Source organism: Nuphar pumila, chromosome 4 (genome assembly GCF_984573655.1).
Source record: "Nuphar pumila chromosome 4, dmNupPumi1.hap1.1, whole genome shotgun sequence".
Classification (NCBI taxonomy): Eukaryota; Viridiplantae; Streptophyta; class Magnoliopsida; order Nymphaeales; family Nymphaeaceae; genus Nuphar; species Nuphar pumila.
The window spans coordinates 11,423,262-11,495,350 of record NC_143252.1 but is presented as its reverse complement, the minus strand read 5'-3'; the positions used below and the strand labels follow the sequence as shown (position 1 = coordinate 11,495,350).

Sequence of the window (72,089 nt, the reverse complement as noted above, 5' to 3'; positions counted from 1 at the left end):
AAGGGTCGAATTTATGCCTTTTGCTTTGCCTAAATATAATTTAAGAATTTATTCTAACTCAAAAAATGCACAAAGAATCATGCTTGTGCAAATGCAAGAATGTATGCTTCTTTTGAAAGAGGTTTTTGAAAATTTCCAAGTTTTCTGAGATGAATCTGATAAAAGAGTGAAGAAATGACTTAAATCTAACTTAGAACTTGAGATAGATCAGAGGAGTTCTAAGCTTTTAAAGTAAGTCAGGATGAAAAAGAATGACTTGAAGCTTTGAAATGAAGGGAAATGAAGTTTCAAAGTAAAAAATCGACCTTGAATTTGAATTTGAATTTTAGGAAATAAATACTTGAGATGGAATTGAATTTAGATTTTTGAAGTTGGAGATTTAAAAGGGATCTGAGAAATCCAGAAGGTATTTAAGAATAGAAATGGATTTAGGAGATTCAGATTAGATCTGAAAATGGATTTGAATTTGAAATTTAGATTTGGAAATGGTATTGAATCTTAAAATGGATTTGAGATCAGAGATCTAATATAGAATTGGGTTCTGGATCCTAAAATTGGATCGGAAACCTGAGATCCGATGTGGGATTGAGTTCTGGATCCTAAGATGGGATTGGATCTGAAGTCTGAAATCCAAAGTGAAGTTGGACTCTGGACCCTAAGATGGATTGCGGATCTGAAGTCTGAGATCCAAAAGTGGAATTGGGTTCTGGACCCTAAGATAGATTTTGGATCCTAAATGAATTGTGGATCTGAAATTTGAGATGTGGAATTGGACTCTGGATCCTAAAGAGGAATTGGATCTGAAGTCTGAGATCCAATATGGGTGTCGAATCCTGGACCCTAAAATGGATTTGGAGTTAAATTCAGAAGATGAATCAAGAATTTCCAAATTTAATTTGAACTTGGAAGATGAATTTTAGAAATTGAATCTTTGAATATACAAATGAATTTCAAAGTCAAATTAGACCTTGAATTTGAAGTTTTTAGAAGATGAATCAAGAATCTCAAAGTTAAATTGAACTTGGAGATTGGATTGGAGTTTTGAATGAATTTGGAATTTCAGAGTCAAATTTGATTTTTTTGAAATCTGATTTGAATATGAATATAAAATGAATTTGAAATCTCAAAGTTAAATTGGACTTTGAGATTGAACATAGAATTTTCAAAAATGAAAGGATGAATCGGATTTGATAAGGATTGAAGATAGATTGGGGAAGATATTTACATTTACTTGGAGTTTTTAAAAAAGGAATTTTGAAGACATGATGCAGTTCTATCCTAAATGATGAATGAATTTGGAGAATTTTGAATTTGGATTTGAAAAGCTATTTCATTCTTTAGATGAATTAAAATAAGATTGAAGATATAATACATCCTTGACTATGGTCATTGGATGTATTATATAATAATCTATATTTAGATTCAAGTGAAGAATGGAACACATTTGATGCTTTTATAGAATTTAAGATGAAATTAATTCTCAATATACCCTGACTATGGCCATTGGTATATTTTTTGAATTAATTTTAAGTTAAATTCTGATAAAAGAAGAAAATATTTAAAAATATGATGATTTTTGGAAAACGGATCCAGTGTGGATCCAGTGTTATTTCGTAAAAGTTAAAAATCCTAAGTTTTGTCCACACCCTGACTATGGCCATTGGTGTGGATCATCAACTTAGTATTAATTACCTCTTACGAAACGGTGCACGTGCCATTTGTGTCTCACCATTGTGAAAATTTTGAGGAATAAAGGAAGAAATGCATAAATACAAATAATTCAATGCCTTTTACAATGCTCACTCATTCTATCTAAGACTGGAAATGTAGAGTCTTCATCATCTTATTTATTTACAACAATTGGATTTGAGAACATCAAAAATATTTTAATCCTATCCTTCTTTATATTCCTGCTAGATAGAATTTGCACAAAAGGAGATGAAAAATATGAGTGTAAATGATTATCCAAAGTCTTACACAGATGCTTGATTTATATATGGCCTACCCTGTATTTATGAGAAAACGCACATATATGTAGGAATATATATACATACGAAGAGAGAAGGAATTTACAGTGGTTCCTGTGAACCACTTGTAAAAGAAAGATAAAAATATGGTGATTATAATAGTTCAAGAGTGAACTATCATAAAAAAGAAGAGGAGAATTTGCAGCGGTTCCTGAGAATCACCTATAAAAGAATGATAAAACGTGATGATTATGATAGTTCAAGAATGAACTATCATAAAGATAAGAGAAGAATTTACAGCGGTTCCTGAGAACCACTTGTAAAAAAAAAATGATAAGAATATGATGATTATGACAGTTCAAAAGTGAACTATCATAAGAAGAAAAAGGGATTACAGTGGAAATGAGAGCAAAATGTATTGTGAAGGACTTAGTATATAACGATGGACTACGGGTATGTTGTTGCACAGTGATGTCACTATAGTGGCAGCTGTGTTAAAGGGATTGGACCGATGGAATATTGTTGCACATGCTGTAATTACAGGATTATGAAGGCTGGGTGGATGCACGGTAAGAAACATAAAAGGGAAAAGGTAAAATACTTGTTGAGAAAATCAGCAATTAATGAGAGTGACAGGTTATTGGGGATCATTATTCAACGATAAGAAGAGGCAGGGTAAAACTCATATAATTAAATTTAGTTGTAAAACTTGGATATAACATTCAAATGTAAAATATACGACCATAACATGCTACCTAACACACTTGGTTACTACTAATTATACCCTAACTAACACAAACCAAGCTAATCTGTTGCTATTTCTAATATATATTAACTACTGATGCATGTACAGTGCTGATACAATACTAACACGCTCTGTTTTCTTCCGATACCCAACGTTAACATTGTTTTATTTACTGCTTGAAGGCTAACTTACACTAGCAATTGATGCATACACTAATTGTCAATACACTAACACAGTCTATACTAACTCACATACAGGTGTTACTCGACACTAACACTAGTGTAAAGGATTTTACAAAGAGCCAATGCTAAGCACCTAATATACTAGCTATCATAAATCAGTTAAGTCAAACAACCAACCATTATTAACAGCTAAGCTAAACAGTTAGGAATTAAAAGAATGGCCAAGAATTGTAAACTGAAATAATGAAATAATAAGAGGATAAGAATATGAACTCACGGTCAGGAAAATTAATGAGATCAGAAAATGAACATGCTATTATGATATAAATGTAATGAGATGGTGAAACGGTGTGCTGATGTGCAAAGTATACATGAAATGTGTATATTGAGATAGCCGTGAAGGTATGTGAGTGCTGGGGGAGGCGACAATGCTGAAGGGTGCACAGGACTTCAGTAGATGGGGTTCACAGACTCAACAAAGTGTTGGATTTGCACATCGTTGGACCTACACATGTTGAGCAAAATGTAACAGGCACAGGTATTGTACATTTCTATACAGAGGTAACAAATTATGACGTGCTATATGGATCATATTCACTGCAAAGCCTACAAAGCCAGGTGGGTGCATGCCATTCAGAAGTGATACAGTGTAAATAGAGATTATCAGAATGTATTGAACTAACAATATGCAGGAAATGGTGAATATATTATAATTGACCTGTCTGCGGCATCTTCTACTTACTGCTCTATAGACGACCTGCTGTAATTTTTTTGAGTTAGTGACCAGAAATAATGTTACAAGGAAAGACTGTATGATTGTTAATGGTAAAGTCCAACATCTACGTTACTTCCCACCTTAGGATAACAAAGGAAAAGGCATTCAACGAACTGGAATAAAACAAACAGAGATAATCATGCAATCATTTTCATTCAAGTTTTAGATTCCTTCAAAAATGAAAACTGGTCAGGTGCCCAGCATCCAAAAGAGGCACACAATTTATTGACTTATAAAGATTCATGCCCAAGAATGGATAAATATCAATAGAAAGTACTCTTATTCAATCTGGAAATATACAAAGCTCTTTGTTATTACTGAGTTGGCACAGATGCAACAAAAAATGTTCGACAAGCCAGCCTTGAAATGAAAGAACAAGAAATGTATGGCCACTTCAAGCATTCATGTATATTTATAAAAAAAAATCAGGCATGATGATAGCACACTCAGTTGACATACCTCAAGCCAATACTGCGTACGTGGAGAGATGTGGAGTAAATGGAGGGTTGCTGCAGTGGTGAGGTGGACTGGGCGGTAAAATACAGGGAATTGCTAATGTATGTAAATGAATACCTCTGTAATGAGAACAGAGCTTGAATCAACTTATTTCTTCAAATGAATGGATAGTGAAAGCTCCATAGTATGGCTCCATCTGATAGAACTATATGAACCGCAATTATACAATGACGTTGTTTCTGGAGGTCATTAACAACGTGACCCTGAGCTGGTCCCATTATCAGAAATACTTATCCAGGTAATATCCAACGAAGGATTTCATCATATCATCGTTATTAAGTATCCAGAATTTTGACAACAACAAATGTGTATGAAGTAAAGGGGATGGTATTTCGTGAGACATAGCCAGTGTGTGTGAAGCATGAGCAAAACTTACACAGATTCTGAATGTTCTTGTAAAAAAAATGAATGAAAGAATTGCATCCACAGTAAAAAAAAAAACATAATAGACAAGACTAACATAATTAATAAAACAGATTAAAGTAGTGGAAACATGACTGCAGGCAGTGGAATTCAGTGATGAAAATAACGTACGATGGATGGATAACAGATCAAAACAGCAAAACAAAATGAAGGAAAAACCAAGTACGAAGATAAAAATGCAGAGAGAACAACAAAAAAAAAAAATCTGTATGACCGATAATGGAGATGAGTTTGATGCCATGATCTCAAAACAGATGAATCATATCTAAAAAAATGCAATCACAACATTACCTATGACAAAAATATCATTCTGAACAAATGGATTGTCAAATTGATTAATAAACCCTAGATCGTTATTTACAGAAATATGATCTCAGGAAATGCCTATTGCTAAGGTGCTTTCAATCATTCCGAATTGTGGATTGCTGAGATGAAAATATCACACAGCAGAAAAATGATAACAGAGTGTAAAATTTCACAAATAGGAAATGACAGAAGGAAAGAAAAAAAAAAAGAAAAAGGGCAAACTAAAAGAGAAAAGTTAACTATGAGGCAACGTAAACAGGAATTTACATCCATATAGTTTAAGGAAATCTGATGAGATAAACTGGGAAATTAAAAATGAATATTGGGATTAGAAGATCCCGTTGCTATCGCACAAGATGGGTTGAATTTGCTATAAGCAATCCAACATTCTCTATGGTGCATTAATGGAGCAGAAAACAGGAAAGACTGAAGGGGAAATCAGAAAAGGAGAGAGGGGAAAAACTAAAATCAATGTAAAATTTATAATGCGGATGAATCGACGATGCCATTGCTAGGCATCGTCGATCATCGGAATGTAGGAAAAGGCATTGGAATACAAGACGGATCAAATCCAGTCGATATAGATCAAACTATAAATATGCGTTAAAAGCTATAAAGATCATAGGGTTTTATGAACAACTGATGAAAAGAAAGGGGGAAGACGAGTTGGCAACTTGCCTTAGTCTCACGGGGGTTCTGAAGGTAGGAGGAACGCTCTTTGCTCAGAAATTCCAGGGGAGGTCTTTCCACTGCCGGGAGAGGGGAAGCTTGCTTTGCGAAAATTCTGAAGGAGGGAAGGGCGCTCTCTTTGATAGCTCCAAGGGGAAGAGATCAGGGGCAGACCGGAAGAAGGCAACCAGAAGAAGTGAGACGCGAGGTGGATCAGATGAAGAATTTTTTTGATCAAAGGTGGAGGGGTGAAACGCGGTGAAGGAATGGAGCTTCTTGCGGGCTCCTTTTAAAGAGAAAAGAAAGGGAAGGTTCGGGAAGGGTAGTTGAGGATGAAGGGTGATGAAGAGGGGGGTCCGGGCGATCGACCATGGAGGTGAGAGAAAGAGGAGGGTGATGAAGAGGGCCGAAAATGGGGAAGCTTCCTGAAGGTTGAGAGCGTGCGAGGGTTTTGGTGAAAGAGGATTTTTCCAGTGAAATCGAGAGAGAGAGAAAGCCACCCTTTTTAGGGTTTTCCTCCGTTTTTTCAAAATAACCCTTTTAACTTTTTAAAATTTTTCGAGACGAGGGTCTTTCATCGGATTTTTTTCAATAAGGTATATTTTATCAAAAGGGCGATTTTCCAAAAGACGATTTTTTAAGATATACATATTTTTTTTTTGTATTTTCTTTTTGGTTTTCTTATTTTTTGGCGTTTTTAAGATAAAACTCTGAAATTTATGAGAAAACAAAAGGATTTTCAAAATATTTTGTAAAATTTTGAAAATATTTACAGAAGAAGGGTTTTTCAAGAGTTTTAACGTTGTTCTTTGGAAGAATCCTTCAAAAAAATGGTTTAGAAATGAAAATCGAGTCTGGATTCCAACGAATCTGAGAAATTTATGGGAATTTTATCAAAAATTGATCTGATTATTTCAAAAGACAGAGGTCAGGGGCAAAGAAGGAATTTTTGGAATTTTTTGGAAAATTTGGGGTGTTCACAACTATGAAGTTACCATGATTTGTACTTACGTTTGCTAAATCGTATAGCGATTATTGATTTAGGGTTTATTACTTATAACATTTCTGTGATAGCGATTACTTAATATGGTGATTACTCAGTATAGCGATTATGAAGTTACCATGATTTATACTTATGTTTGCTAAATCATATAGCGATTACTGGTTTAGGGTTTATTATTTATAGCGTTTCCTATGATAACGATTACTTAGTATAGTGATTATGAAGCTACCATGATTTATACTTATGTTTGCTAAATCCTATAGCGATTACTAGTTTTGAGTTTATTTTGTATAGTGATTCCTGTAATAGTGATTACTAGGTATAGCGATTATGAAGTTACCATGATTTGTACTTAGGTTTGTTCAATCGTTAAGCGATTACTGGTTTATGGTTTATTATTTATAACGTTTCACATAACACTAGTTTATGGTTTAGGGTCTAGAGTTTAGGGAAACGACATCTGACATGCTACTGATGTTATGCAATGTGTCATTTATTTACATCTACTAACATCGTTTTGATGATACTAGCAAATGAAATGACGTCTTTTAATTAATATACAATGTAATTTATTTATTTATTAATATTCTTTGGGAATGATTTTTGAAAACTAGCAGGACGTGAAACGATGTGAAGAATAAATGAATGAAGCATCGTATAACTTCAGTAGTGTATTCCGTAAGGAACACAAGATGTTTCCTTTAAGAGCATGGAACAAACGGCGTTTCATTTAAAGAAGAATCATAGCCTTTCCTATAACTTGCTTCGTGAACAACGAACAAAAAAACCAACATTTCCTTTAACCTTCTTCATCGCAAAAGTTGTATCAATGTCGAAAAAGGACGCTGTGATTCAGTCGAACATCCACAAAAAAGGGTACCTTCAATTCCTTTAACATGCTTCATCTTTTTTATGTCGTTTATAGTTCGTTTACTGAATATAATGCTATAATTCGTTTACTGAATATTCAGTTAATTTCAGTGCAACATCCATAAAACAAGGTACCAGAAAACTCAACAAAGTGCTCAAAGAGAACATTGACCGGATGCGAGATAAATTTGTAGAAGGAAACACTATTAGTAATTTTGTACGTATGAAACCACTATCAGTTATACATTTACATATGTCATGAGTATGTATATTAACAAGTGCATATTTGTTGTAAACAGACTATAAATGATTTTGTCATGTATATTCAAAGCAAGGAAACAATAATGCCGATCCGCATCACCCCATATTTATGGTATATCGGTTATCTTATATGTTTATTTTCTTTTTTGATTTACTAATATACCTTCATGTTTTAAACTTACTATTATTACTATTTTGTTCAACAGAGTATTGTCCGTCGAATGCCATACGTGGCTAGATTTCTAAACGAACTACAATACTGGGGTAACGATGGCCAAATGGCAGACTTTTTGGTCAAGTGAAAAGGTTTGTGATTATATTGATTTGTAAGATGTTAAATCTATTTAAGATCTTATTTTGATTCTTAATATTGATTTTTAAGCTAACAATAGAAATTTGCATATCAATTTGAGATATTGTTTTGACTCTTAATATTGATTTCTATGCTGATTCTAAATATCGATTTTTAAGATATCAATAAAAAATTTCAAATCGATTTAAGATATTGTTTTGATTCTTAATATCGATTTCTATGTTGATTCTTAATATCTATTTTTAAGCTATCAATAGGAATTTTCATATCGATTTAAGATATTGTTCTGATTCTTAATATTGATTTCTTTGCTGATTCTGAATATCGATTTAAGATATTGTTTTGATTCTTAATATCAACTTAAGATATTGTTTTGATTCTAAATATCGATTTTTAAGATATCAATAGGAATTTTCATATCGATTTAAGATGTTTTGATTCTTAATATCGATTTAAGATATTATTTTGATTCTTAATATCGATTTTAAGATATCAATATGAATTTCTAAATCGATTTAAAATATTGTTCTGAATCTTAATATTGATTTCTATGTTGATTCTTAATATCGATTTAAGATATTATTTTTATTCTTAATATTGATTTCTATGTTGATTCTTAATATCTATTTTTAAGCTATCAATAGAAATTTCCATATCGATTTAAGATATTGTTCTGATTCTTAATATCAATTTCTATGTTGATTCCTAATATCAATTTAAGATATTGTTTTGATTCTTAGTATCGATTTATATGTTGATTCTTAACATCGATTTTTATGCTATCAATACGCGTTTTCATATCGATTTTGTAAGATATTTTACAATCGATTTGCAGATATTGATTCCTACATTATGACAATCGGAAAAACATTGAGTGTTATACATGTTGGATATACAAAAACAAAAAAAATGATTATACAACTCCTTGGACTATAACATTGGTGTAGACCATGACATTGTGCATTTGGTAAGTTTCTATCTATAAGATTACCGTATCTTGTATCGTGGTCTGGAGTTTACTTACTTTTGCATAAACCACAAGTTGGATTTTTCAGAGACATGTTGGGTGTTGACATTAGCTTGTGGAGACTTCACGTTGCAGAAGATGCTCTTTTACAAAATAATGGCGTTGATTGTGGCATCTTTGTAATATGCATTGAAGCAATATACTATGGACGAGCACCAGAATTTACCGCTGTATGCTGTACACTTAAACATGTTTTATTATCCTATATTATTGGTGACTACATTTCTATATTGGTCTCACTTTCGAGTTTTTTTTTCCAAGATGATATACCTGGATTCCGCACAGAACTATGCAAAAAATTGATGAATTTTCTAATTGTGGAAGATACAAAAACCTAGACCATAAGCTTACCTAAAAAGCAATGAAGGACGCGAGGCCCTTAGGAGTAAGTGGAAGTCATTTTAAATGTCTACATGTTCTCAAAGATAATGTGAAGAGAGTTACATTCTACTGCTGAGAGAGTGAGATAACAATTTTTGGTTTAACATTTAATTTCCCGAACAATACAATTTTTTTATGTACAAACATTTGTAACAGATTTTGTAGACTGTATATACAAATTTTGTAAGACTATATACAAAATTCACATTGATCTATAAACCAAAATTATAAACCTGACACACGTGTGTTGAATACGCAAATCGCCACTTCAAGTGTTCAAATCGCAACAATGTAAATTCTGTAGGCACACGTTTCAAAATCATAATACAAATATCTTGCAAATCGACATCTTATAAATCGATATAATATTATATAATATATTATAAATCGATATAATATTACATAATATATTACAAATCGATGCTTATTTTTAATATCTATTTCTAAGCTATTAATTGGAATTTCCCTCTCAATTTTTATGATATTTTATCATTGATTTGCAGTTATTGCTTCCTAACATGATGTCTACTATAAATTTATAGGATATTATATCAATTTTTGTGAGATATTATTTTGTTTGTTATTATCGATTTGTAATATATTATGCTGAATTGCCGTATATCAAATTGTAAGATATTATGTGTTTTCTAGTATCGATTTGTGAGATATTATTTTGTTTTCTAGTATCGATTTATGAGATATTGTTTTGATTATTAATATCGATTTATAGTATATTATGCTGAATTATCGTATATCGATTTGTAAGATATTATGTGTTTTTTAGTATTGATTTGTGCGATATTGATTTGGTTGTTAATATCGATTTGTAATATATTATGCTAAATTGCCGTATATCGATTTATAAGATATTATGCTGAATTGCGGTATACCGATTTATAATATATTATGCTGAATTATCGTATATTGATTTATAAGATATTATGTGTTTTCTAGTATCGATTTGTGAGATATTGTTTTGGTTGTTAATATTGATTTGTATTATATTATGCTGAATTATTGTATATCGATTTTGTAAGATATTATGCTGAATTGTCGTATACCAATTTATAATATATTACGCTGAATTATCGTATATCGATTTGTAAGATAATATGTGTTTTCTAGTGTCGATTTGTGAGATATGGTTTTGTTTGTTAATATCAATTTGTAAGCTATTATGTTGAATTGCCGTATCAATTTGTAATATATTATACTCAATTGCTGTATATCAATTTGTAAGATATTGTGTGTTTTCTAATATCAGATTTTATGATATTTGTAGTATGATTTCTATTATAGAATTACAACAAAGAATTATAACATTACAATAAAGAATTATTGAATTATAACATAAAATTATTGATTTACAACAAAGAATTATAGAATGCTAAACATTACAATGATTTACACTAATAAAAGTTAAATGCTATAACTATTTTGTAGCTGAAGAATTCATACGTGATTCCTGTGTTGCATTGCTAACTTTTGAATTGAACTGAGTCTGTCATGAAACAGAACAATATCAGACACTATATTAAGTTCAACATGAAATGCAAACATCCTCCCAAATTGTTACATACCAAAAGTCTTGTCAAACTCATGCCATCGTTCCACTCAAACAGGTCAGGAGGATTGCAGGTTCCAGCGTTATAGTGCACGTCTGTAGGGTATTGTTGCATGTTGAAAATTACATAAGTTAGATATTGATAAGTTATACATAATACAATTTACATGGGAAGCAATATACTGTATTACATACCTATTCAGGGTTGGTTGTTTCTTAGACATTTTCTTGCCAACCAATTCTAGTGCACCCTTTGTCCTTCGATGACTGTGATCAGAGGCATGTTTTCTTTTGATACCCTTCGCTAGGTGAATATTTCTATCATAATCTACAATGTTTACTCTTGACTTGTCAAAGATGATGTTTACGCTTCAGCGCAACTTTTGATAAGGGTTAAAGGAAGCGTGATTTTCACCTATGTTGTTCGATCCTGTTTTCTTAGATTGGTCTTCATGAGCTGCAACAAACTCATAGTGAATTAACTACACATTTTCAAGTAATTCTCTTGACACTTTTCTTATACATACATAGGCTTTTTCACTTTTCGATGCCAAATCTGCAACATACATAAGTAACCTACATAGTTGTTGGTAACATGAGGCTATGTGGCACTTCTCATCAATACTAGATGGACTGACATTATTTTTATCCAGTAGTTCAATCTTTGCTTGTCTCGTCCATCTTCACATTATATATGACTCAGGTATTTCTTGTATCTTCTCTTGATTAAGTGCCTTTAATGCATGGCAACATAAAATACCTTTGAATTAAAACATTTTGCATGTACATTCAACTGTTCCGTTGTCAACATTATACGTAACATGTGCTTATTTCCTTTTTGGATGTTCTTCGCCCTCCCATACAACATGGTATTTGTGCATATACCCATATTGCATACGTCCTTCTATATTATAATTTATGACCTATATAACCTTCTTCTTAGTTCATTCAAATATAGTTAGTGCATACATATCTGCAGGTCACGTCAATATTTTCATGCCTAAAGTTAGAGGGCGGGTGTTGAAGCATTTCACATCTTTTTCAAGCTCATTATGTCTAAGACCGTCTATAAATAATTTATATTGTTCCATGAAGCGAAACATTGTTAAACATGAATACAATGTTTTTTTTCCAGTGTGACATGCATAGATTCAGCTCTTTGTGTGCTTATCATACCTGCACAAAAGTATTGTCTTCCATATGCCAATGCCCACTTCTCTTTGTCTGCATATAAATGTTATAACCACACATAGTCTTCAAGATCGTATATCTGAATCATTTGCTCCCAGTCAGACATAAAGGTGACCTCATCTATGCTCTCAAGTACACACTTTCTAAACTTTTTATCAAACCCTGTCTTCTGATTAAAAATGTGTCCTATGTTATTTGTTGCATTTTGAAAGATATGCCACAAAAATAAGCGATCATGTGCATATGGCCATACATGAGACACTACAACCGCAATTGCATGATCAACATCTGTAAGTACAACTGCAAAGTGCTTCCCATTCATTGCCTATGTAAATACTCTGAACAACCACTCAAAGGTTTCCTTGGTCTGGTCATACAAAAAAGCGCCACCTAATATTCAACTCCGTGAGTGATGGTTCACTTCGACAAACTGCACAAATGGTCATTGTTCTATATTAATCTTCACTGTCGTATAAAAACAAGCACATCATTGAAGCATTCATAATCTACTATTGACTTTGAATCTTCCAAAAACATATTTGCAGCATACCCATCTTCATCCAGTTACATTGCACTAAAGAAACCAAAGTCATTGCTTGAATTCTTCTGTAGGTAATCAACCAAAGAACATATTCCTCCATTCTTCATGTTGTCTGACATCTTCTTTCTCAAGTGGTTTCTTAGATCTATAGGTGTGAATGATATATTCTCGTGACCACCATCTATGTGCGTGCACAAATTGTATGTCTTCCTTGGTGCAATACCAACGCTATCAGCTATTTTAGCAATTGCATCATGCACTTCAGTTACTTTACGATGTGACCTTAACATATGAGTCATAAATAAAGCGGTTAATTCATGGTTATGATAATTGATTAAAGTACGAACTACATATTTTTCATTCAAAAGTCTTCTTAGCACCATTCTCGTTGGATAGCCACATCTTAGAATCTGACTTGCTTCTTGTTGGATTTTCACTTGACTTCTTCCAACCTTACTTAGAATAAATATATGTCTTTCTCACCACGACACCTTGTGCAATTTTTGCCCAAGAATACCTTCTAACATTGAAGCCAAGTTTTAAGGCATAATCATTGTAAAATTTGTATGCAACTTCCTCATTATTAAACTGCATTCCCTCTACGAGAACAAAGTCAAGTGTACTATCATGTAGACTTGAGGTGCCTGCATCTTTGTCAAGTGCACTGTCATGATCGTCTACATCATTATCGAATTGCATTTCGTCTGCTGGAATATTCAAGTCAAGAGTGAATCCAATGCCTACACCCTTCTTATCACATGCATTATTAGTGCACATATTCACTTCTTCAGGTGCGCTGATAGTACGGATGTTCGTTTCTCCATGAATTTCCAATGACTTAGATACATCATCTTCACTGCAACTAGTTGATATGCTCAACAATGTCATGAGAAAAATATTAATTTGCGTTAGCCAGCGCATACGTTTACTATGATTTATTCAGGATGTATATAACAATGGCTACCGATTAGTTAAGCAAGTCAAAAAAATGATTGAATGAATCACAGTATCAAAGCAACAACATAATAGCTTACAAATGGATAATAACAAACAAAACTATATCTCACAAATCAACACTAGAAAACACATAATATCTTGCAAATCGATATACGATAATTCAACATAATATAATACAAATCGGTATATGGAAATTCAGCATAATATCCTACAAATCGATATATGGTAATTCAACATAATATATTACAAATCGATATATGGTAATTCAGCATAATATATTACAAATCATTATTAACAACAAAAAAAAATTCTCACAAATTGATACTAGAAAACATATAATATTTTATAAATCGATATACGATAATTCAACACAATATATTATAAATCAATATTAACAACCAAAACAATATCTCACAAATCGACACTAGAAAATACAATATCTTACAAATTGATATACGACAATTCAATATAATATATTACAAATTGATAATAACAAACAAAACAATATCTCACAAATCGACACTAGAAAACAATAATATCTTACAAATCGATAGACAACAATTCAACATAATATATTACAAATCGATAATAACAAACAAAACAATATCTTATAAATCGACACTAGAAAACACATAATATCTTACAAATTGATATACGACAATTCAGTATAATATCTTACAAATTGATATACAACAATTCAAAATAATATATTATAAATCGATATTAACAACCAAAATAATATCTCATAAATCGATACTAGAAAACACATAATATCTTACAAATCGATATATGACAATTCAACATAATATATTACAAATCAGTATACGACAATTCAGTATAATATCTTACAAATCGATATACAACAATTCAGCATAATATATTACAAATCGCTATTAACGACCAAATCAATATCTCACAAATCGATACTAGAAAACACATAATATCTTACAAATCGATATACGATAATTCAACATAATATATTATAAATCGATATTAACAACCAAAACAATATCTCATAAATCGACACTAGAAAACACATAATATCTTACAAATCGATATACAATAATTCAGTATAATATATTGCAAATCGATATTAACAAACAAAACAATATCTCATAAATCGACACTAGAAAACACATAATATCTTACAAATTGTTATACAATAATTTAACATAATATATTACAAATCGATATTAACAAACAAAACAATATCTCACAAATCAAAATACATGTTACTACAACTGCGATTTGTGTTACATTGCATATACTGAGTGAATGGACAATACCTGATGGGGTAGAGGCCCTTGCTCGCATCTATAACCAAGCATTCTTGTCAAAAGATCCCACAACCTTATAAATATCTTCAAGTTTTCAACCTTTGAAACGCTAAAATCTACCAGCAATAACAAAACAACGCTTTAATGACACTCACGATGACATACGTTCTTCAACAATAGCATGATTACATGGAAAGGTATGCACCACGCTTAAATGACACTTGTTGGAATGTTTGTGCATCATTACTTTTTTCCATACTACCTAACGAAAATGAAGAAGAAGAAAATACTGTAAAAAGAGATGGCCGACAAATCCCCCTATGACACCCACCAATGATTGAACCAGTCATTCGATTTATAGTATCTCCACGAGGTAGGAACGAACCAGGAAAAGTTTTCTATCTAACACAAGGCAGGAACGAGAAGGCGACCATGTGTTGTAACACAAGTTAAAAATAAAGGGATAACATGCAAATCTATTTATGGGGAGTGGGAGGACATTTTTATCCAATGCATATCTATCTTACGGGAGGACATTTCAGTCAAAAGCATATCTACCTTTTTATTTGTTATTTTATTATAAAGTTATCATGGGCAACATTGGCATATGAATTATCGCGGGTCCCAAGATATCCCTCCGTACACACCGAAACACATGAATTTGTGTTCCAGGGAGAACACACAACACCCTCTTCATCTTCTCTGACAAATGACTTGCCAATCGGATGAGCCCCCGATGTTGCATTTGATAACAAAGCATTTTTGTAGGACTTTCGCACGTCGCTTGTAATATTTTCCCCGGGTTCCACAACCTCAGCCTCAGTGGTTTGTCTTGCACTTCTTTCTTGAAGGTTTCAATAGGCTTGTGGAAAATGAGGTTGGGATTGTTTCTTTCCCATGACCTGCCATATTTGCTACACCACTTCTGAAATTCAGGAACCTACATTGCCCATATACCTAGTCTCCGTTTAGAAGATTTGTGTTGCCTGGATTCGTCATTGTGTTGTGTGCTCTGAGAAAGCTGGGGGATCATACCACTTTCCAACCATTGTCTTTTTGATACATCATTGTCAAACCATTGTTGGATTTTGGTACGGATCCAATGGCCATTGGGTCTCACACTTGAAACCTATATGATAGATCCAGAGTTAGATCTAGGTAGTGAATCTAAAATATGGATTTAAGTATTACATCCAATAATCCAAAGTAGTGGGCCAAGAATCCAATAACTCACTTACGTAGTAGGTCATTGAGTTAGAACCACTAAGATAGTGATAGGCATCACAACACATTGGATTTTCAACATGTTTAAGAATCCAATTGAACAATTATGACTGGGTAACAACTACTAAAAGGAGGATAAGTAACCCATCCCCTACCTTTGCAGTGTGTGAGCTTGATAATTGCATTGAGGAATCTCCCTGAAGCATGTCGTTAATCTCAACCCTATGTTTTTTCTCCTTTATTACCTAGAGCTTGCCTTCACTACACATATCACGGCCCTTAAATCCTTCAGTGGTATCAGAGCCAAGTTATGGGTGTGCGCCATAGACTTGACACTTATTTCCACTCGAGGACCCCGATCACATGGAGGTAGCTAGAGGCAGGAAGCCATCGTCAGGAGAAAAAAAAACCCACAGTGACAATCGCCAATGGTTTGTATGGTAAGGAGGCTGCAGGAGGATCCCAACACAGCCCCTGCTGTTGAAAAAAACAACTATAAAAAAATGTTTGTGGAAGGAGTTACGAGGCTCTTTGTTTTCGATTAGAGCACCGGTGAGCAACAAAGGAAACAATGGTTGCAAGGATCGAAGGGAAACCCCCACTGATAGGGTATCCTGAGGATGCCCTTCTGGTTGTAGCCATACTCCTGAGTGGTTGAGGGACTCCATGCTCACCACAAACCTCTCTATCTCCTCCCTTATGCACATCGGCAAGTGACCCTTCAACATGCTTCCAACAACCATAAGGAGCCATGGCCATTGAGGAAGAGCAGATCAGTAGCACTACTGCTCAACGATCTACGATGACTATTTTAGTCTTTTTGCAGCTTTAAATATTCGATGGTAATATTTCTCTAATGAGAAATGGTTGAAAAAGGAAAGACTTTGATGAACATCTCATTGGTGATGGGGCGAATAACCAGACCGCCATGAACTCCACCAACTCAATCTTTGATGCCAAGCATCTAACTAGAAAGCACTTCAACAATGACTCTATGTAGCCAGAGTGACATTAAGCTTTGTCCATTCAGGGTGATGGCCGACTCAGGTGATAGGCCTATGATCGTCGAGAAGCAATTTGCCGTTAAGGAGATCTCTATGATGGTTCTTAGGAAGATGCACGAGATTGCTGATGCCAAATTGGGTTGCACCATCAAGAATGCTGGTTTCTTTGTCCACCGCAATATTGTGCACTTGACCGACTGATTCATCATCAATAAGATCAAGGCATCAATCCCGATTGAAAAGAGGCGACAATGTCGCTTAGGTGAAGGGAGGCAGAGTTATCAGCGTTTGGGAGCAACGAAGGCACCAAAAATGAAGGGGCAACAATGGGAATCCCCCTACGATAGAGTTGGGTGGGTGTTCACATCGTTGGATGGTGGTGGTGCTCTGTGCCACGGGAGATGGTAAAGATCCTCAGTCGACTGACTGCTCCTAGAGGGCGACGATGTTGCCAGAGGGTGGAGAAGATCCCCCAATGCCAGAGTCAGAAAACTGACAGAGGTAGAGGGAGTTGAGGCTCAAATTCAAGAGATGGTGGAGCCTCTCCTGCTAGCCGACGGTTGCCGAATCTCACGGCAAAGACAACAACGAGGGCGACGGCCGTCACGCCCCCACTTTCGTTCCTTTCCCTAGCTTACAAAAGAGGGTTAAAAAAAAAGAGGGTAGTTAGGGTTTGGAAGAATCAAGACCCCCTCTTGATTGTTCGATTTAAACATTTTTAAGTGTTTTTACTTTTTTGCCCTCTCTTTTTTATGATATTTTCAGTTGCATTCATTTTTTGTTTGATTACTATTATGCTCCTACTCTTTCTAGATTATTCCTCTTGTACCCTCTATTTTACAAAATAGAGGCCTCTATTTCTGGGTAATTAAAAAAATAGGTCTATTCTCTAGATATTATCCGAGATAGGGTTGTTGTGTCCAATTTTTCTAGAACAACCTCAATTTTTTGTAAAATTACAGAAAACCACCTAGATTTTTATGTTTAACTCAAAAATTTATGGACATTATGTTCTGAATTGTTAATTTTACCCAGAACTGTTTTTGACTTTTTTAATTTTGTAGAAAAGTGCTTCTGGTTAGCAGAATACCTCCCAGAATTTTATCCAGATAGGTATGGATCTAGATTGAATCAATTCGGTATAAGTATCTTCTTATACACCTGGTTGGATCGGGTAAATTTCTTTTGGACCCAATTATGATATGCTTTTTTATCTCTACCTTGATATGGGAGAAGAATTTTTTAGCATGCATTTTTTTTATCTTGAAATGATTTGCATTTTGCATATTATTTTGAAATGCTATCCAATATAGTTTTTATTGATCTAATTTTATATAGATCAAGTTTAATTATAAGATCTATTTGATTTGATATTTGGATCAATATTGAATTTGATTACTATTGGATCCGATGCTTGAATCTGATAAGGTGACATAAACCTAAAATATATTAGATTTGGTTGAACCTATATAGATCTAGATAGATCAAATTGATTGAGTATATGTCCAATTGAATGAATTTAGATCAATGAATGCTATTGGATCTTACTGAACTTCAATAGATCTAAATATATCTAGCTAATAAGTTATGGATCTAGAAAACATCATTGAGCATACTTGAACGAGACATTTTATAAGTGTTTTTTAGGCTATTTAGAAGTTGAGCAAATAACTCAACATGAATCAAGTATTGAGATTTATTTTGCAATAGGTTTTGACTCGAAGCTAATAATATGATGTATACCCAATTATGGTTTGATGAATGGATAGTCTCTTATTGAATGGTTCTTATGTTGAATCCAAATAGTATAATTCTCAAATATGGGATATCCAATTGTGATGGATCTTGATAATTATAATTATAGTATATGGGATATGAATCAAGATTTGATCCAAATTTTTATATTGGATCCGGATAGTATCAGGTTAGATATTTAGACCTAATAATGACATATATTTTTGTATGAGTCTTGATTTGACACTATTAGATTCATATAAGTATAATGTTGGATATGTGGTCTAGATCTATTTGAATTTAGAACAAAAAGATATGGATTTTGATTATGGTCAAATTCTTTATAATCCATGGTTTTATTTTGCATGAGATCCATTTGAATTCTAATATGGATCATGTTAGATTTGATGAGAACATCTCAAGTCACATTTGGATATGGCCATATACAAATCCAAGGGATTTGGATTTAGATCTTGAGTGGATTCGGTAATGGATCTGAACTGATATCTTCACAAGTTTGCGTTTTGATTAAAGCCTTGAAATTGGCTTATTATGTTTGGTATATCTAAATGGTAATGGGATGACTCTCCTTAGATATAAATTTGGTGTACATCAAAATTAGATTTAGATATGAGGATTTATGCTTTACTTCATGATAAAAAATCAACCTAGTTTGTGAATATCCTCATGATGGTAATATATTATAAAACAAAAGTCCAACAAGTGTATGTCAAACCTCATGATGTCATATTGCTTAAATACAATGCATTGAAAAAGTAGGAGTTATATTATAATATGGATATGTTTATTTGATGATAAATAATCATCATAAGTGTTGCTTCCTATGGTTTGTGGATGCATAAAAGATTATTTTTCATGTTTTAGAAGCTTAGACATGAAATGCAACATGGTATTAGTTAGTCATATTTATGACTATTTAGATCTTAAGCATATTGCATGTATTGATTATGCACATGGATAGTAGGAGTATGAACTATGGTGAAAGTTTAAAAAGTTAGAGTATTTGCTATGTTTGACAAATCATGAATTCATGAATTAATAAATTTCATAGTACTCCATTAGTGTGCATGTGGACATGATGATGTCCTATGGTATAGTCATGGAAGAGCCACAAGAACCTCATGACTATGTGAGATTCACATTATGATGTATTTTTTTTTTAGAACTATGGACTGTATGACTCAATATGTAGATTATGGTGAATACTTAAAATAAATTATTACACATTAAGAGTTATGACAAAATTTATGACATGACAGAAAAACAACTTAGTTTATGAATAACCTCATCATAAAGGAGAAATCTGACTAGCCTATGTAAAACCTTTTGATGTCATGGCAAAAACCCATATAGATATGTAAAAGGAGAGTGCGGTACATAATGCACCAGTTATGATACAACGTGGGTGTTCATCCCATATAACTAAGTGGGAGATGTTGGATCCTGGTACGGATCCAGTGTTATCATTGGGTTTCACACTTGAAACTCATATGTTGGATCCAAAGTTAAATCCAGGTGGTGAATCTGAAATATGAATCTAAGTATTAGATCCGATGATCCAAAGTAGTGGGCTAATAATCCAATAACCCACTTATGTAGTGAGTCATTGAGTTAGAACCACTGAGATAGTGGTGGGTCCCACAATACATTGGATTCCTAACATATTTGAGAATCCAATGGGACAATTATGGCTTGGTAACGGCTACCCAAGAGAGGATAAGTAACTCAGCCTCTACCTCTGTAGAGTGTGAGCTCGATAATTGCATCGAGAAATCCCCTTGAAGTAGGCCATTAATCTCAACCTTATTCCTTTCTCCTTTATCACCTAGAGCTCGTCTTCACTGCGCACACCACGGTCCTTAAATCCTTCAGCCACCGTCTTGGGCCTCCTCTTCCATGAAGAATGACAGACAAAAATTGACTTATACACCACTCTTTTCCAGTCTCTGCATGTTTAGAGACTATGGGAAATCTTCAATATCCCAGTAGTTCAATCCTTCATTGTTTAGACACTTTGAAAGTCTATTTGATAGATCCGTAAAAAAAAAACTCTGGGAGCCCAAACATCAGGCCATTCTTTGAGTACATGCCCCTTCTAGAGAAAAATGCTCTTAAACCCTTTGTCTTGCCAAATTCGCGATGCTAGTATTTTCTTCACGAATGCTGTGGAGAAGGTCCCTTCCTACAACGTCCAACTCTCTATTTCTTTCATATAAACTGGTCTTCTTTTGCAGCCCCTCTAAGGGAGTGTTTGTTTGCTACAAAAAAAGTGGGCTGTTTTTTCGCTGAAATGCATTGATGGGCATGCATTTTCATGGGGCCCACAGTGACAAAACAAACAAAATCCACCATTTCCACCATGTTATTTTTTCTCGAAAATGGTTCCCGTCTGATTTCATTTCCACGACAGACATTTCCACCATGACATGCTAAGTGCTGTTGCTGGATAAGGAAAAAAGGGAAAGCCAGTGAACTTCCCACCCGACGATCTTCGACCACTTTCTCAGGTACCGTTCGAATGAACGCATTGACCTCTCTTGATTCTAGCAGCTTCATGTCAATGAAATCCTTCAAGATTCTTGCTCGAGCCAGGAAGAAGTCCTGATCGATTTCCTGACATTTCCTATCGTTTGCTCGAGCATCCCATTCTTGCAGTCTTTCACTTAGATCCTGCAGGAGTCCACTGTTAAACCGTCTTTCTTACTTTCACTGAATCCCCCATATCACAGCTTTCTACTAACGGTAGCCTGCGATGTTGTCGTTTGTTATCTCCGATTTCCCTCGACCATCGTTCCATTAATGGGTGTCGAGACGTGCTGGGCTTCCGGCACGCTCGAGGAGGCTTACTGTCCTGCAACCTGCAATGCATTGCGAGAGTTCCTCGTTATTCTTTAGTCAGACTACTCTTAGGATATCATGCAACCATCTTTTTCTTGGCATGTTATTTAGACCCCCACTAGCCATACACACATATGCCTTTGCTTGCTTTTAGGTTGAGAAAAGATCATCTACTCTCAAGATTTGAGGAGCTTCTTAAATATTCAAACATTTAAAAAAATCTTCTACTTTTTTTTTTTTTTATAGAAAATGCACAATTCAGTAGTTGATTCTTTGCAAATTCACCTATTCTAGACTTTTTTAGGACATTTTTTTATATCCTTTGCAACATATTTTTGCAAACCTCCTAACATGTGAACCATACCTTGGGAACCACCCGACATTCACATGATATGTTGTGAACCTCTTGACATTTGCACAAATATATTGCGATCCTCTTGATGCTAACATGGGAACCTTGTGATGTTCTTACAAATATGTTGTGAACCACGTTGGCGTTTGCACAAATATATTGCGAAACTTCTTGACATTTTCACATAAGAATGTCAAGAAGTTCACAATATATTTATACAAACGTCAAGAGATTCACAATATATGTGTGAACGTCAAGATATTCACAACATATTTGTTCCAACATTAGGAGGTTCACATGCAAACTTCACGAGGTCTGCACAAATATAATGTGAAAGGTAAAAAAATGTCCTAAAAGGTCAGAAATCTGAATTTTGAGCATGAAGAAAATTTCGGTAAAATGTGAGGCATTTTTTCAAAATCATGCTATTTTACAAGATATAACTATATATCCTGTGTACAAAATCAGGTTAAAATTATGTTGTTTGTTGCAACATGTAAAATTATTATTTATTAATTATCCCTAAAAGTTATCTAAACTTTTAGGGGCAACGGCTTTGCTCATGCAACTCATAAGCATCACCAAGGTGAAGGAACGTCCCACATGACCCTTGCTGTGAGGTTTTAGTTGGGTGGACTGTCTGATCGGCAAAGGGAAGCTGGGGATTTTACACTAGGAAGCTCACGAATGTCTGAAGTGTTTTTTCATGCTTATCTAGAAAAAAAAAATCCTTACCTCAATAAAACTTTTACTTTTCTCATTTCAAATTAAAACATAGTGTAAGATTTGGCTTCTACTCGGTGTCTGGAGAAAATTTTCTAGTACCTTATTGTGAAGTGAATAGTTGTAGGTTAACCATGACTAACATGTTGATGTTTTTAAATCCCCCCTTTCGTCTCCCTTTTTTATTTATTTATTTTTAACAAATATGTTCTGGTTCATTCCCCGTTGTTTGCAGAATTGTTTCTGTCCTAAGAATGAAGAAATGAGTCCATGGCTTTCTTGATTTTTTTTTTCTTTTACTAAGGATAAGTGAAAAACCATAGGTTGGATTCTGGCGATCCAAAAGCCAGTCCCCACTAAACAAAATATGTAGATCACATCTTAGAGGTGAGAAAAAACACCAAACAAGTGCATTTTGCCTAAGGGTGTTGACGGGTCGGGTTTACCCAGACCGGACTGGACCCAAACCAAACCCTATAGGGTTCAGGTATGGTGATAAATAAGAAGACCCAATTAAGACCCGGGTCCGAACCCGAAGGTCTGATTAATACATGGACCCGGGTATAGTTTGTGAAATTTTATACCAGACCTGGACCCGATCCGAGTTTTGATTAAGACCGACAATTTTTCAATGTAAAAATGATAAAAAAATATGGTTTTTACCAGGTATGGTTCGGGTTTGGTTCATGTAGTTTTTATGGGGTCTGGGTATGATTTTTCTTATGGTGGATTCGATTAGACCTGAGTCTGGACCCGATATCATACTCACAAATCTTAAAACAAACCCCACCCATTGACACCCCTAGTTTTGCCTAGCAAATCTTAACCCTACGTATATAGTCACTAAAATATGAAAACTGCAGTGTGAACTAGGTATTTCATATTATATTTGCAAACCCAACCATCCAAAAATCATGGTGAATTTGTAAGAATAGATTATTGGATCCTGTATTTTTATTAAAAAAATATAATTTTTAGATGCTTAAATATTTGTAAAATTCTGAGTCAGTTGATTTTCGAGCCTTGATGATATTGTAAAACCAAATTAATATGCAAGTAATTTTTTTTTTGACGAAATTGTAACATTTACGAAAAAGTGTCATGATTCTAATTGCTCAAGGATTCATCTATCTGGATAAATTCAAAATATCGGCGACAAAGTTTTGTGAATATAACCTGCGTCTCAAATATCTGCAAAAGCAACCAAAACTCTCTCTCTCTCTCTCTGCGCCCGCCCTCCCCCCAAAAGAAATGGCGACCCTCCATCTGAAACCCCTAAACCTCTCCACGAGAGCCCAGAATTACGGGTCCCCCGACGAGAAATTGAGAGCCATCTCCGCTCCTCCTCCCATCTACCTCTCCACCGACCCCTCCCACGTCGACCTCCGCCACCTTCGGTCCCTCCTCGCCGCCACCAACCAGTCGGGCCACCGCTTCCCGGAGCTCCTGGCCGACGGCTCCGGCCGGCCCGACGATCCCGAGAAAGTCGCCGTCGCCCTCCGGCGCAGCTTCGTCGTCGTCTCCGCCTTCGCCAGGAGGAGCTCCCCGCTCTTCCGGGACGATCGGACGGCTCCCGTCGAGCGATCTCCGTGGCGGGAGTGGCTCGAGGGGGCGCTGCCGGTGATGGAGTCCAACGGACGGCTCGTGGGCTTCGGCAGGGCCTCCTCCGACGCCGGATTGACGGCCTCCATTCACGACGTCGCGGTAAGGTGCCTCTTCCACTGAGTGAATAATTTCCCAACAAAGGATAGTACCAAATGTAGGTCATTGTTTGATAGTTTTCAGAGCCCATATCAGAAAATTCAGAAAGATGAAGCTTATTTTTGGAATTAGGAAAAAAAACATTGGCCCATAAATGGAATTTTCCCTATTTTGTAATTGCAAAGTTGTCTGACCTGTTTCAATGTTAAATGCAAGAATCCAACTTTAGAATTGATCTGGGTATATGTTGGGTGAAGCCTACTTGATATTTCAATAAGCAAAGGTTGAGACCAACATGATGGGCTGGGAGCATATTTTGCTACCGAAACTTAATTATTTCCATTACAGAAATCTGATTATTTTCATATCGCCGACCCCAATTGTTTTGGGATGAAGGCGTAGTTGTTGTTGTGTTGTTGTTTGTTTGTACAGAAATCTGATTATTTGAAAATGTATTTTGCAAACTATTATCTCCGGGACAATAAGACAAACCAAATGCATTAAAGAGATTGGCTCTAGCTTTTGTTGATTAAATCTTTGTAAACCAAGTAACTCTATTGTAGTGTGGCTTAAATGTGTGTGTGTAATCTTGGTCATTGTCTGCCTAATATATTATAAACGGGTTAATATTTGGTACTAATGAAGGTACGGAACTATTGAGCTGTAAATCTTAGGTGCAAGCTGCATCAACGCAATCTGATCAGATGGATGCGTTTAGCATGGTTTGTTTGCTAAGAATCAAGTCTTGAATAGTGTTTTTTCGATGTAAAAATATAAACTTTTAAGACAAACTTTTTTTGTTTCGATAAGCATTTTTTAGATAAGCCTGTCATAGAACTTTAGTGCATTGTGAGTTGATTTTTGAAACCTTTTAAAAACTTGCTTGCATGTCACAATCACATGATTCATATTTCGTACTAAACAAACATTGTAGATTACATGCATGAGGTCCGACCTAAAAAAACCTAAAAATATGAAAATAAGGTGATTTCTATTCAATAGTCGTGTACCTTCATTAGTACCAAATATTTACCCGTTATAAACTTGTTATAGTAGCAATACTAATAATAATCTGCAAATTATCAGCTGAACATGTATGGAATGATGACTGGATGGTTGATACCTGAAGTTAGTGTTACTGTTACAGCAGAAAAGGCAACATTTCTTTTCTCTTGCCATATTCTTACCTGTTACTGACATGTGTACCCAGCTACTTCCCCCTCCCCCCCCCCCCCCCCCCCCCCCCCCACACACACACACACACACACACTTTCTGATAGTCATTCTAGGGGTGCATATTCTTTTGCGAAGATGGATAGTGGTTACCCACTTCATATGCTTCTTTTTTATGACAAATTGGCCTCTTTCAGTCAATCAAAGAAGTTAATGCATTATTTAGTAATTTGTAGATCCTAAGGCTAAAGCCAATAAATGCTCTACATTGCATACAGTTGGGCAGGATAGTAGGCTTCATAGACTGAAAACTAATGGTTGGTTTTTTCGCAAATTGGTCCCTACCTTATCACTGATTTGCAAAATGGTCCTGCCTTATGCTATTTTTCAAATCCATCCCCACCTTGTCTAACGTTATTGCGAAGCAGTCCTTTTGTTAATATGGTGTTAGATTAACTATTATTAAACAGTAACCATGGTAAGAGGCTACATAAAATGACTAGTTTACCCTTGTCAAAACAAAAATATTGATTACCCCCGTGCTAAGTGCGCACCCATCACCCTCTGTAGCTACTTGGATCCCTCTCGTGTAGGAGTCTCTCTCTCTCTCTCGCGCGCGTGCTGAGCTTTTCCCTTTTTTTTGACCCCTTTTTATTTGTTTCTTTCTTTCAATTTCTTTTATTAATCACTTACTGCATTATTTACCTAGTTGTGTCTGTTTTGCCTTTGTGGGTTTTATATATTTCTTCTGTGATATTAGTGTAAAGTTCTGAATTTTGATCTTTGTTTCTTTCGGGGCTCAAATAACTTGGATTCTTCCTCTGCATTTTGGGTTCTTGGCATTTCTGTATTAATTTTATATTGTATTAGTGTTTTTCTGGATGCTTATATTTTTTCCAACATCAGAGAGCAGCCCTCTGACTCTACTCTCTGCACTTAGGGTTTTTTTAGCAGAAATCCTCTCTATCAGAACTTGTAATAGAATGGTGAAGTATTACTCTCTTCCATTCTCAAATTGATAAAGGGGTTGCATATCCTGGTTTTTAGGAGAGAACAATCTCTTTTGAGCTTTTTCATGGGTAAAATGGACATTTTATGAGCATTTACTGGCTGCTGTGAGAGGGCATGGACGGTTCTTAACCTCAGGGATTGAATTTGCAATGGTTAAATGAAAGGGAGGGACTGATTTGCAAAACAGCATGAGGCAAGGATGATTTTGCAAATCAGTGATAAGGTAGGGACTAATTTGCAAAAAAAACTTACAGTTTTTGTTGTGAGGTGAGGAACATGAATTTTACACCCACATATTCAGCTGAAATCTACCTCAATGAATTTCTCAGCCAACACCAACATAGTATGAGCTGTTGGATAAGACCTAACATTTGTATGTAAGAGCCTTTTTTTGAGTTCATTGCAAAAGCGTTGCTTTGTTTGAATCTCTATTCCATTGTTCAACACTTAATTCACTTCCAATACCGCAATAAGTGATTGCTGGCTTCTTTTCAGGTTCTCCCTTCATTTCAAGGATTGGGCATTGGCAAGAAGATAGTTCAGAGAATTATCAGGTATAAATGTTCATATTTGGTTGGTGTACTGGCTTTTCTCTGAGAGAGAGAGAGAGAGAGAGAGAGAGAGAGAGAGAGAGAGAGAGAGAGAGAGAGAGAGAGAGAGAGAGAGAGATTTGTGGACTTTTTCCTTCAAAAAACAGAACACCAAAACCTGTAAAACATGAAGATCTCGCACAAAGATAGTATGGGCACCAGTGTTGTGAAAAGCGTTGAGGTGTAGCGAGGCGCTCCACCAAAAACCGAGGCGAGGCGTAAAGCGTAAGCCTCAAATATTTTTTTTGAAAACTTTTAAAAAATTATAAAAAGATATCTAAAAATACAAATAAATAAAGAAATGTTTTATTGATGAAATAACAACCAATAAAAGTAGAAAATCTCAAATAAGTACTAAAATTTATGAGATTAACATATAAAAGTAACTAAAAACTGATTACGTAACTGGAAAATATATGAGATTAACCAAAAAAAAGTTAAAATATACTAAGAAACTGATTACATAACTGAAATAACTGGAAAATATATGAGATTAACCTACAAAAGTTAAAATATATGAGATTATTCTAAAAAATATGAGATTAACATATAAAAGTAACTAAAAAAACGATTACATAATTGGAAAATATATGAGATTAACCAACACAAGTTAAAATATATGAGATTATTCTAAAAAATATGAGATTAACATATAAAAGTAACTAAAAAACTGATTACATAACTGGAAAATATATGAGATTAACCAACAAAAGTTAAAATATACTAAGAAACTGATTACATAACTGAAATAACTAGAAAATATATGAGATTAACCTACAAAAGTTAAAATATATGAGATTATTCTAAAAAATATGAGATTAACATATAAAAGTAACTAAAAACTGATTACATAACTGGAAAATATATGAGATTAACCAAAAAAAAGTTAAAATATACTAAGAAACTGATTACATAACTGAAATAACTGGAAAATATATGAGATTAACCTACAAAAGTTAAAATATATGAGATTATTCTAAAAAATATGAGATTAACATATAAAAGTAACTAAAAAAACGATTACATAATTGGAAAATATATGAGATTAACCAACACAAGTTAAAATATATGAGATTATTCTAAAAAATATGAGATTAACATATAAAAGTAACTAAAAAACTGATTACATAACTGGAAAATATATGAGATTAACCAACAAAAGTTAAAATATACTAAGAAACTGATTACATAACTGAAATAACTGGAAAATATATGAGATTAACCTACAAAAGTTAAAATATATGAGATTATTCTAAAAAATATGAGATTAACATATAAAAGTAACTAAAAACTGATTACATAACTGGAAAATATATGAGATTAACCTACAAAAGTTAAAATATATGAGATTAACATATAAAAGTAACTAAAAAACTGATTACATAACTGAAAAATATATGAGATTAACCAACAAAAGTTAAAATATATTAAAAAACTAATTACATATCTGAAATAACTGAAAAATATACGAGATTAACCAACAAAAGTTAAAATATAGTAATATACTAAGAAACTGATTACATAACTGAAATAACTGGAAAATATATGAGAGATTAACATACAAAATTCTTGTTGATCATGTCTCAGAAATCTTGTTGTAAAAAATATATATATATATATTTTTTGCATCTCAGTCTTGCACCTCAAGGCGAGGAGGGCCGTGCCTCAAGGCGAGGCGCGCCTTTTGTGCCTCAAGGCGCATTTTTTATAACACTGTCATAGCACAACAGCAATAAATTCTCCATTCACAAAGAGCCAAACTTGCTTATTTTTTATTTATTAGTTAATGAACTGCTTTTCTATATATAAATTTAAAAAGTATTGATTATGTAAGTTATTTATGATAGTTCCTAACATTTTGACTTTGCAGAGTCCTCACTAGCAAGGGAATATATGATATCTCCGCACTTTGTTCAATAGAAGAGGGGCATATATTTTTCTCAATCTTTTGCATCAGCATATGCAGAAAAAGTCCCAATTACATAATTGGCATTGCATAGGTGTGTAAGTGAGAGCAGATCAGGTCATATTCTATATAACCAATCATCGATTATATTCACCAAGGGGGGGGGGAGGGGGTCCGCTCTGTGTGGTTGGTAGGAGCTGTCGGTGCACGTCTCCTTGGGGATATTGCAGGTTCAAACCCCAGTGGTACGTTGAATAATAACTGGTGGGGGTCTGCCTAACCCCAGCTTGCCTTAAAAAAAAATCATTGGTTATATTCAATCTTCACCGCACATCTCACTTGGGGACAATGAGAGTGGGATCCATACACATCTCTATCAATTGAGATGAGCGCGGGATTGAATATGACCGAGTAATTGGTTATATACAATACGATATTGTCTGCTCTCGGTGTAAGTGGGTTTGGGCTGGCATCAAATTTGTGTCAGGTCACATTTGACCTGATTTTAAACAGCTCTAGAATTAGACCCAGTTGGGTTCAGGTCCAAGTATAATTTGGTCATAATTAGCTTTGAATAAGTAATTAAAGGCTTTGATTAGATAACATCATATTAAAATAAAAAAGTTGTCTTACTACTTTTTTATTTATAACCCGAAGAACTGCGTCTGCCATACTATGGTGGTCGTACCGGCAGCATAAAACTCTGAGGCTAGGACCCTTGGCCCCAGGGCCTATGCTGGGTGTCGGCTTGCTCAGAGAGGAGACGTCTATGGGAATCAAACCTTCACCACCCTTCTAGCGGCCAATGCCCCACCCCACTACACCAATCCCCCTTGGGGCTAAGTTGTCTTATTATTTATTCTGCACATAATACAACAACAACAACAACTACGCCTTCATCCCAAAACAATTGGGGTCAGCGATATGAACCAAAAAAGAAATTTATTTTGGGTCTTCCACATGAATCCTTTTCCTCCAATCATTTCTATCCAACGCCATGTCCTCGGTGAGGTTCAAAGCATTCATATCCTTTCCTATCATCTCCATCCAAGTCTTCCTAGGCCTACCCCGACCTCTTTTAACTAATATATTTTCCCATTTCTCCAACCTTCTAACTGGAGCATCATTAGGCCTTCGCCGAATATGTCCAAACCACCGTAAACGATTCTCTCGCATCTTATTTTCAATGGGTGCAACACCTACCTTCTTACGTATCTCTTCGTTCCGAATCTTATCTTTTATTGTATTTCCACACATCCATCTAAGCATCCGCATCTCAGCTACACTCATTTTTTGAATATGATGTCTCTTGGCAGCCCAACATTCCGTACCATATAGTAAAGCGGGTCTAATAGTCGTCCTATAAAACTTTCCCTTCAACCGCAATGGCATTCTACGATCGCACAGCACTCCAGTAGCACTTTTCCATTTCATCCACCCAACCTTTATCCTATGATTTACATCTCCATCAATTTCTCCATACTTTTGAATGATGGATCTCAAATATTTGAAATAATCATTCACCGGTATATCTTGCTCACCAAGCTTCACTACACTCCCATCACTACTTCGTTGCTTACTAAACCGACATTCCATATATTCAGTCTTACTCTTACTCAACTTAAAACCTCTAGCTTCCAATGTCTGTCTCCATAATTCTAACTTAGCATTAACCCCAGCTCTAGACTCATCAATCAAAACAATATCATCAGCAAACAACATACACCACGGTACATTTTCTTGAATTGATCTCGTAAGCTCATCCATCACTATCGCAAATAGGAAAGGGCTTAAAGCAGATCCTTGATGTAACCCAACCGTTATCGGGAAATTGGTTGTCACCCCTCCACAAGTGCGGACATTGGTTACTACTCCTTCATACATATCTTTAATTATACTAATGTACTTGAGAGAAACACCTTTCTTCATCATTGTCCACCAGAGAACGACCCTAGGTACTCTATCGTATGCCTTCTCTAAATCAATAAAAACCATATGCAAATCTTTGTTCCTCTCTCTATATCTTTCAATAAGTTGTCTAAGAAGATGTATAGCTTCCATAGTTGATCTTTCAGGCATAAAACCAAATTGATTCTCCGATATCATGACAACCTTCCTCAACCTAGACTCAATCACCCTCTCCCAAAGTTTCATAGTATGACTCATGAGTTTTATACCACGATAGTTTCTGCACATAATGCAGTGCATTTTTTCGGGCATGTGGGTTTTGAGATGATGTATTGGGATCAACAACTATGATGTATACAAGGACTCCAATCTCCCCTCAGGAGGGTGATGCCATGGTTAGGCGAGCTGGCAGAATGTTATTGGTTGTTCCCCAAGAGCTAAAGCCTTAGTGAACTTGTAAACCAGTTGCTCTTTGATTTTGGCTATGGCCCTTTGTATTCTCTTAATTGGGATGTAAGTTAATATTTTCGGGTCATGTTTGGTCATTACATGAAATGAGAAAAAGTTCATGCATTTCTGACATTTCTTTTACATTGATGTGTCATGCATGATAAAAACATAACCAGGTTCACAAACTCCAAACATTAAAAGCATCGGAGATTTCATTTTCCAAAGTTGGTATTTATGCGAAAAGCGACTTAATACATTCACCCAGTTTAAAGTATTTGTGTCAAACCATTCCTCCAATATGCCATATGTTCACATGCAGCTGAGAGAGAGGGTATCCTTGAAAATTTTGAAGATGAATAGCTCTAGAGTAGGAGAGGTGCCATTAAGAAAAGTATCCAACTTGACATCTTTTTGTGTTTCTAATGGGGACGGCAGGATGACTTCATTCTCAGGATGCTCATCCAGAAACATGGATCAGACTTGAGATTGTGAAATGGGCAACATGGCCAAGGTCCAATCATGCTTTTGCATGTTGTAACAACTTACATTTGTTTTTGTTTTTTTTTATAAAAAAATTGCCCCAAATACACTGCTTATCTCGTAGGGATGACTTGTGAATGTCACCAAGTTGATGGGATGTCACAAGTTCGAAACCCCATGTAAGGTGTCCCTTGCTGCAATGCCAAGCTGGATGTATTTCCTGGTAGTAGCCAAGAAAGAGAGAGAAAAAGATTGAAAAATAAAAAAAATGCAAATTGTAAAATATGTCAAAAGCAGAATAGAAAATTCCCCAATATTTTGCTGATAAAACAAATATTTTTCCTTGAAAAGAAATAAATTAAATGTATTAGGTAGGTATATATTAGACAAATTAAAGAAACAATATATAGATAAATATCAAGATATTTTGAAATGCCAAGATTTTATTAATGTTTTTAATGATCACAAAATTCCATAAATTTTTTATATTTTCAATAATAATCAAAATATTTGTTGCCATGTTCCATGGTTCGACCAATTATCCACATAAACCAATTCTTCTCACCAAAACCCACATGTCCATGATATGGGTTACAGATCAGGTCAGAACGTATGGATCCTTGCCATTTTTTATAACCCGAAGAAACCACACCCGAGTGCGGAGATATAGTCGTCATCCCGGCGGCATAAACCTCCAAGACCCTTGCCCCCAGGGCCTATGCTGGGCGTTGGCTTATGCAAGAAGTAGCGCCTGCAGGAATTGAACCCTGACTACCCGTGTAACAGCTTAGGCCCGCTCCAACTAAGCAAATCTCTTTTAGGCATGCCAAAATAATCTGACGGTCCTAGATTGTCCTACAAGAAAAGCAACTGGTGAAGCAGGAAAGGGGGTTTTACATCTATGCTCCAAATCCAATTGCCTTAAACCCTTTGTGAACAAGGCATCTTCCCTTCGCCTCATCCTGTTCCATCTTTTCATATAAAACCAAAGCAAAGCATGATTCTCTATTTCTTCCACCACCACCACCACCACCAGATTCTCTCTCTCTCTTCAAAATTTCAACCACCCACGTTGTTTGGGCTATGGGGAAAGAAGTACTTGTTGGAATATGAATCAACATGATGTCACCCGGTTTGACATGGGTACATCATAGGGTGGAGCATGACTCACCCACTAGCAGTGGTATTCACCCACTCTTTCCGCTCTGGGCCTTTCTTAGAAGCCTATAAAAAGGGGCTTGATTGCATGATGAGAACAACCGATGGAGTGTCCTCTTCTTTCTCATACTGGGTTCAGGGTCCCACTCACCATCGACATGATGACCTAGGCTCATCGCGGGCATCAATAGGTTGAGGAGAATGCCGAGCACCCGCCCATCGTTTCATCCATGACGTCTACTGGTATGTATTCTTATTTCACAATTCGGTTCTATTTTGATGAACTCCAACATTGGGTTATGAACCCACTCCACGGATTCTGATGTGCGTGTGTGCCGGTGTGCTTGCGGCACTCACCGAAATCCCCAATCACCCAAACAGACCAGCCATTGGGCGGTTGTCGTTGTTTCTGTTTTAGGTGGGAGGGGGTCAACCCTATCCGGACCGACCATCGAAATTGGCAGTGGGCTATGGTTGTCCATAGCTGGCCGTCGAAGGTCGTGCACCAGCAAGGAATGCATCCATCGAGGTACGTGCTGGCATTGAGATGCGTGTTGTCCGTGACATTTCAGACCAGCTGCCACAGGCAATCGACGGTTGGAGGCATTACTGTAGAAGTTGTTAAAGTAAGTAATAGAAGTAAGCTAATGATTAATTGAAGATAATATTTAAACGACATATAACATATTGTAGAAGTATAGATCAGAAAGAAAGTTTACATCATGGCTTCAGTTACACAGTTGGGCAGTTTCAAAGCTCTATCAGAAGTTATTAATGGAACGTACTGGAAGTTCTATGACAGTCGTTCATTTACAAGCTTTCAATTATTCTGTATCTTTTCTGTTATTAAAACTTGTATAAATATCTAGCAAGCATAAGAGAAATGAAGATCTGAAGTCGGCCTATTTTTTGTTGTTTTCTTGTTCATTACTCCGTTTTTACTTTTTTTCACATGGTATCAGAGCTTTGGACTTACTGATCCCGAGTTTCTCCATCATGGCCAACTCTCAAACACAAGTTTCTTCTGAAGCATTTACTGAGTTGAATTCTGGGTTCATTAATCCATATTTCCTACATCACAGTGATAACCCATGCACTGTTCTTGTTTCTCATCCTTTGACAGAAGAGAATTATGTGACTTGGAGTCGCTCGATGGCAATGGCTCTTGTAGCCAAAAACAAATTTTCATTTGTAAATGGTACTCTTCCTTCACCTGAAAGTACTTCTACAGATTATATTTTTTGGGTACGATGTGACACTATGGTACTATCATGCGTCATAAACTCATTGTCTAAAGAAATCAGAGATAGCGTAATCTATGCAACTACAACTAGAGAAGTCTGGTTAGACTTAGAAGAAAGATACTCACAGAGCTTAGCACCAAGAAAATATCAAATCAAAATAGCCATATGCAGACTTACTCAAGGAACCATGTTTGTGGTTGCTTATTATACTAAGATGAAAGCATACTGGGATGAATTGTCTTCCTATGATGTTCTACCAGCATGTGCGTGTGGCGCACTAAAAAAGGTTGCAGAGAATCAACAAGAAGATCGTGTGATGCAGTTCTTGATGAGTCTTACTAAGTATTATGACATAATTAGAGGCCAAATACTTCTTTATGATCTCTTGCCTTCTGTTAGCAAAGTTTACTCTCTTGTTCTTCAAGAAGAAAAACAAAGAAAAGCAAGAATACATGCATCCGTAGTCGAGCATGTAAGTCTGGCTACAGTTAATACAGAAACTCAAAATTTCAAAGGCAAGAACTCAAAAAAATAGCAGTATTACTGTTCTTACTATCGTATTATTGGACATTCCCAAGAACGCAGTTTTAAACTAAATGGTTATCCACCAAACTTCAAGAATGGTGCAAAAACAAAAATTGAAAAATCAATCAGTAGTGTTAATTCTGTTGAAGGTAATGGTGAGCATCCAGGTTCTCAAAACGTCTTTGCTGCTATGCAATCTAAAGACTCCATCAAAGATCATGTTCTCTTCTTCACTGCTGAGGAATATTCTCAACTCAAACAGCTTCTCAAAGATAGGTCACTTTGTTTATCCTCTTACTTCTCACAAGCAAATTTTGCTGGTATGACGATACTTCAACCTAATCTCTGGATAATTAATAGTGGTGCTAGTCACCATATGTGTTCCTCCTTGAATTTCATGTCTAAAATTGTTCAGCTAAACTCTGTCTTTCTAATTTGATTACCAAATAACAAAGTTGTTAATGCTACACATCTTGGAGAAGTCACTCTTTCTTCTTCAGTGACTCTTCAAAATGTCTACTATGTTTCTGATTTCAAATACAACCTCATCTCTGTAAGTTAATTAACAAATCAAATTCATTGTAACATTCTTTTTTTCCGTTTCGGTTGCTTGTTGCAGGACCTAAACTCCAAGATGATGATTGGAGTAGGTGATTTAAAAGGTGGATTCTACATTTTCAGAACTGAAATTCCAAATACCTTTGTTGTAAACAGATCTGTTGTCATGAATACCACTATGAATCAATATGTTCCTGAGAAAACCATCATGAACCATTCTGAAATTTGGCATTTACGCCTTGGACATCCTTCTTCATCAATAGGGAAGTTGTTTTCTATATATGACTCAAACATTAAGATGATAAATCAATTTTGTGATGTCTGCAGAATGTCAAAACAATCACGATTGTCTTTTCCTTCAAGTAATAACAAGACAGAATTTTCCTTTGAACTTCTACATTGTGATGTGTGGGGTCCTTATTCACAAGCTTCAAATTCAAAAGCATATTACTTTCTTACTTTAGTTGATGATTATACTAAGACTATTTGGACTTACTTAATGAAACACAAAAGTGAAACTTGTTACTTGCTTAAAACTTTTATAATAATGGTAAAAAAATAGTATAATACTAGTGTTCAAAAAATAAGAACTGATAATGGCACAAAATTTTTTACAAATGAATTGAAATTTTTCCTTGCTTAAAAAGGCATCGTGCATGAACATAGTTGCTTCTATACACCACAACAAAATAGTGTGGTGGAAAGGAAGCATCATCACATTCTTAATGTAGCACGATCATTAAGATTTCAATCTAAAATTCCATTGAAATTTTGGGATGAGTATATATCAACTGCTACTTATCTAATCAATCGAACACCTACAGAATTATTACAAGGAATAACTCCTTATGAAAAGCTTTTTCATAAGAAACCAAATTACTCTCGTCTAAGACTTTTTGGTTGTCTTTGTTATGCTACAAATCTAACTCCAAGTTTAAAATTTGATTCAAGAGCCCACAAATGTGTCTTCCTAGGCTATTCTTTTGGACAAAAGGCCTATAAAGTTTATAATATCGAAACCAAAAAGATTTATTCTAGTCGTGATGTTGTTTTCAATGAATGTATTTTTCCTTTTAAAAATATTGTTCACAATACTTCTTCATCATGTGTTTTTCCTTTACCTATTAATGATCATTCTAGAGAAGAATCTGACCATTGGATTGAAGAGTGTCAAATCCAGGTTCCATGTCTTTCAAAACATGTCTGTGAACAATTTGTTTCAAATTCACAACCAGATTCTAATCAATCTAGTTTCCTGCTGAATACAGAACAAATTTCCTTAACCAATGTTCAATCAGCTTCTGAGTTGTCTGATAAAACTTTGAATCTTGAAACAACTATTGTTCCTATTATGCAACCAATTGACCAACTCAGAAGATCACTTCAAAAGCCTAAACCTTCAATCTTGTTAAAAGAATTTTACTATGGAAGTGCTGCACATAAATCATCAGCTTCAACATCACTTGGAGGAGGCCATACAACAAGATATTCTTTAGGACAATATCTATCATTCTCAAAATTTTCTCCTGCACATAAAGCTTTTCTTCTAAACATATCTCAGCAGACAGAACCTAGCTCCTTTCATGAAGACTCACAGGATCCTAACTAGATTCAGGCGATGCAAGCTGAAATTAAACCTCAGAGACAAATGAGACTTGGACACTTGTCCATCCTCCATAGATGTGACACCTATTGGTTGTCGATGGGTTTATCACATCAAGTACAAGTCTAATGGTGAAATTGAGCTCTTTAAAGAGTGTTTGGTTGTAAAAGGATGTTTTCTTTGTTCATTACTCTGTTTTTTACTTTTCTTCACAGAAGTGCTCTACAATGTCGTTCGGTCGGAGAGTTTCGAAGATGCCAGCATGCGATCCATCCAGAACTACAAGCCACTCAGGTGGGTACCTGACTGCACTGGGCAGCACTGTAGCAGCCATCAGAGTTGGTGTCATCGTGGGACCACAATGGTCACTGGTACGCGAGTGGGACAACGTGGGGCATATCGACCCATGTCTGCCTCACGATCTATAAGATCTGTAGGTCTAGTGGATCAGTTCGTCTATCCACCTCGAAATGGTCCGCATCGTCGATGGGTTTTGCCCTAAATCGAGTTCATTGAGGATCGATCACGTCTGGCTGGTGATCTATGCTGGTTTCATCATCGACCATGCAAAACACAGCCGTTTGGAGGCACCGAAAAAAAGGGGAGATGAAGACACGATGGATCTACTTGCTGCCGCATCACGCCCTGATATTCCCAGCATGTCGTATCGCATGGCACCTGTAGAGTTGGTTAAGCTGAAGAAGCAACTGCATGAACTTCTTGACAAGGGTTTTATCAGGCCGAGTGTGTCACCTTGGGGTGCACCTGTTCTCTTTGTCAAGAAGAATGATGTGTCAATGCGACTTTGCATAGACTATCACATGTTGAACCAGGTAACCATGAAGAACAAGTACCCTTTGCCTAGGATTGATGATTTGTTCGACTAGTTGCGAATGACAAAGGTATTCTCTAAGATTGATCTTCGTTCTGGGTACCATCAGTTGCGGATCAGGTCAGAGGATGTTTCAAAGACTGCATTCAGGTCTAGATACGAGCAGTACAAGTTTTTAGTGATGTCTTTCAAACTCACCAATGCTCCTGCAATGTTCATGGATCTGATAAATCAGGTCTTCAGTTTGTGGCTAGATTTGTTTGTCATTATGTTTATCGATGACATTCTGATCTATACTGAGAGCGTGAAGGAGTACTGAGAGCATTTGCAGATCATGTTGCAGACACTGAAAGAATATAAATTGTATGTTAAGTTCTCAAAGTGTGAGTTTTTGCTTGATAGGGTGATGTTTCAAGGCCACATGATCTCGGACAAGAGCATGGAGGTTGATCCAGTTAAGGTAGAGGCAATATTATCGTGGGAGCAGTCGAAGACAATTTCAGAGATCAGGAGTTTCTTAGGATTGGTGGGCTACTATCGTCGATTCATACACGACTTCTCTCGTATAGTTGCTCCTATCACTCGGCTTTTGCAGGATGGGCTGAAGTTTGTTTGGTCACCTCAATGCGAGGAGAGCTTTCAGGAGTTGAAGAGGAGGTTGACCTCAGCCCTAGTGTTGTCTTTGCCTTTTGGGACAAGCGGGTTTTTTGTGTACAACAATACTTTGGGTACCTGATTGGGCTATGTCTTGATACAACACAGGAAGGTCATCGCATATGCTTTTCAGCAGCTGAAGATGCATGAGAAGTACTACCCCACACATGACTTGAAGTTAGTGATTGTTGTCTTCGCGCTGAAGATCTGACGACACTAATTGTATGAAAAACAATTCGAGGTCTTTTTTAATCACAAGAGCCTCAAGTACATTTTTATGCAGCATGATTTGAATTCAAGGCAACATAGGTGGTTGGAGTTCCTCAAGGACTATGAGTTCACCATCGCCTACCACCCTGGTAAGGCGAATGTAGTGACAAATGCATTGAGCAAAAAGACATCAGTCATGGCAGCCAACTTGATTGGTCACAACTGATACTTGATTGAGGAGTTTGTCATGTGACAGTTGTTTGCAAACAAATTTGGATGCATCTTTTATATAGGGAAGTAGACACAACCCAAGATCATAGATCGTATTAAGGAGCTTCAGTCGGTCGATCCAGATTTTGAGGGGTTGTGAGTGAGTGCCTCAATATACCATGTCATAGCATAATAGTTTATAACCACACACAAGTCCAATGATGTTCATACATGCCTCAATGTACCATGTCATAGCATAATAAAACATAATATTCAATTTCAACCATGGTTTTTGCCAAAATCATGTGTGAGTCAAGAGAGTGTATGTGTAAAAATAATCATGGTTCATACCATGAGAATTTTTTCTCCATACCCACATGTATTATGAAATACATGTTTGCATGGTTGAGAGAGAGAGAAGAGTTTGAATAAATATCAAAATGTATAAAATATAAATTCACTTACCTTTACTTGTTGTTGCAAAAATAGCTTGAACCACTTCAACCTTTGATCTTCAACTCACAAGTGGTATAGGATAGAGTTCCTCAAAGAGCACCTTACACTAGACTCAAGTAGCACTACAAGAAAAATGTTAATTAGCGACGAAAATTTATGAAGGATTTTTTCCATCGCAAATTTGCGACAGATTAACTAGAAAAAACTTTCATCCTGAATTCGTCGCTAAGTAGCGACGAATTAGCGATGCAAAAATGTTATCGCTAATCCGTCGCTACTTAGCAACAGAATAACGACTCCAATTTTTCGTCGCTACTTGTCAATATAAGAAAAACAAATTAGTGACGGATTTAGCAAGGGAATTTTTCCCTCGCTAATTATCCGTCGCTAATTTTTTATTTAACCCGTCTATCAAGAGCGCGAAATTTCCCCTCTCTCCCCGTTCGAAATTTAAAGCGACCGAACGATTTAAACCGACTTTCGAAGGAATGATATCGAAGGACGACGATGAGGCAGAGCGGACAGTTGCTGAAGGATGGCGATGCCAGAGAGCGTGCCAGTTCACGGAGGACGGCGACGAGGCAGAGCGACCGGTTGCTGGAGGACGACAACGCCAGAGAGCGCATCAGTTCACGAAGGACGGCGACGAGGCAGATCGTCTGATTGCTGGAGGACGACGATGCTGGAGAGCGTGTCAGTTCATAAAGGACAGCGACGAGGCAGAGCGTTCAGTTGCTGGAGGACGGCGACGGCCGAGAGCGCGCTGGTTCACAGAGGACGACGATGAGGCAGAGCGTCTGATTGCTGGACGACGACGACGTCGGAGAGTGCACTGATTTATGGAGGACGGCGATGACGAAGAGCGCACCGATTCACGGAGGATGGTATTGCAGATATCGAAGGACGAGCAGTCCCTTTGCAATGCCTGTCGAGTGCGGTACAAATCTGGCTTATTGCTGCCGGAATACCGCCTGACAAAGAGCAAAATTTTTTTATTTTTTTTTAAATTTAGCGACGGATACTGTTTGTCGCTAATCTATCGCAAATTAATGCCAGAAGTAATGATAGATAATTTTGGTGCTAATTAGCGAGCAAAAATTTGCGATGGACGATATCCGCCGTCAATCCGTCGCTAAATAGTTTAGCGACGGATTAGAGATGGATATCGTCCATTGCTAATCCACAATTTTCTTGTAGTGTAGAGAAGATGAGCAAACCCTAAAATCATGAAAGAGGGAGAGAAAAGGCTCTTGGATGCTTGTTCTCTTCCTTTTTGAATGCTATTTATAGGCAAGAAGTAATGATTACAATGAGATGTGTGGTTTAAATCATTTGTAAGAAGATGAAGGCATGAGATTGGTCAAACTCTCTTCTCAAAAAAATCTTTCAAATATGACCATTGTTTTCCATAAACATGTAAACACTTTCACCAGTTTGGAAACCTACAAAAATGCTAAGGGTTCTGGCCTTTACATCTTTTGATTTTCATATGATTTGTATAGATTCCTTTTGGGATCTTGGTAGAATTCTATTGTTTATAAATTTCAAGGCAATGATTAAACCAAAACCACCTCCCATTGGTTAACCTCTAGTTGGTTCCATTTCAACTAATTCTAACTACTTAGTCATCTTTTTGACATATTTTATTATTTGTTAATTTCACTATTTCTTGATAGTATTTTTAGGAACCACAATATATGAAATTCTCATATTAGTCTTTATTTTATTTTTAGAAATTTCAATTCATAAATTTTTCTACTTTGAAACTTTTAGTTGGATATGATCTAATTGGATCCAAACCAGATCCAAATTAGATCCAAACTCTACAATATCACTTTAATAGATTTTTCTTAATTTAAATTCATAGTTTATGGGAATAATTACAAAATAATTAGTCAGTTAAGGTTAACTAGACATAGTTTCTAATTAATTGTGATTATTTAACAATTAAACACTGGTTTAATTATTCTGGTTAATTAATATTAAAATTTTAAATTCTAAAAATATGAACAACCTTAATTGGCTAACATAAACATTAAATCAATATTTTCACAACTTTGATTTTTCATATTAAAATTCCTCTTTATTTTGATTAAAATTTCAAAAATTTTGTGGGTCTTACATAAGACCCCGGATCCTTAGGTTTTGTTTCTGCAATTGTTAAAAAAAAAAATCACTTTTTACGAGGATAAGTTTGGGTCGTTACAGTATCGATTTAGGGAAAGGCATGGCACTATGTACCTCAATTTAGGGAACTCGAATTATCATCTAACAGAAAAGCATATATGTCCACTTGGGAAGAAACATGCAAGATCATGAGAACTTGTGTTTTTGGACCATGAGAATCCAACCAAGAATTCATGGGAAAATTGGGATGGGTACCTGATCTAAGATGGCCAGGTTTGGGCTGCCTTGTGTGTCCAAGCCCAATAAGTGTCAGGCCCAACCCAGCCCAACTTGCAAGTGGACTGGGTTCCAATAGGGTCAGAATGAGAACCCAGTGGAGCCTGGCCCATTTATTGGTCAGGTCTAAAGCCCTGACTTGACCAACTTGAAGCCCAAACAAATAAGACCTAGGCCCAGCCTGAACACTACAAGAGCTGGGTCAGATTTTTACTGGACTTGGGTAAGGATAAGGGCCTATCAGGTCCAAAAGGGCCCCTTGTCACGTCTGACTGGACAAGCCGAATGTCCACCCTTATTAGGTCTGTAAACGAGTTTGACTTGGGTATTGAATCCAACTTTATCTGATCTAGCCTAACTTTCATATTTGGTTTCAGAAGGAAGGTAGTATTGAACCCGATTAGCTAATCAGATGTATTTCATATGTCAGATTCAGATTCCAATTCAGATGTAAATTTGCATATCAAATCCGAATCAGATTGTTGATCTGGTCCGACTTGGTTTACCGAATCCGATTCAGCTGGATATCAGATCTAAACACCATCCTATTGACATCCCTTAACCCCTACCAAGAATTGTCAACTATCTTGCACATCCTTAGGAAAATACAAAAGAGAGAGGGCATCACTTCCCATCCCAAATGCATAAACACCCATCTTAACTACCAATTTTCAAACGTCTGCACCAAGGTAGTTTGATCAAGTTTTTGCCAATTGCATTAATTCCAATCCCAAATGCTATTTTCCAAACAGAACCTAAATACAAAGGGGGCGAAGAAATGGGTGTCCACCAGACCAGTCGCTTCTTGCATATCAAACAAGGGATGACACCAGGCTAGGGACCGGTCAGTCCCCGCTCAGGTGCGTCTCATCATTCAAAGACACTTTGAGGGGACATGCCGTGAATTCATTCCCAAACATTATAGACAAGTGGTTCTTTTCGTTATTGAAGAAAAGGGTTCCTGATGGGGGCGGAACCAATAATCTAAAACTAGGGTGGTTACAAATGCACATGAAAAAAAAGTCAAAAACCCTAAATTCTAACAACATGATTCCTCGAGATGTTAATTGAAAAAAAAAAAAACATAACACCCATACAATTCAAACCAAAATCAAACATGTATTCATAGAATCTTGATTGAAAAAAAAAGAAAAAAAATTAATTAAATATTTATGGCATTTAAAAACTAAAATAAAAAAATTCTAACAAAAATCAAAGATTTAGGGGTTTGATAAGTAATCATCAAAATCAAACATTCATTAATAAAATCATGCTTAATGATATATATATATATATATATATATATAAAATAACACAAAAAACCTAAAAAATATAGTTAAACATTTGCATCGTTTGAAAAAATGTAAATAAATACCCTAATAACTGAAAAATTCATGGATTTATGTTCATTGAAAAAAACAAAACTCCTAATATTTTAACTAAAATCAAGCATTCATTACATATGTCTAATGCTAATTAAAAAATATATAAAGAACCTTAAAACCTTAATTAAACATTATGCTATTATGCTACTTAAAAATTAAACTAAATAAAAAAATAAAAACCCTAACAAGCATCATACATTATGTTAAAAAAAGCAAATAAAAGACCAAAAATAAAAGCAGTCATCTTATTATCAGATAATTCCTAAGAAAAAAAAAACTTAAACCCATAATTAAACATTTGTCATTTGAAAAAGTCTAAATCAATACCTTAATTAGTAAAAAAAATCTTAAATTTATAACAATTAAAAAAAAACTAATTGTTTAACCAAAATCAGGCATCCATTACTTGCCTCATGCTAATTTAAAAAATACACAAAAATCATAAAACCCTAATTAAACATTCATGTTATTGAAAACTAAACTAAATAAAAAACCTAAACCACATCAGACATTATACTAATTGAAAAAAACAAATAAAACCTGTGAAATCAAAAAATGCTATTAGCATACATTATGATAATTAAAAAGACATAAAAAAATAACACCTAATTAAATATTTATGTTACTTGAAAAATCTAAATCAATACCCTAATTTTTTAAATGATTAGTAGATTTATGCTAATTGAAAAAAATAAAACCCTTAATATTTTAATCAAAATCAGGCATTCATTTAATGTCGAATGCAAATTACAAAATACAAAAACTCTAAAACCTTAATTAAACATTCATGATATATAAAAAATAAACTAAATAAAAAAATAAATCCTAACAAACATCATACTTTGCTAATTGAAAAAAAATAAAACCCTTAAAATCAGAACCTATTCAGGAATAATTTGAAAAAGAAAGTTGGAAAGAAGAATGCGGTGGTGCGCCGCAGTGTTGAAGAGATGGCCTGATGCAGGGCGTAGGTGGCGCGCCTGAGGGCCTGACCCCTCTTGAACAGAGAGGGGGAGGGGGTGCATGCTGCGCAGTGTTACCGGAAGCTGCCACCAGATGACAAGTGGCCGGAGGCCCAAAGGAGTGGTGCGGGCTAGCGTTCTAGTTTCAGGGAGAGAGAGAGAGAGAGAGAGAGAGAGAGAGAGAGAGAGAGAGAGAGACGAACTATAACCATCAACATTACGAAACGAAAGCAGGTTCAACCAACATTGAACCTACCGGGAAACCAAACACGGGCCCAAAACATGCCAAGGAGCCCCAAAAAAGGGGAAAAAAAAAGAAAAGGAGAGATGCAAGGAGAAAAGGAAGAAAGAAACAAGAAGCCAATATAGATAGGCGACGAGCATCACCCAGGATCATGAATGGTCCCTGGAGGCAGATGGTGTTGCAGATCAGGGATGTTGATGCGGAGAATGGCGTATATGTCCGCCAAAATAAGGTTCACCATTTTGTTGAACACTGCCGGAATCTGCCGAAAAATAGCGTTGTTGCGAGTCATCCATACGGTCCACCATGACGAGAGAAGCCAAGTTCGCCAAATAATACGCCATTTGTTGCAATGACGAACTGGTTGAGGACCCCACAACAAATCATTGGCGAACGATTCCTGACGCACGCTGACCCCCGGCTTATTCCAAGTCATCTTAAAGATGTTTTGAAAAACAGAGCACTGCCAAAAAAGGTGAAAGGCAGATTCTTCAGCCGCCTCACACAACACACATTTACTCGGCAGATGAAAACCGATGGATTTGAGGAAGTTGTCAGTCTGCACCCGATTGTGTAAGATTAGCCAAGCCAGGAAACATGATCTCGGAGTGGGACCCTTGCCCCAGATCAGGTTCGTCGGAAACCGGTCCACCCCCGATGGAAGGAGAGCGAGGTAGCCTTCTTTAGAGCGGAAAGATCCGTTCGGAGCAAGGTTACGACCAAAGAACAGGGACTGCGATTCAACATTGCCATTATGAGATAGAACTGCAGACCATGCTTAGATCCATGATCGACGAAGCTTTGACATAGATCGCTGACGCACGCTTGTGGCCCCCACCAATGATTCCACACCACCGTATTTAGCTAGAAGCACGCTTGCACATGGAGACCCAGGTTGGTGTGCAAGCCAACTCTGCTTCACGACAAGAATCATACTCCTCAGCCGGGGGTCCTTGATTCCCAAACCCCCCTATTTTGGGGTAGTCGAAGAGTGTCCCACCCTATTAGGTGGCGTTTGTTTTCGTGACCACGCCCAGACCACAGGAAGTGCGTCATTACCTGAGCTATCTTCTTACTAACCCCCATGGGCATCAGGAACATAGACATAAAAAATTCTGGCATAGCAGAAAGAACGTGCTTGATGAGAGTTAGTCTACCTGCGATAGAAAGGTAGGACGCTTGCCAGCCCAAAATTTTTTTCTGAACCCTTTGGATAGTGGTGCTCCAGGCTGCCATTGATACACGACTGATTTGGAGCGGCAGACCCAGATAAGAGAAAGAGTTATCCGAAATCGAGCATCCGAATATCCGCTGGCCCAAGTCCAATATAGAAGCAGGGGCGTTGACCATGGAAAGACAACACTTCTCGTAGTTCAAGGATAGACCTGACATCGATTGGAAAAAAAGAAGGACAAGCTTGAATCTTAACATTTGTTGGATGGAGGCCCTTCCGAAGATAATTATGTCATCAGCGTATGTCAGGATCTGACTACGACACTCTTGAATACCGAGAGATTCAATTAGATCACCCTCCACTGCCCTTTTAACCAAGACCACCAGGCCTTCAGAGACGACGTTAAAGAGTAACGGAGACAGAGGACATCCTTGTCGAAGACCACGACCAAGTTTGAATTGTTTTCCCTTGACCCCATTGATCTGAAACTGTGATTGGGCATTGGTTACCAGCTCATGCACCCAGCTAGAGAAACGCCTACCGAAGCCCAAGTTTGCCAACATGTTGAAGAGGAACGGCCAATGAACCGAGTCGTAGGCTTTATGAAAGTCAAGCTTCAGAGTGAAAAAGGCCCCCCCGCTGATCTTGAGAGAGTGCAACACTTCTGTGGCCAAAATGAAGGAATGTTGAAGTCTTCTGTTAGGAATGAAGGCGAACTGAGCCTCTGAGAAAATCCTAGGAGCAATTGAACGCATCCTGTTAGCTAAGACCTTGGCGATAATGCGATATAAACTCCCTAACACTGATATAGGTCTAAACCGCGAGATATCCGATGCGGCTTCCTCCTTAGAAATAAGCGACACAATTGCTAGGTGAGAATGAACCGGCAATCGGCCATTTCGATGAAACTCGGCGAAGACACTAAGAATGTCACTCTTAACGCATTGCCAGAATATGCGAAAGAAATCCACAGGATAGCCATCAAATCCTGGAGCTTTCCACCCAGACGACTCCCGCACCGCCGAGACGATTTCTTCTTCGGTGAACAACCCCTGAATCGAGTTGGCTAGCGCTCGATCCATGGACAAAAATAAAGTTGAACCCATATTGCCACCTACAGCTTGGTTGCAGGAATACAGGTTAGAAAAGTAGTTGGAGACAGCATTGAGTACCTGATCGCCCGAAAAGGAGACACCATTGATATACAGAGTGTGAATCACATGTCTTCGATGCCTGTGAGATGCTAACGAATGAAAGAACCTTGTATTCCCGTCACCCGCTTTAAGCCAATTCACCCTTGACCGCTGCTTCCAACGAATTTCATCCTTTAGACGCCACGATTGCACTAGAAGAGTCAGCTCGGCCGATCTAGCATTGAGACATTCAATATCTGATGCATTCATATAGGACGTATCCAAGAGAGACTGATTGATAGAAGCCAGCTCTCGCTCCCAATCCCCCAGATTTTGGAATTTACTTATTCTATTGGAGATAAGCCAAGATTTGATATCGCGAGATGGACGAAAAAGCTTAACCATGCATCTTGTAGCCGCCCGGACTGCAAAGCAAGGTCTACTCCAAGATTGATGGACTAACGACTCGAAGCCCTCCTCCTTAAGCCACCATTGCTCAAATCTAAAGGATCTATCGCCGGTGAAGCCTTGACCCCATCGGATAACAATCTGACTATGGTCTGAGACAGATGGTGGCAGAAGACAACAAGAGATGTCATTAATAGAACTCAGCAGCTCTGACGAAACAAGCACCCTGTCTAGCAGACGGAAGCACGGAGTAGATCGTCGATTGGACCACGAGAAAGCTTCACCAACATGGGGAACGTGGTACAACCGGTTCATCTGAATAAAATTTTGGAAGCCCCTCATTGAAGTCGAGAAATTAACCGGAAAGCTAGAATCGATAGGAGACATAAGGCAATTGAAATCTCCCATGATAATATGCTGATCCCCGAATGAAGCAATTACCCTATTTAAGTCCAACCAAAACTCCTCCCGACGGCTTTGACGGTGGGGACCATACACCATAGTGACCACAACTGAAACAGTCTGAGTAGGTAAGGGAAGAGTGATGGATATGGAAAACGTACCTTCATCCACCTGTTGTAAGGCTAGAGAATGCTTCCCAAGGATGAGGATGCCTCCCGCATATTGAGTCGCAGGCTTGAAGAAGGAATCTGCACCACGCCATATTTCGGAGACGACCGAGCTCGAGATATCTGCCATCTTCGTTTCACAAAGAGCAATAAGATCGGGCTTTTCTTGACGGATCCAACTCGCCAGGAAAAGACGTTTGGTGGGGCAATTCAGTCCCCGAATATTCCAACACAAGATCTTCATAACTGAAAGTCCGGAAATACCCGAGGAGTGCGGATCCTCACAGACCGCCTAGGAGAGACCCCAGACTCGCCGGATGGAGATAGCGAAGGTCGACGACGTCTCCTAATAGGGAGACCACCCCACCCAGGAGGAGATAACCCCTCGACCGAAGGAGAAGTGGTGTTGATGAACGAGATACGCCCAGCATCCGCGACCAAGGTCGGTAAACGATCTGCGATCGCGGCCAAGGACTCACGCATAACAGAATCAACGTTGAGGAGCTGGGCTTGAGCCGCCGAGCTGCATCGTCCACAGACAGACCCAAAAAGGATGAGAGTTGACCACTCAAAGATGACGAACCCGCAATTGACGGATAGACCAAGTTTGGGGAGCCCTCCAGGTCTGCGAAGTCGCCCTCCCGGATGAAAGAGGAGGAGTTCAATGCCAACGGAGCCCTGCAAAACACGGCTAACAGAGGGGCACTTACCAAGCTGATGGAGACCAGGCGAATCGGACATACGATGCACTTTGTTGAGAAAGACGAAACCAAGACTGAAAGGCCATCAACCAGCTTGAAGAAGAAACACTGTCGGATCGGGACTCCGATAGAGAGAGAGAGAGAGAGAGAGAGAGAGAGAGAGAGAGAGAGGAGGCGAGGGGACCTCAGGTGGGATCGCAGCGCAGCCTCACAGTGAGGGAGGAGGGCCAGAGAGAGAGAGGGATTAGGGCATAATCGGAGGGGGGGTGATGGGAATTGGGCAACGCCAGCCCCTTTTGGGTCGGGCACCAGTGCCTCCCATGTATTACGCGGGGATCCATATCCCCCTTGAGGGATTTCTGCGGGTCAGGGAGGGCACCAGATGGTTATTTTGAATTATTAAAAATAGTCTATTTTTTATATAAAACACTTTTTAATCATAGTGGATATCGATAACTTGAGATTCTGAGAATCATCTGTAAGAACGATTCAGATTGTTTTGTTACCAACATGAGGATGCCTTGTAGGCAGCATTACTTTCAAATCTTTTTAATATTCTTCTATTGTTGTCACTTTATTCTAAAATAAAGCCGGCACAAGCATATCAATTACTTTATTGATTCAAGTTTAGAACATTTGTTGTTTAGTTATCCCATAGAGAATTGAGCATGTCTTCAACATCATATAGTAGACTGAACACAATGGAGTCACACACACACACAAGCACGCATGCACATGCACACATATATGTATATTACAGCAGACTAGGTTCAAATTTCACCTTGCATCCTTTTTATCAAAATTTATCAAAATCCTTTTTATCAAAATTTTCAGCTTGCATCTCGCACATTTTCTCCATTTTAGTGAAAAACATACTCAAAAGTTCATCCCTCATAAATGTAAATTCTGTCTAGACTCACTAGGTATGCAGAAATGTGGTATTATATGAAAAAATAATGAATTTTCATTGCTTATTTATGACATGTTACAAGTGGTAATCTATAAATACACACTGCAGAGAGCTAAATAAATAAATGAATATTTGATCATAAGAATTCGGTCAACCCATGGTTGGGAATTTGGTTAATGCATGGTTGTCACCCTCCTTTTTCCTTGATTAAATTTGGGCAGCAACAGGTAAGAAACTTCTGAGGTTCCCCTTTATCCAAGTACCATCCTCATCTCAACATGCTGGGCTTCTACCAAATTATGATGTTAACGTACTCTTGAAAGTGAATCTTTCTACTGTGACATCATGGTGTTTCTTGGTGAACATGATTGCTGTGAATGCTGAAAGCTCTTGACAAAAATGTTCTGACAGCAAAATGGAATTCTTCAACTCGTTCTTCATGAGGCAAGTGGCCGCAGTGCTTGATCACTTCAAGATGGGAGCCGGGTATGGCTAGTGATAGCCGTTTCGCATTCCAAGCAGGAACAATGCGGTCATTCTCTCCCGTGATAATTAAAACTGGTTGTTGATCAGCACAAGAGATCAGTTTATGCAAATATTACAAAATGATACCAATGCTCGCATGAAGCAGCAGTTACAGAAGAAATACTCTTTCAAATTTTTTAAAAAATAAACTTTAATAATGAATAATATACAAATAGATACATTAAGATCCTAGACTTCACAAAACTGTTTTAGTAGTTGCTGAATAATGTTTCACTTGTGAATTAAGACACAAAGTGCACTCTCAAGTTTTGTGAAGTATATGCACACTTCCAGAGTTATTGGAAGCTTTCTTCGTAAGCACTGTAAAACAAATCAGGACTATGTCTTACCAGGACATGCAATCTCAGAAAGTCTACTCTTGCTTGATGGTTTTTTCTCAGTTTCAGTGAGCAAAGCTATTGTGAACTCCAGAAGTGCCTTTTCCCAGCCTTTAGCTCTCAGTGGCTGCAGTAGGGGAATATCATAAAACTATTAGTTCATCCAAAAGAAAATGTCCACCTATCTTCTGCAATGCAACAAAGGCACATATACACGAGTTTAGTTTTTGAGGACTATCAATGTCCACAAATAATATGAGCATCCCTCATGAACTTTACTGATTCCCCACATTCGACTTTCAGTAGAAGTTATTATTTGATTGTTGGGATTCCATAGAACTGTTCTTCATTTAACAAAGTATCCGTATCAGCTATATCTTGGTGAGGCTATTTCTCACGATAGTATAGGTTTGGTGATAAATCTTGGCAAAATCTAGAGGCTTAAAAAATAACAAAAATAAGTAAGAAAATATCATGTTTAGACAAAAAGTGCATAAATAATAAAAGAAATAAGTAAAAAATGTAAAAGAGAGAAGAAAAATATATTTAAAATGTAAAAAATAAATAAACACTGTAAAACTAATTGTTAATATCGTGATAATATTGTGATATTTTCAACATATCATGATATTTTACCTATATTATCATTTGCTGAATTTACAGCGATAATATCACGATATTTTGAAAATATCGCCTATATCCGTGACTATGAATTTAGGTAATGTTTACCAAGATGCGGGAACAATTTTGGAGGATGAGGCTTTTCCCTTGATCTGGCACCACCAAGAGGCGAATAACCTCAATTGTAATAGAACTACTTTAATTTTTTATCATATTAAGACAGAGACCATGGTAATTTTGTGTTAACATAATTTTCTCTTTGTAACATCAAGAAGACATATCTTCTCATTAATAAGAATTTTTTGTTATTGGACCAAAAAGCTAGAGCCACAAGTTGAAGAGCATAATTGCCATGCATTTAATTTGTTATGTGTACATATAAAGTTGAACTCCAAGCTCAAGGTTTTCAACAATGTATGCTTCTGCCTGGACTCTAAATATGCATCACGTAGTAAAATGAATCTTCTGCACAATTTGACTACTCATATAAGGAAAAGCATTAAGTCAGTTTGACATAGCAATGACATCCTAGTCAGGGTACCTAGCAGACAATGTCATAAAAATCTTGCTATAAAATATGCATGCCCTTAAGCATTTCCCAAGTTCATCGTTCGCTTGTTATTTTTCACTTGCAATTCAGTAAATGGAGAATCTATGTTGCTATGCTGCAATTATTACTGCTCCTCATGACACATGCACTTGCTGACATAAATAATCCGCTTGAAAATAATGTTTTCTGGAAGAACTTGAACAATAAATCATGATATAATAGATGGTAAATGAATACCAAAAACGTAAACAAGTCATAGTGGTAAGATCAAATAATGTTAAACGAAATCATGAGGGATTAAAACTATCAAAAGTGTGTCATATAATCCTGCAAGCAAACAACTAAACATATGTTTTGTAACTTACTTTTGTATAACCATTAATATCATGCTCGGTAGCTTGGCTTGCATCATACCAAGAATTCTTAACAGCCGCTATGCCAAATTTGTCCATTATCAGCCTTACCTGCAACCAAAGAACTATATAGTTGAAGGCAATTTCTAGGAACCGAGGACTTGGCAATCTTATGCAAGATTCACACAAAGAATGATACTGCATAACGTTGATATTCAAATTATTAATGGTATCCCTACTCAGAAAACATTAACCCTTCAAGGATTCAACAACTCAATGCCTTTCTAAGATGTTTATGCTTACCAGCATGATGGCAAAGTAAGTCCGCAGAATTGCCGACAACTTCTTGCAGCAATAGGAGATGAAATTCATAATCCCTTTTATTATCCACATTATGGCTCTTTGGACTTGAAAATAGAGTGCACATAGAAATCTACCAATGCGATACAATAGATTATCCTGGTCATTTGAACCAGATTCATCATTTATTATCCCATCTTCTCTTTCAGTAAGATTTTTCTTCTTTCTATTAGATGAGACAAGTGGTGCAACAATTGCAGGAGCAACAAGGATCAGCGCAGCAACACGCTCAGGTGCTTCAAAGTATGTGTCAACTGCTACAAGACATCCAGCTGAATGCCTGCAAATTACAGTTACTTGTGTTAGTACAATTAGATGATGTTCGAAAAGGAAAAGACTCGCCAAAATCACGAATTTAATTTCAAGAAAATTCATTAAGAAACTGAGTTTCTGATTTTTCTCAAATATAGATGTTACTTGAAAAACTATGCCTTGTATTATTAGTCCACCAGAACATGAGTAATAAAAAAAGGAACTGCAAAATTTTTCATGGCTACTATAACATTGGTGAACCACATAATAGTTTGGACTTTACATGAAATTCTCATTAAGCAACTTCTGATAATGGAATTAAACCATCCTAATGTTCTTTTACTATATAATTTATGCCATTATATAGGTGTATCGTACATAGTAATGATCACAATGCCTAGTGTTTAATAAGGAACCGTTGATTCTGTTGCGATACAAGCTAGTGATCTGATGTCAGAAAGAAAAAGAAAAAGAATATCAATGGCTCCTGAATTAAGAATTGAACTGGTAAAAAACTAAATGAAAACTTAAATAATAGGAAATTAAGAAGTATTCTCACCCCATTATAATTGCCTTGTCTCCCATCAGCAAGTCCATGAAAGAAAGTGTTACAAGAACAGAGAAGGCGGTTGAGTATGGATTCAAATGAGTGGAAGCCACCACTGCAGAACTTGGACTAGGAGGGTACTCCACCCTTGAAGTCAATCCGAAGGCAGGTCTATCAAAAGCAAGAACTTTTGACCCAACCATACTAGCAAGAGGCCTCATTACTTTGCTCCATGAGAAAGCAGACGCCCCAAAACCGTGAAGAAGAATCATGGGTAGTCCTAATCTGCCATTTCTGGCTTGGAAACGAGAAGATTCACTTTGAACTGAGAAACCCATGAGTTCTGCTTGCTCTTCTTCTTCTTCTTCTGCACTACATACCTTATGGTGTATTTGAACACCACTGAACTCATGGAAGCAACTGTCTGGGTCAGCCAGCATGGATGGATCCAACAGCTCGTCTTGATCCACCCCAGCCACAGTCCTACTCTTTGGCATCATTTTCCTTTTGGTACCCAACAACTCTTCTGCAAAAGGAGATAAGGAAGCATGTCATACTGAATCATGAACGAAGCAGAGAGAGAGAGAGAGAGAGAGAGAGAGAGAGAGAGAGTCAGTTGGATTGGGTTCGGATCATAAATCTTAGGATCTGGATCTATTCAATCAGGTTCGAAACCAACCTGGAAGGTGGGAAGTCTTTACGGGATTGAGGGTTTTAGTCCAGCCAAACACGCTTGCAAGCACTTCACAAAACTGAGTTAGAATCACTTCACTTCTGAATCCAAGTCGCTTCCTCCACACACCTCTACTGCTTTCTCTCAAACATGAGAAATCGTTTTCTTTTATAAGGTGTTGCTCGCTCTTACGTACAACCATAAGCCAACCATTTTCTCACATTTACAATCACGTGAAAAACGGTTCTCCTGTGAATCATCCTCCCATAAAGAATGGAGAGAACGGTCCTCTGTGTAAGCAGACCCTACCAAACTTTTCAAAGTCTAAATCTCTATACATTCTGTCGGCAACTTTGCGTATATGACCGAATTTACCAACGGGCGTTCCGCATGGTTGATAGGAACTGTCAGTGCACGTCTCCTTGTGGTGGTGGGACCAATGTTGTCAGTATCGGAATGTATTGTTTGGACCACAATTCAGGTGAATCGGATTCTCAAGTGAGTCGTTCTGAATCGATCAAAAAATACTAATAAAAATATTGTGTGTCAATCAAAACATGACACGTGTTAAATTCATTAAGATAATATTAAAAATAACTGATTCAAATGAGTATCGTATCGATTTTATGACAATACAATAAGTATTGGCCGATTCGCACCAATACTGACCACTGTAGGGGTCGTCCCTGTGACCAGCAGGTTAGTTGTGAAGGCATATTGACATGAAGACGGCAGATCTGCGCACAGGTGTGTCTGTTGCTTTTAGTGATTCAAATGAGTATCGTATCGGGATTTTTCTTGCTTCGGCGAGCGTTTTTAGTTGTAAAAAAAGACCACATTAATTGGCGTGCACGGTTAAATCATTTACTATCATAAAGTCCGCCAAGGCTGCCTCTTTTACTGGTCAGTTTTCAAAAGCAATAATCAAGGTAGGTGGACCCGACCCACATTCCTAAGAAGACCGAAGACACACCTGCCCGAGTTGCCCAATGGTAGCGGGGCTTAGGGAGAAGGTGCTGACCCCTTTGTCCCAGGTTCAACTCTTATCGGGTGCCTTTCACTGGTGGGCTTCGTAAGAGCTTGGGTGTCGGTGACCTTTGGGAAGCAGATCTGGTCATATTGAACATGAGCGTTTTTTCTCATGCTGACATCGTGGCCATCCGATCCGATTTGCATTTTAAAAAACTCAAAAGTCAGCATTCATCCAAAATGCAAACAGACGGCCACGATGTTGACATGAGCAAAAACGCTCATGTTTAGCATGACCTGATCTGCTTCCTGATCTTTCGGGAGGAAATTTCGTCATAAAAAGAAGTCGACGAAGACAGTTTCAGTGACATCATTTTATTTTACATATTTTCTCTTAAGAACTATGTCATAGGGATACTTCCGCGTAGTGTCCTCTTATATACTACTCCTATCACATGTCTCACAATTTCTTAGTTAAAGAACTTTCGGTACAAATAATAAAATATTTTTATTTTTTTCCATAAATATATATATATATATATATTTCTAAGTTTGAATAAGTTGAAAATTTTGCATTTAAATAAGTTGAATTTTTTTCCCATTTAAATAAGTTGAAAATTTTGCAATTTTCCAAGAATATTTGGACTTTGAAAAGTCAACAATAAAGTAACCCTATTTTTCAAAATCTCTTTGATTCGGCCATATGGGCCTTGCTTAAATCCAATTAGATCCAGACTTAATCCAGATCCATTTCAATCTGGCCCAAATCTACATTGGCACTTGGCAGCCATATTTTTAAGCAAATTAGCTAAGTAGTCGGGGTGGGCACTAGGGCTGGGAAACAAGGGGAGCTGCTCATGCCTTGGCTTATGCTAGGCTCGTGAAGCTGAATATGAACAATAGGTACTCAGTTCAAAAACTGAATATAGTAAGAAATATATTTTTAGATATATTTTACATGTATTTTTCTGCAATTATATTTCTTTTAGCTCTAAAATTAATAAAGTACTTTTTCTATAAACAAGCCAGCTTGAACTCAGATCATTTATCTCTGGTTGATTATGAATTTGAACTTGACTTGGCTTGCCACAAGAATGAGCCAAGCTTGTCTCGTTCAGCTTGTTTAACAGCCCTAGTGGGCACCGAACCAGTACAACCCTATCTGAGTTGGGTCCGACAGGCACGACCTAGATTTCGGCTCGTTGAAAGTCTGATTCGACGACATTTGTTAGTTAAATGTGAGCCCAAGTCTTATTAGGCTTTGGTCCAAGTGGGTCTGTGGTGGGTCTTTGAACCCGACTAGTAATTAAATGGGTCAAGCCGGGTTGGGCCCAACGCTTGTCAAACTTGAGCTGCACAGACAGCCCAAATCCCACCCATCTGGAGTTGGGTACTTGATCCGATGCTCACCTCCTCTTAGGTATGTAATTAACGGTAAGGGTTCTAGTCTTATATCTAATCATATCAATCCATTTAGTCCAGTTCCAAAGCCAATTAACACTTGGATCTGGTATTAAGTTTCAAAAATCCCAAACCTGATAAAAATTGAAACCCGACAAACTAATTCGGCTATTGTGTAAGCAAATTTAGTATGGCTGTCAAAGGCTCTGGTATCCCACTCATCAGGCTGTATCCAAACTTGCCCAAATAACTAGTGGTCAGATTCGAGTTTTGTTGGGTCAAGAAAATGATATATATATATATATATATATATATATATATATATATATATATATATATATATATATATATATATATATATAGTGTTTAATATTATAGATAGATTAGCCTTATTAAAATCACTCAAATATCCTTGAAAAATAGTATTTCTTAAAATGCATAATTCTTTATTTGGGCATTATAGAGCTTTTTAACTTGGAAGGAATTGAAGAGTCAAACTAACTTTATGAATCTATCAAAGTTATCTTTTTAATCTCAAAATAATCATGCATTTTAAAAAATGTCATTTTTTAAAAAGTATTTTAATCGTTTTAATAAGACTGAATTCATCTAACGTTAAATACAACTAGTATGTGTAAAAAAATTGCGTTGGCTGGTGGTAAGTTGGACATGTGCAGCTTCCCATAGACAAGATGAGCCAACCAAGAGTAGATTTAATGAAACCCTGGGTGACATTAACAGTTCACAACCACAAACCTCACCCCTCTATGGATCTCACTTACACTGAGCTACAGTAAAGAGGGGCGGGGTTTCTCACATGCTTACATTCATAGGAGGCATCTAGGATCACCATCACCACTTGGATGTCCATACTATATATATATATATATTGAAAAATCAGTCAAAACTCGTAGACACGGGTCTGGTATGAAATTTCATAAACCATACCCAGTTCCATATACTAATCAGATCATTTGGGTCTCGCCCAGTTTATAATCAGACCACTTTTTTTATCACCCAACCCTAACCCTATAAAGTTTGGTATGGGTTGGGTCCAGGTCAATCCCGACCAGTTGACACCCCTATTCTTGGGAGCCTGTAATGGAACATCCAAACCATCATGGACGTTTCTCCTATTTATCAAAATAAATAAATAAATAAATAAATAAAACAAAAAAGGGAATGAATGTAACAAAGAAAAAGACTGGCATTATCTTACGTCAAATTCTTTTGCTATCATATTCTTCTTGAAGGCAGCCACTACTTACTGAAATTAATTTGTTCATGCAAGAGCCTACTAGTAATTAATACGGTCCCGGCGTTTTGGTGCAGTGCATGGGCCTACTACACTCGGGTTTCATTCTTATGAGTGTAAAACTCCTTGCATTAACGAGGGCAAGGAATAAGCACTTTGCTCATCGGGCAACTCCTAAAGGCAAGGGTGAATAAAGTTTACTTGTAGGACCGATACACCAACTTTATACTACAATTCATCTCCTATCCCTATGGAATTATTTATTGAAATAAATAATTCCATAGTGATAGGAGATGAATTGTAGTATAAAGTTGGTGTATCGGTCCTCCAAGCAAACTTTATTCACCCAAATAAATAATTCCATAGTGATAGGAGATGTATTGTAGTATAAAGTTGGTGTATTGGTCCTACAAGTAAATTTTATTCACCCTTGCCCCTAGGGAGTTGCCCGATGAGCCAGGGCTTATCCCTTGCCCTCATTAATGCAAGGAATTTGACACTCATGTCAGCGGCCAAGGCTCGATCCACTGCACCAAAACCCACTTGGGTCTGGGACCGTATTAATTTTCTCAAAACCTCAAACTTATTTCACTCAACTTTTCATTCTAATGTTAGATCAAAGTAATTTTTATTCGGTTGAAAATTGATAACATTAAAGAATAAAAGGAAGAAGAACAGTAGTCATCATATGAAGAAAGTTTATCGAAATATTTTATTTGATCTTCTTTACACAATGTACAACAAAAAATACTCTTATATACAATTTCTGATGATAAAATAAAAGAAGATAAAAATACAACTGAAAATATCTACGAGAATATTAGCTTCACGATATCAGCTCACCAAATCAGCAAGAATATCAACTCAAGAATGCCAACCCCATGTTATCAGCATCTTCACTCCACAAAATCAACATAGTTACATAACAGTAACACAATCTCAGTTGAATCTCCACATTTTTTGCAGTATCTTAGTTTACAAAATCAAATGACGAATTGAGTTTGTTTATCCAGAGTGTTGCAGTTGTTATTCAACCTGTAACGGCAACATTGTTACCATTTTAACATTTTAACACTCCCCCTCAATCTGGAGCATACAGATCTCGTATTCCCAGATTGGCAATCATTTTACAAAAATCTATCTTTTTCCAAAGGCTTTGCAAATATGTCAGCTAACTGACAACTAGTATGCATGTATGTAGTTTTAATTCTTCCTTGAAGAATTTCGTTGCAAACCATATGACAGTCGATGGCTATATGTTTTGTTCACTCATGAAAAATAGGATTTGCAACAATATGTAAGGCTGCTTGATTGTCGCAGTTTAGCTCAGCTGGAAGTAAATGTTGAATTGATAAGTTTGTCAAGAGATAACGCAGCCAAGCAAGATCGCATGTTGTATTTGCCATGGAGCAGTATTTTGCCTCAGCTAAAGAGCGTGAGATCGTGTTCTGGTTTTTTATTTTCCATGCAATTAAGTTTGAACCCAAGAAGATACAATAACCAATTACTGATTTCCTTGTGTCTGGACATGCAGCCCAGTCTGCATCACAAAATGCCCTTAGTTGGAGTAAGGATGAAGATGACAAAAAAATTCCATGACCTGGATTGCCCTTTAAATACCAAACAACTCTGAGTGCTGCCTTCGAATGATGTTCATGTGGAGCTTGCATATATCTGATTAATATATTGACAGCGAATGAGATATCAGGACATGTTACAGTGAGATAGATTAGACATCCAATAAGCCGATGATATTTTGATGGGTTGGCAAGAGGATCTCCTTCATTGATTTGACGATGAAAGTGTTGCTCTATTGGAGTATGAACTGGTTTTGCAGTTGTGAGGCATGTTTCATCAAGGATTTCTAAAGCATATTTCCTTTGCGATGAGTATATTCCACTCCTTGATTGAGCAACTTCAATGCCAAGAAAAAAATTCAGGTTTCCCAAGTCCTTCATGTGAAATTGCTGATGCAAGTAATTTTTTACATAATTGATTTTTGTTACACTATCACTTGCCAATGTTAAATCATCTACATATACTAGAAGTGCTATGAAGTGGTCGTTCTTTTGACAAGTAAACAAGGAATAGTCAGTTGTAGATTGTTGAAATCCAAACTTGAAAAGCGCCTTGGAAATTTTTTCAAACCAATTTCTAGGAGCCTGTCTGAGACCATAAAGGGATTTTTGTAATTTACATACCAAGTTCTCCCTTTGTTTTTTATATCCCTGCGGCAAGGTCATGTAGACATCTTCATGAAGATCTCCGTGCAGGAATGCATCGTGGACATCCATTTGTTCAAGAACCCAATTCTTTGTTGTAGCTATAGATAGAAGACATCGAACAGTGGTCAATTTTGCTACGAGAAAGAAGGTTTCATGGTAGTCTATACCTTCCTCTTGAGCATAGCCCTTAGCGACTAATTGAGCTTTATATCTTTCAATAGATCCATCTGACCTATATTTGATTCTGAAGACCCACTTATTTTCAATAGCCTTAGCATCTTTAGGCAATTGAATTATAGTCCATGTATTGTTTGCTTCAAAAGCTTGAAGTTCTGATTGCATGGCTTCGCGCCAATGAGAGCTTAGGATGGCTTGATTATATGAAGTAGCTAGGTTCAGACTCATGAGAGATTGATACAAGAAAGGTTGTATGAGATGGAGAGAATTTTTCAAATGAAACAGAATTTGATAAGGGATACCTTGTACCTTGGTTTGATGTAGACGTTGGTTGAGATGAAGAATGTATGGCTCCACAATAAAAGTTTTTTAACAACACTGACGGTTTTCTGATTCTTTCATATTTTTGTGTAAGTTGAGGGGAATCGATGGTGTTTGATGGAGTATCCAAAATTGATTTTTGAGGTTGTGTTTCTTGGGGTTCTGAATCTTTGTGTTGATTCATAATATGGTGCTGGTCATCAGAGTTCAAGGCTTGATTTTCGCAAGGTTCCAAAGGATTTAGAGCATCCTCGGTTTCATTTGACACAATAGGCAAGATAGGATCCGAATGAGACTCATGTAAATTTTGAAATGAAAAAATATTTTCATGAAATATAACATCACGACTGGTGAAGAGTTCTTATTTTTTCAAATCATATACTTTATATGCCTTTTGACCATAAGCATATCCAATAAATACACATTTTTTAGCACGAGAGTCAAATTTGGTTTTGTGTTGATTATAGTTGGTGGCAAAACGTAGGCAACCAAAAACCTTAAGATGAAGATAAGATGGCAGTTTTTTGTTTAAACATTCAAATGAAGTTTTTCCTTTTAACTTGGGTGTAGGGGTCCTATTTATTAAATATGCAGCAGTTAGTACGCACTCACCCCAAAATTTTAACGGTAAGTTAGCTTGGAAGCGTAAGTCTCTAGCAACTTCTAGGAGGTGTCTGTGTTTTCGTTCCACAACTCTATTTTGTTGTGGAGTACTAATACAACTATGTTGATGAACTACCCCATGATTGATAAAAAAATTGCATTTCAATGAAAAAATATTCAGATCCATTGTCGGTTCTAATGTTTATTATTTTTGACTGATATTGAGTATCAATAAAAGAAAAAAAATTGTAATAGAAATCAAGTTTCAAACTTATGTCTCATTAAAAATATCCATGTATACCTAGAAGAATCATCAACAATAGTAAGAAGATAACGTGCTCCTGTTAGAGAAGTTTGAGAATAAGGTCCCCATATATTGCTATGGACAAGTTCAAAAGGGTTTTTACTTGAAATTTCACTTAAAGCAAAAGGAACTCGAGTTTGTTTAGCATGAGGACATATTTCACATAAATCTTTGTTATTCATGAAAATGTTCAAATCATAATCACACAAAAGTCTCATTCTTTCATAGGACGGATGGCCAAAGTGATAGTGCCAAATTTCTTGATTCTGATGAGTGACGAGGCTGGTGGGAATGTCAGGTTGAACTTTCAAATAGTATAAGTCATTACGTTCTTCACCCACTCCAATCATTGTCATTGTAGCAAGATCCTGAATGACACAAGAAGTTGGAAAAAAAGTTATTGAACAATTTAGGTCCGTGGTCATTTTGCTAAAAGAAATTAAATTGAATTGGAAGGAAGGTACACAAAGAACACAATTAAGTACAAGATTTGTATCTACTTTGGTTGATCCAATATGATTAACAGGCGATAAATTTTCAGTTGGTAATCGAACAGGTAAACTTGCTTTGAACGAAATATTTGACAAGGAAAGAACAAACTTTACCATGTTCTCACTAGCTCCGGAGTCTAAGACCCATTGAGAACTAGGTGAGTTATGGGACAAACCTGCGGTATTGGCAGTAGGAGATGCATGTTTGACGAGAGCCATTATCTGATTGTATTCTTCAAGAGTAAATGAAGGAACACCAGCAGTGGGAGTTATATCTCTTTCGTCATTTGATGCTTTAGCTGATTGATCAATAGATGAATCTTAAACTAAATTTGTTGTAGGAGCAAATACCTTTTGTCAGAAATGTCTAATTTCATTTGGAAATCCATGGAGACGATAACATTTCTCTTTCACATGACCCGACTTGTGACAATAGGAGCATACAGTTTTATAATTGTTGTGAACAAATCTTTCTTTAGGAAACTGAAGGTTACTAGAGACCTGATAATTTGCAGCAAGAGCCACTCGATCTGAACTTGAAGTAGGTCCTATTCTCGCCTCTCTTTGCTTTTCTTCTTGGAGCACCAGAGAATAGGCTTTAGAGATGGACGGTAAAGGGTCCATAAGGAGAATTTGACCTCTTATATTGTTGTAGGAATTGTTCAGTCCCATAAGAAATTGAATAACCCTTTAACTTTATTGTTGAGATACTAATTCTCTCATGGCTCCACAGTTACAAGCAGGCATGGAAGAATATGAATTCTAGAGCTTTGTAAAATAGATAACAACTGAATCGGTTTCTTACTGAAGGCAAGAAATCACATACTGAATTCGATAAATAAGTGGTGCCAAGCTTTGGGAAAAACAATCTTTGAGATCATCCCGAACTTCTTTTGCAGTAGTAACATATATCACACTACTTGCAAGCTCATGAGTCAAATAATTTAAAATCCATGAAAGGACCATATGATTGCATTGTATCCATAAAGCATAATTGTATGAATCAAAATTAGGCTTACTAACGGATCCATCTATGAAATCAAGTTTATTTTTGGCACTAAGGGCTATTAACATAGCCCTACTCCACATAGCATAATTTTCACCATCGAGTGACTGAGTAACAAGTGATGCTCCAGGGTTGTCCGAATGATGAATAAAGAAAGGACTTGAAGTGTTACCTTCATTGTTAGATGTTACAGTTTTTTTAGCAGCAGGAGTCGGATTGTTGTCTGTCATCTTTTGGTTGAAGTGAGCTTTGATACCATGATAAACATTAAAGAATAAAAGGAAGAAGAATAGTAGTCATCATATGAAGAAAGTTTATCGGAATATTTTATTTGATCTTCTTTACACAATGTACAACCAAAAATACTCTTATATACAATTTCTGATGATAAAATAAAATAAGATAAAAATATAACTAAAAATATCTACGAGAATATTAGCTCCACAATATCAGCTCACCAAATCAACAAGAATATCAGCTCAAGAATGTCAACCTCATGATATCAACATCTTCACTCCACAAAATCAACATAGTTACATAACAGTAACACAATCTCAGCTGAATCTCCATATTTTCTGCAATATCTTAGTTGACATAATCAAATGATGATTTGAGTTCGTTTATCCAAAGGATGCAATATATTATTCAACCTGTAACGGCAACATTGTTACCATTTTAACATTTTAACAAAAAACTTGAAACCTTTAGTTTTTCAAAAAAATATTCAAAGGATGTCATTTTGAAGATCAAATATGGTGTAAACTAACCTTTCAAAACATGTATGGATTCATTGTAGGATTTATTAAAAGAGATTTTCTCTCTCATAACTCAAATATATGTGCCCAAAGTGTTAACCAACCTTATATAAAAGGTCCTTCAGAAACTATCTTATTCCTCACATGTGAGGATACTTCAAGTTTACATCCAAAGGCTTGTTGTATGAACAAATAATCCCATTTTTTATGAGTCATCGACTCTGAAGCGTTCAGTCCAACATTTCATAATGGTTAGGAACCCCAAAAAAAAAATTTGTCAGGCCAAACTGGGAGTCTCCCTGGAGAACCTTGCATTGGGCTAGCCAGCCAAAGCCCATGTGGTCTAACTACTCCAACAGAAGGTAGTCGTCCATCTCTAGATGCCAGAGGCTGAGCATCTCCAAGTGCATGACGCATCTCTAACCACTAGCATTTCAACAAAGAGATAAGGACATAATCAGGGATGGAAAGAAGGTGTGAAAATGGCAAAGATAGACGTGAGATTAGCACTAGGCCATAGATATGACGAAGTTGCTCTGTCAAGAGTCCATTAAAAATTCATTGAAAAAAATAGCACTTTGTTGAACATTAAAAAATCCATTAAGATGTAGAGATTTATGAAAGAAGAATCATTAAAAAAACAGTTTGGAATTTCCATAAAAACCGGCCATAAATTTTTAATGATTTAGGGTTGACTTTTACGAGAAAAAAGTATATTATTCATTGTTTTGCATCCAACTAGAAAAATTTAGTCTGCTAACTCAAAATATCAAGAATTCAAATCAGGGAAAATGAAGGGAAAATGATCATGGTGTGCCGAATGAAAGTTATAGAAGAAGTGAGAAGGGTTGAGATTAATGGCTTGCTTCAGGAGGGATCCTCAATGATTATCGAGTTCGCTCTCTCTTTATATATATAGTGAAATGGGTCTATGCTAAACCCATTTGGTGCTAAACCGGAGCTAAAGTGCCATGACCGTCCATCGCGTGCATTGATAGATGGTCAGCACACACAAAAAAATCACGTCAAAAACCCTTTATTGGTGCACTAAAAGACGTTTTTCATAAAGTGCCAGTAAAGGTTCTGCTAAAGGTCACTTTGAGTGTGCCACTAAAGACCTTTTTCAAAATTGTGTTTAACTTTTAGTAGTGCACTAAACATGCCATTAAAGGTCTCATTCCTATAACGCAACCTTTACTGACACTTTTAGTGCGCCATTAAAAGTCTTTTTGTCCAAAAATTACATTTTTGACATGATTTTGGTAGTTTTTACGCATTAATCGTCCATCAATGCCTAAGATGGCGTGCTTTAGCTCAGATTTAGCACCAATGTGGTTTATCGCGGACCCATTACTATATATATATATATATATATATATATATATATATATATATATATATATATATATATATATATATATATATATATATGATAAATATTGGTTACTAATGAAGGTAAGAAACTAATGAGTAGAAATCACTTTTTTCCAATTTTTTGTGCATCAAATGTTATGGATGTGATCTACATGGTTTTTTTAGTAGAAACCTTGTTTTGAATCATGTAATCATGACAAGTAATTAGGTTTTTAAATGAGTCCAAAAATCAACATCCCACAATGTGCCAAAATTTTGAAACTCAAAATATCACATTTTTACATCGGAAAAGCATAGTCCAAGGCTTGATCCTTAGCAAACAAAATCATGTTGAACTTGTTTATGTGGTTAGATTGAGTCGATACAACTTTGAACCTATGATTTCTAGGTCATTAGTTTCTTAGTGAAATTTTGAGTGGGGTTAGGGAGCACTTACTCCCAATCTTGCAGAAGACCGACCATCAAGTGTATTTGAATTGGTTGTATGCATCTAGATGGAAGTCCCCTTCGCAGGGATGGATCACCCTCTCTGTATGCAGTACTGTGAAGAGGAAGTGGAGAATTGAATTTACAGTCAGGAACAGTGAAGGTTGTTTCTTCAAGATTGGGTTTATAGTGAGACCCTTTCATAAAGAAGATGGAGAATGGAAATGGTGGAAACGTTTGATCGGTTGGATCCCAGTGAACAAGCTGATTATTGAATCCTTTCAAAGAGATATAGTTAGTGTTTTCAATAAGTCCTTGAAAAGTGGTCAGAGCCGGGGTGAGATGATGGAAGATCTATCTTATATATATTTTTTTAAAACTTTCAGATGCATCTGGATCCCTAGGGAGCGCAACTACATTCGTACAAGTAAACAGTCTAGTGGTTCTTGATTGTGATCGGGTTTGGAAGGATAAATCTCCAGAATGGTTTTCTTGGTTATAACTGTAATATTCCTTCTACTATGCAGGGTCTTGCCTAACCCCGGCTTGCTGATAAAAAAATATTATACTAGTACCCAACAAGTTTGACACCATAGATGTAATCTACATGTTTTGTTTAGTAAGAAAGAGCTTTTTGGATTGTCAGAATCCAACAAGTTTTTTCTGTGATCCAAAAATCAACAGTTACGAAAACATTGAGTTTATAATCATAAAAACATGTTTTCCATTGAAAAAACATTACTGAATAATAGATTCCTACTAAATTGAGCATGTTGAACACATCTATGAGGTTACATTATGTCAAAACAACTTGCATCATATTCAAAGTAGAATGTAGGTAATCGATTGTATCAAATATAAACCCTGTATATATAATTCTCAGGATTAAGCCTACTCAGGTCAGATATTGGATAAAATTTATAACTCAAACCTGACCCACATATTACTTTGGGGCTGAGTTCAGGTCAACCCAAATAATATTTAAGTCTGCATTTTTTATGCCCATACCAAGGTGTTCGGGGCAGACCCAACCCATTGACAACCCCAAAATTTAGATCCAATCATCCAACAGCAATAACTCAGAGGGCTAATTGGATTCAGATATTGATAGAAATCCTCACTCAACCCAACTGGGAGCCCGGATTCAACATTCTAAATCCGACAAGTCAGGATTGGTATCCAACTAAATGTTGGCTCGATCCAAATCCGAACCCGCCATCAACAGCCTTGCCACGCCTCGACATTTCGGTAAAAGGGGCTATTTCGTAATTTTCCATGCGAAGCAGAGATGCCAAAGACAAAGAGACAGGGAGAGAGAAACCTGAGTAATCGGAAGAGGATCTGACGGCTCCACCGACCTTCCGGCGAGTCTCCGGTCGCATATCCACAGAATCGAAGCCGAAGGTCACCGAGTGGCATCGGGGAAACATCACACCTCTGCTGCCGGGAAATCTCGTGGCTCCACCGCAGATGAGGTAGCTGATCCCCCGGGCGGTTTTATCGCCGGTGAAGGATCGCTAGAGTAGGCTATCCCGGAGAACGTAGAGCCGTCGTTGGGGCGAGCCCTAAGGAGAGAGTAGGCATCGTCTCTCTCCTTTGCTTGGTATGAAAACAGGAAAATATATTTAGAAAAAAATAGGAAACTATCATCTTCAAAGACTTTCGGCCGACCAATGGCCTTTTTCTCGCCTGTTTTTTGAATCTTCTTAAAATGATGAAAATGGCATCAAGGTTTGGGGTATTGCCCTACATGGTTCGGGTTCCGTACTTGATCAAAACTATTCATTGGAAAAGGAAATTTGTTCTTTCTCAGACAAAATCTCAAGAAATATTGATATATTTAAATTTTAAAATTATATAAAAAAAATATACAAATTATAAATGAAAATATTCTATTTTTTTTGGCATGTATTTATTCATTTTATGACATATATTTATTCATTTTTTTCATATGTTTATTCATTGACACTCCTGAAAATACCATCTATGGATTTTTACTTGAAATATGTTCTCTCATAAGTACTGAGAGTTACCGTACTTGCACATCTACATGCACCAGAAAGAACATTGTAAGAATGTTGTGTGTATTAACTCTTTTAGTTTTCTTTAACTTTTGTTTTATAAGTCTGGATATGATAGTATATATCTATTGGAAGGCCTTTAAGATGTGATATGTTCTTTGAATTTTTTTTGTATTGCAATAGGGAGACAGTCACACAACATTGAAGGTAGGAAGGATAAAAAAGTGTTGAGTCCCCCATAGCAGCAAGAAAGCTTGTGTTGCAAAATTGTGCAAGATGACCACAACAAATGTAAGTCTTTTTGACATACTTTTTTATGTTTTTAGGTATAATATGATATAGGATCAACCATGAATAAAATGTTATTGTAGGTAATGTGGTTTCCTATGTAGATGTGATGGATGAGGATAAACAAGATATGCTTATAACAGTAAAAGGTATAATGAAGAAGAATATTTGGTTGCACAACATGAATAAAGTTGAATGCCAACTAGTCAACCGACTGGTCTGACAATTTGGTTTTGTTCTGCAACCACCCCATCGCCCTGGTGTAGTAAGCAAAATCGTTCATGGTACATTCAAGGATCAAAAGAAGGATTACCCAACATTGTTTATATTCAAACTTGAAAATTGGTATGATGGCAAAAAAGACATTGACAACTCATCCATAGAGAAAGAAGTTGGGGCAATGATTTTGAAGCATGCAAGGAAAAGTATTATTGTGTAGAGGTGATTCTTTTAAGAAAATGAAATGATAGGCTAAGGGAGTTGCAAATAGCAAAGGACGTTATGCTATAAAGTCAAGTTAGCCTTATCAAAAATATGGATAAGGTCAACAAAGAGTTATTATCATGCCTTAAGCAATATGAGCAATGATTTCATATTTTGTATAATAGAAACAACTTTAAACTTTTGTTATGTACATTATTGTAAATGAAGTTGTAATTGAATTACGGTTTGACAATTTAATTGGTTTGAATTAAACATTGAATTGTGTATATAACAGGTGACACTTTATTGAATTGAAGTTTGAAATGTGTTAGAAATGGAATAAAGTGTATATATGAGAGGTAACTATATTGAAATAAAGTTTGAAATGTGTTAGAAACAAAGATAGAATTGTATATATAATTGTGTTGAAATACAGTTAAATTTTATATATATATATATATAAGTGTTAAAATTGAAGTTTGAAATGTGTTTGAAATGAAGTTTAAATTGTATATAAAATAAGTGATCAAAATAAGCAAATTTTCTATGCAACTTCACACGTTTACATATGAGTTTCCTTCAAAATAAATGAAGTTTTAACTAAATATGTGAGTTTCTTATGCAAAATCACATGTTTATATTTGAGTTTCCCTCAAAATAAATGATTTTTTAACTAAATATGTGAATTTTCTATGAAAAATTGTATATTTTCTTTAAAATAAGCAAAATTTTAACTAAATATAGAAATTTTTTATACAAAATTGCACGTTTAAGTCCAAGTTTCCTTCAAAATTAGCAAAATTCTAACTAAATATGCAAATTTCCTATGCAAAATCACATGTTTACATAAGAGTTTTCCTTCAAACTATATGTATTTTCTACCTATGTGCAAAATTTCATCAAATATAACATATTTTAGCTTTAAATTTCATCCACAAACATAACAAAATAGTTTTAGTTGTTTAACCATTTAACAATACATACAAAGAAAACTTCTAAAATTTCATTCATTGTTGTACAAGGTATCTTATACCTAAACCTGTATTTTTTCATAACACGGGGTCAGACTTATGACAACCTAGTAAGTAAATACAAAATTTAGGTAACTTAAAATATCAAAACATATTCAGGAATCATAAATTAACTCTACTTGTGCAATATAGATTCAGACTATATCAAGTTTATCATTTGATGTTAGGTATCATACTGCAAAAATAAACACAAAGATCTACTAGTATAATTTTAGTATAACTAAATTGCTTATGCATTTAACAAATGACCACTCATGTATTCAGTCAAGCATTTTATATAATGCAAATAATCAATTATGCATTTAATGTAAATAACCACTTATGCATTTAATAACAATGTCATTGTCCACTTTTTTCCAAGTAGTTATTCAAATATAAGAGCTTTTGTTTCGATATTTATTTTTCTTACGGGTATTCGTAGAGCCACTAGTCTTCTTACCAGCTATGATCATTCGGAGGTTTATTATACCATGTATATTTTAATATGCCCCAAATGACTAGTTGAACATATCTCAAGGAAAACAGTTTGTAACCGAGAGAAAATTCCTTAAAGGCCACTAAGCACTGATTCAAATGCATCTTGAACTTACCCCCATAAGTTGGGGGGATCTCTAACCCTAGTCTCCAAAACCTCTAAGTGACTGGAGACTCATTAGATGCCTTGCTCCAAAAAATATTCATATGTCAAGGTTTGTACCACCTACCCTCTCCAAGGTAGGTCTACTGTGAATGAGTATAAGGGTAGTCTCTTTAATAAAATTAATCATTTCATGTATCTTCATGAGGTAACAATTATAGTCATACGCACTCAACCCATTCAATGTTGCTCTGTATATACAAGCATTTCGCCTATGAAGGCGAAAAACTACTTTAAGTTTATGTGTAAGCATGATTTATTTAACAACTGGTGCTCCTTTTTTACCTCATGATTTGAGTAACCCAAACTGGTAGATAAGAAAAATTTCAGCACAATAACACTTTTCAACAATAATCACATATTACACATTCACCAACATTCTCTACGACAAAGGTTGCTCGAACCTTGGTCATAGCCTGACCACATAGTGACAAATATCGCGATATTTACGAAATTCTTGCGAAAAAAATGCGAGAATTACTCTAAATGTTTTAAACGGCTTAATCTCACGAGATTTAGAAAATCTTGCGAGATTTTTTTTTTGACATTTTCTTACGATAATATCGCGAGATTTACTAAATCTCGCAATATTAGCATGATATGTTTGTCATCCAGTTTTTTTACACGGTTCTTTCAAGTTTCAAAACTGTTAAAAGTTAAAACCCTAAGTTTGCAAAAGACACAAAAAATGCATACTTTGCTGCAAGGGACGACAACCGACGACTTCAACCAGCGACTGCAACCGGTTCATCTCTCCCTCTCTCTCTCTCATTGTTTGAGTTTTTTATGATTTGGGTGTTCCTTGTTTAGCCTTGTTTGCTTTTCGAAGTGGACTTTACTGATTTCTCCCTTTTTTGTTTCTTTCTTGTTGGTTATTGCATTTTTTTGGCCAGATAGCCTCATTTTCTTAGTTTTGTTTCATCTCCCTGCTTACAATTTCATAATGCTTTGTGATTCTTGGATTTTCTCACTTCCCTTGGTGGAAAATCACAATCACAACACTTTCGTTTAGTGAAATATGAGAAAGTATAAGATGTGATTGTGATTCTCACTTGAAAATGCTTTTCCCCTAAATCCTGTGAAAGTTGGATACAAAAGTAATCGCGGCTTTTGGATTCTTAGCTGTGATTGTTCATCCCACCTGTGACCAATGCAAACATGGAATTCAACGAACATAATTTTCACATCACGCCGAGCAGTTGAAAAGCATGAAAATTTATGACAATGGATTCTATCATTTTTTTATGACAGTACTACGATTTGAAGCAAAATAACACATTTGTGTTTGAATAAATAGGGAATGCTTCTTATGACTCTTACTGCTGCAATACCAAAACTGCATCCACCACATTGTGCAAGCCTAAACAGGACAGAGTGCATTGGGCCTAGTTCATCTCAGCTAGCATTTTTTCTAGTTGGGCTAGCTTTTCTAATCATAGGGGCTGGTAGGATCAGACCATGCAACTTAGCCTTTGGTGCAAACCAGTTCAATCCTCACACTGAGAGTGGGAGAAGAGGCATCAACAACTTCTTCAATTGGTACTACTTCACTTTCACAACCATGATGATGGTCTCCTTGACTATTATTGTATGCATCCAAGTGAGTGTGAGCTAGGCCTTAGGTCTTGGAATTCCTACAATTGCTATGTTCTTCTCTTGTGTCTTCTTCTTTTGAGGGACTAAGATATATGTCAATGTTAAACTAGAAGGGAGTCCCTTCACTAGCATAGCTCAAGTGCTTGTTGTTTGGATTAAGAATTCCTACAACTGCTATGTTCTTCTCTTGTGAATTTTCTAGAAATTCTGACATGACAAAAATTATCTAAATATACTATGATCACAAGAATAAAATATTGTTGAGAAAAAAACTTGCGTGTTGGTTATATTATTCTACTTCTACTACCGGTGGAAGCATTTCTAAATCCACTAATGGAAAACCTTCATATGATTATGTTGTTGTGGAGAAAGAGGAGCCAGAAAGTTCTATCAAGTTCAAAAGTTTTTTAGCCATTTCAATGTAATGACAAAAAACACATAAACAGGGGCTAAATGTGAACATCAGTTTTGTAAGAGAACAGGCAGAAAGTCTAAATGCAGAAACACAAGAAACATAAGCAAAGTATTTGTAAGCAACAGAGAATTGTTATTTTCTACCGGAAAAAAAAGGAAGAATTGAAAGATTCTAGCATGTGGAGTTGTGTTGACTAAACAAACGGACCATACCCCTGCATTCCCAATCCCTAAAAAAGGAAGTAGAAGAAGACATAACAGTTAGGCATTTGATTTCATTGTGGATCTCAATCCAAAGTTTTCAAGGATCCTGTTTAAGCAGATTTAAGATTTGTTCCTCCTTGATTGGGAGAAGATTTGATGAAATTCATTTAGAGTACATTGTGCTTCATAACATATAGAGAAACATCAGAGAACTCATTGAAAGGAAGGTTTGGACAAAAATACACCCTACTTTATCACCTTGACAGTTTTAACATTTGCCACAAATTTTCCACAGGCAGACTCACCAAACTTGTTGTTGGCTCTTTAGAGGCATAAAGCATATCCTACTAAATGACAAACTTTATAAGTGTGAATTCTGCTGGATGGAATTCAAAAGATTTGTTATTGTCTGACTGTTGGCGTGAAAATCTCTTTTTAGCATGAAACTGCCCTAAGAAAAGACTATAGGCTCTTCACATAATGTTTATCCAGTAGGCCTATTTGTTGATTTCATATATATATTTTTT

The 72,089-nt window shown here is 36.3% G+C and overlaps 2 protein-coding genes across 4 annotated transcripts; one reads left to right on the top strand and one right to left on the bottom strand.

Annotated features, from left to right (window-relative positions):
• The first annotated feature begins 24,115 nt into the window (after nt 1-24,115).
• On the top strand, nt 24,116-31,731 carry LOC149839371 (GCN5-related N-acetyltransferase 3, chloroplastic-like). The gene is made up of 4 exons (XM_090004849.1): nt 24,116-24,568; nt 27,245-27,303; nt 29,210-29,266; nt 31,449-31,731. The coding sequence occupies exons 1-4, from the start codon at nt 24,116-24,118 to the stop codon at nt 31,474-31,476; spliced, it is 597 nt and encodes a 198-aa protein (XP_089860975.1). The 3' UTR covers nt 31,477-31,731.
• Nucleotides 31,732-49,453: 17,722 nt separating this feature from the next.
• LOC149839370 (uncharacterized) lies at nt 49,454-53,777 on the bottom strand. 3 transcript variants are annotated; one of them, XM_090004100.1, is made up of 6 exons: nt 53,648-53,777; nt 52,981-53,494; nt 52,113-52,449; nt 51,822-51,920; nt 50,298-50,412; nt 49,454-49,980 (listed from the first exon to the last, which is right to left on the bottom strand). In XM_090004100.1, the coding sequence occupies exons 2-6, from the start codon at nt 53,466-53,468 to the stop codon at nt 49,766-49,768; spliced, it is 1,254 nt and encodes a 417-aa protein (XP_089860226.1). In that variant the 5' UTR covers nt 53,469-53,494; nt 53,648-53,777; the 3' UTR covers nt 49,454-49,765. The 3 variants fall into 3 exon arrangements, with proteins under 3 accessions (XP_089860226.1, XP_089860227.1, XP_089860228.1); XM_090004101.1 differs by lacking the exons at nt 49,454-49,980; nt 50,298-50,412 and adding an exon at nt 51,156-51,651; XM_090004102.1 differs by lacking the exons at nt 49,454-49,980; nt 50,298-50,412 and adding an exon at nt 51,157-51,642.
• Between the last annotated feature and the right edge of the window lie 18,312 nt (nt 53,778-72,089).

Coding starts and splice junctions, on each gene's coding strand:
- LOC149839371 (XM_090004849.1), top strand. CDS start 24,116: ATGGCGACCCTCCATCTGAAACCCCTAAACCTCTCCACGAGAGCCCAG. Junction 27,304..29,209: donor ATAGTTCAGAGAATTATCAG/GTATAAATGTTC, acceptor TTGACTTTGCAG/AGTCCTCACTAGCAAGGGAA. Junction 29,267..31,448: donor CTTTGTTCAATAGAAGAGGG/GCATATATTTTT, acceptor CACATAATGCAG/TGCATTTTTTCGGGCATGTG.
- LOC149839370 (XM_090004100.1), bottom strand. CDS start 53,468: ATGATGCCAAAGAGTAGGACTGTGGCTGGGGTGGATCAAGACGAGCTG. Junction 51,921..52,112: donor CTTACTTTGCCATCATGCTG/GTAAGCATAAAC, acceptor CTTTGGTTGCAG/GTAAGGCTGATAATGGACAA. Junction 50,413..51,821: donor ATATTAATGGTTATACAAAA/GTAAGTTACAAA, acceptor CCCCTACTGCAG/CCACTGAGAGCTAAAGGCTG.